Below are 72089 nucleotides of genomic sequence, written 5' to 3' on the forward strand. Positions count from 1 at the left end.
ACAAATGTGTTACAACCCAAGTTGATTCATCTCTAACTGATCTTTGCACTGGTTCCTGATCCCCTTCTTGTGTTGACCTCTGTCACTTTAAGGTTTCTGTATTAATTCCTCTGGAGTGGGGACATCAAATGCTTTCATGTTTTGGATTTTCTATCTAACCCCGTACTTCCTGTATATGCTTTCCCCTTGTCATGTAACCCACATCCTACATCATTGTTGTATTTGCCCCAAATCTAAAGACCGCATATTAGGGAGAGCATATGATTTTTGGTTTTCTGACCCTGGCTAACCTCGCAGAATTATGTTCTCCAGTTCCATTCATTTACTTGCAAATGATAAGATTTCATTGTTCTTCATGGTTGAGTAAAATTCCATTGTATATAAATATCAGATTTTCTTGATCCATTCATCAGTAGTGGGCATCTTGGTATTTCCATAACTTGGCTATTGTCTTTCTTATTATCGCTTATTTCTACTCTTCAACAGAACTGGAGAAAAGCACAGAAGAGGTTCTTCCTGGAAGTGAGGTGGGAGAAGAGGAAAGGGTGGAGGAGGGGGGCAGGGAGGAGGAATAACCCAAACAATGGACTCGCATGTGTATAAATGAATAATAAAAATGTAAATAAATAGATAAAAGAACCTATCATACTATGATTTCTGTGAGCCAGAGGATGATGATTGCTGTTACTGCATAGTAATATTCATTCATTCCAAATGTTTTTATGCAATTCTTCCTCTCTGTTACCTACATTTCTAGATGCTTGGGATATATCCCAAAGGACATTTACCATCTGTGTAGATGATGGTATTTGGCAGAGGAGAAAAGGTGAACAAAGCAAAACAGGAACTTACAATTACAATATTGAGGTATATATATACTGAACTTTGAAAACTTATGGGAAGGCAAACCATTCAAGACTTAGAAAGGTAGACTTTGATTTAGTTTATTTACCAATTTAACAGATTTTTGTTTCAGGTAATGGAAAAAAGTAAGTTGATTAACTACAACTGAGTTTGACCTGAAAAAATACACAATTGGAGGATGCTTTCTCTGCAAAGAAGACAATGGATTAAAAAAGGAATGAAAAATAAAAGCAAAAAAAAAAAAAACAACAGGAGGCAGCTACTAAATAATTCTAGAGAAGAATAATGGTGGCCCTAAAAAAGGATATTGAAAGTAAAGATTGAGAGACAAATGAACTCAGTAATTCTTGAAAGTGTTAATTACTTTTTGTTTATATAAGGGAAAGGAAAATATAAAAGTGAAATATGGTCTTGTATCATGAACAACTGTGCAGATGTTAGAGAAATTAATTAGAATGGGAAGTCTACAATATTTTATAAGATATCTTAAGCATGTTCCTTATATTTGTTATTATCCTTATTAAAATTTAAGGTGCTTTGAGTTGAGACCTTGTGTCAGTCATCTTAACATTACTATAACAAAATTTCCAAGTTAAAGAATAACAAGTTGACTCCTGATTTCAGATGTTTCAGTCCATAGTCACTTGGACCCCTTGATTTTGTGCCTAGAATATAGCAATGCAACATGGCAGGAGAATGTCACAGAGAAAATTGTACATGTACTAACAACCAGAAAATGAGAGAGAAGAATAGTTGCCAGAATCCCAATAGTCCTTTCATTAGTACTCTCCCAATAGCCTAAATTCTTTTAAGTAGGTTCTACTTTCTAAAGATTACTTCAATTCCAGCATTGTCACAGTCTGTCAACCATGACTTTAACATTTGGGTCTTTGGGAAAATTGCTCAAACCATAACAAGCCTCAATTTCTTTTTTTTGTATTTTTAGACAGTTAATAAATTCTACTTAATTTTCCCAGATTTTAGGTTATTTATTTGTTAACTTTTAAAAATTTGTTATTTCTTTTGATTTATTTTATTATTCTAAAATCATTTTGGTTTTATTTTAAAAATTAACTTATTCTACAAAATAATGGGTTTCATAATGAAATTTCCTAAAATCTATACAGTGCACTTGCATCTTATATTACCCTCATCAATCCTAATTTTCCCCCTAGTCCTCATATTGGTCCCTCTTCCTCACCCCAAATAGTCTTCACTTTGGGTTCATATATTTTTATTTGCTGATTTGTATTTATGGATCTAAATTCTGCGTATGAGACAATACACGAGATATTTCTCTTTCTTATTCTGGCTATTTTGCTGAACATAATGGTCTCAATTTTTACTAATTTTCCTACAAATGACATAATTCCATTCTTTATTATGTATGAACAATATTTCAGAATCTATTTATATCACATTTTTAAATGTATTCATCTGATGGGCACCTAGGGTGACTCCATATCTTGCACACTCTGAATTGTGTCACAGGAAACATGGATGTTCTTATATTCTATTGTCTCCTGACTTTAATTCCTTTAGGTATAAGCCCATGAATATTAAAGCCAGATAATATGGTAGTTATACTTTTCATTTTCTGCTGAAATTCCATACTGAGTTATGTAATAGTTGCACTAATTTATGTTCCCTTTTTCTGTCCCTCAACCTCAACAGCATTTGTTGCTGATTTTCTTTTGTTTTTGCACTGTTTTATATTATTATTGTTTTACTGGGGAAACAATGTTGCATGTACAAAAGGTCTTACAATATATCATAGTTGAATTCACCCCCTCCATCATTCGCCTTTATCTCCACTTTCCCCATTCCTGGAATAGTTTCAATAGGCCCTCATTTGTCAGTTTACATACATGTGTGCATTATTTTTCCATCATATCACCTTCCAATATCCTTTCTTTCTATCCTTCCCCTTCCCACTAGTATCAAATCCCCAGAAAGAAGCTGTTTTGCCTTCCTGTTCTCCAATTTTATAAAATAAAATGACATTTTTGTTTGTTTAAAATAGCTATATGGTATGTCATTATGACATCACCATATATATATATATGGAAATCACCTTATGGTGACTTCAACAGGTTTAAAAATTCTTTACTCATTCTTGTAGAGAAAGTTCATCAATCCTTTTCATCTTTTTGATAACAGCCATTCTGATTATGGTGAGGTAGAAGCACAATATTTTTTGATTTGCTTTTCCTTTATGCCTAAGGATGTTGAACATTTCTTCATTTGTTCATTACTCATTTTTATTGCTTCTGAAAACTGTCTAATTCATTTGGCTATTAGTTGTTGTATTTATTTGAGGTGGTTAATTTTCCAAGCTATTCATATATGTTAGATATTAATCCCTTTTCAGATGAATCGCTTGCAATGATTTTTTCTCCCATTTTTGTAGGCTGTCAAGTTACTTTAAGTGTTTCTTTTGATGTGAAGATTTTCTGATTTGATGTAATCCCATTTGTCATTTTTGCTCTTATTTTCTGAGCTACTAGAGTCATATTCAGAAAATAGTTGTCTATGCCTATATTTCATTTGATTTCATTAATTTTTCCTGTTCCTTTTCGTTTGTATCTCAGCTCCTTCTTCTACCTACTGGCATCTTATGTTTGGTCTGTTTTTTTTTTCATGTCATACCAATTTATTTTATTTTTTATTGTTGTGCTTCATGGGGGTATATTGTGGAATTTACAAAAGTTCTTACTATGTATCAAATATGTCATACTTGAATTCAACTCCTGGACCATTCTTCTTTATCCTGCATCCCCCAATTTAATTGTGCCCCAGAGTTCTTGAAATCTGTGTTTGTGCTTATTTTTTTATTGATATGTGAATGTAATATTTCCTTGACCTTGAATTTAATACTTGATAACCTTTCTTTTGTATGGTTTAGCCTATTAATGATACTTTCTATTATGATTTTCATTTGGTTTATTACCTTTTTTCTTTTGAAAATTTTCGTTCATATATATTTTTTCAGAATCTCAATAGTCTTGCTGAATTTCTCATTCAGAAGTTCATCCTGACGTTTTTATCCAGTTGTTTAATTAATAACTGGATAAAACTTAACTAACTCATGTTTTTGTTTGAAGCCTTGTTGATGTCATGATAATTTTTTAAAGTAGCCTTTTGAATTCTTTGTCATACATTTCATCTGTTTCCGAATCTATTGGTTCAGTTATTGGGGAATTATGAGCTTTTGGAGGAGTCATATAAAGTAGTGTTTCTGTGTTGCATTTTGTACATAAGTTGGGATGGATGACTGTTTTATGTATTCACTTTTTCTTGAAAATTTCTTAGTGGAGAGTTTTCTCTTGTATTCATAATCCCTACTAACACTCAAAGAGGAGAACGTAGAAAGGTCTAACAAAGAGAACAATTAAAAATACAGCATATATTTAAATGTAATATAAAATAATTAGATATATCATTTACACCCCCAATAGTGTTTGAAAGGAAATCAAATAAAATACTTAAAATATATTGTAAGCTTTAAAATTATCGGTTCCAGAGGTATTAATAATTAAGTACTAAAAGAAAGGAAGAATTGATAAAGGTAAAGGAGAGAAGATGCAAAGTAGGAAGAAGAGGAAGAGAATATAAGATGGGGATATAGGAAAAAAATGAAATGATAATGGGAGAGAACAGGATAAAATTGATAGAACAAAACAGGAAATGATCAAAAGAGAAAAAAAAAAGTAGCAAAACCAAAGCTACAACACTCCAACAACAACTTCCAATATTAAAAAAAAGTACTAAAGTAACATATATTCCAGTCAATATTTTTCTTTCTTGCTTAGGGAAAAAAAGTAGATTTCTGCTCCTGGGTTTTTCTTTTCAGTTTCTTTTGTGGGAGGGCAGTTTATTTTTTCTCTGTTTCCTTTTCGTCCTGAATTTGTAAGAAATTATAACAGTAGAGTCTGTTAAAGGGTTGAGGCTTGACTTATCTTCTCTGCTGGGTTGAATTCAGAACAGTATTTACCTGTCAGCCAGCTTGCTGATGTAGGGAATGTAGGGACATCTCTCAATCTGTTCCTGGTAGGTGAGCAGAGGAGGACACTCCAGGTTAGATGTCTCCACCTGTGTTTGTTTATCATGGATAATAAAGTCCTTTGCAGTGGCTATAGTTCATTAATATCTCTGGCCCTCTGGAAGAGTATGAAACAGTCAAGACAATGAAGTTTTCTCTAGCGGGAAAAGCTGGGGATTCTATTTGATCCCAAATGCCTTAGCTTCACAACTTTGTTTTAGCATAGACAAATTGTGTTCCTTCTCTTATAGAAGTTAAGTTCATGTTCCAAGTCTGCCTTTGCTGCCAGCGTCAGAATCCTTTCTCTGCAGCTATTGTTTTGGTGATTTTAGTCTTTTGCTTTGCAGCTGAGCTTCTCCTGTCACTTCTTCACAAAGTAGATGCCCTTGGTAATTCTGATGCCAAGTCATTCTCCTTACACAGTGAAGCAGGGAAGTCTTTGGGGTTTGGATATATTTTTTTTAATGCTGCATTCCTTCCATTGCCTCTGTATGCTCTTCAGTATGTAGATATCTTGTTCTGAATTTTATTTTTCCACAGTGCCAGCTGGTGTGTACGTGTGGATCTTGAAGCTTGCTTTGTTAGGGGGGTGGTGGGTGTTTTTAACCATACAAATCCCACTAATGGGGATCCTCCTTTTTCTTATTATTTTGTCCAGTATTCTATGTTAGAATTTGTTTCTTTTTATAAGTCTAAAGTTCAGTATTCCTGGATTTCATCTAAATTTTGTGTATTTCTTATTTTTGCCTTCTCTTGACTTTCCTTGCCCCAGTCCTCTCATTGAGCCCAAAACTTGATATTGTGTCAAGTTAGTGGATACACAGGAAAGTGCATGTGTCTCTAATCTGCCATCTTAAGTCCTTCCTACAAACATCATTTTTATAGCACTGCCATGTTATTAAATTAGGCAACCTTTTTGACTGAATTTTTAAGTTGCTAACCTTTTTGACTGAATTTTTCAGGGTTCACGTATTTGCCCTGAGATCAAAAGAAAAAGAGTTGTAAAGGCAAAATAGAATATTCTAGACAGTAGAAATATTAAGTGCCAAATCAGAGAGAGAGAGAGATTAACCAAAATTGGTATTTTGAATTCAAGTAATTTAAAATAGATATTCTATACATTATAAGAGGAAAGTGAGGGAGAATATTATAAGAGTTCATTTCCTAGTTTTTTATTACTGAATAAGAAGCAGCTACAAACTTTGCAACAGAAAACAATAATCCATTTATTACTTAAAATTTTATATGTTAAATGTACTGGAGGTTTAACTGGGAATTTTCTATTCACTGTTGCATGGTGCTAAAGTCAAGCTCTCTGCCAATCTGAACTGTTATATACTACATCTTTGGAATTTTCTCCTTCTTATACAGTGTTTGGCTAAATTCATCTGTGTGCAGTTGTAATACTGGAGTCCCTATTTCCTGCCTGGATGTTTTCTGGTGTTTGTTCTTATGCTTTAGAGGCAACCCATGCTCCTTAGATCAGGATGCTCTCCCTCACAATGAACAATGAAACATTGATTTAGCCTGTTTTATACTTTGTAAATTTCTCTTCTGTAACCCACTTTCCATGCTTTACAGGGCTATGTGATTACATTTTTTCCTACTGCAATGGTAGAAGATAATATTTCCTAATATCAAGTCATTACTCACTTTAATTTTGTCTTCAGAGTTTCATTTGCCAGGTAAAGTGACATGTACAGATGTAATAGTACACCATATCCAAAATCCATAGGAATGAAGAGTAGAACATCCTTGGGGACCATAATTCTGTTTATCAAAATGGAAAGAGGTGATATTTCTAGTTCACAAAGGGCTTTGTAAGTTGCAATTTTTCATAATAAATTAGCCAACCTGGGATAATTGAGTATGTCTGTTACAGTCATGGTTCTAAGTGCCTTTTTTATATCACTAAATTCTTTTTATAACCTTAGCATCTCCATAATAAAGATAAGTAGACTGAGAAAAAGATATTTAACAACATGCTCAATTTCACACAAATAAAAAATAGCACATTAAGGATTTCAGCCAACATCTGTCACATTTTAGGTTTTTTTTCTTTAAAAAGATAGAGTTTACTGCAAAATTTTAAAACAAAGAAAGAAGTTTAGATTTTTATTTAGGAGAGATTATTCAGGCTTCCCTATTGTTAATGGATTGATTCAAAATAAGCTTCAAAATTATGTGATCAGTTAAGAGGATTTTGAAATAGTCTTGGCAAGGCCCCATGATGGACTTTAATAAAATATATAATTTTATGGATATGAAGAATGCTTGAGAGGCAGAGTCACTAGTACTTTATCTCTGACTAGAAGTGAGAGTACAGGAAAGAAGAGATGAAAGATCTGATTCTTGCTTCTCCTTTGGGCATCAGGGCATTTTACTGAGATATGACACCCAAGAGAAGCAACAAATTTGTTGGGAGGTGGAGAAAATGCAAGAGGATATGTTGAAACTTGCTTAGGAAAAATTGAGTTTGACAGTCTTAGTTGGTATACAAATCAAATTTTTCTACAGACATCTGTACTGGAGATATATATTACCTTAGGAAGTGATACAATCACTTAAATATAATATGTTATATTTATATATATATATTTAGAAGCATCATTCTGGCAAGTGTGTGATATGTCAAACTGAAATGTAAGGACATTTTCATCCAGCAAATCAATACACGGAAACACTAGTTTTTCCATGTAAACTTTTAAAAATTTATTGTTGATGTCTTTCTTATCAATTCTACCACCAGACAGTCTCACAAATGTAAGAAAATTATTCCAGCTTCTTTCAGAAGAAACAATTATAAAAAGGGAGAGGGTAATATAACAGACACTGTATTACAGTTACAATATAGTTAGTAGTTTGGACCCAAGTAGTGGTGATAAAGATAGAAAAGTAAATAAATAAGAATGTTAAAAAATAAAATTTATTTACAAATTTGATCTTTCATCTTCATTTAATTTTTAGCAGTTTAATGCTCTGCCTCTTATACATGAGTGATGAATGAGATTTGATCTTTACATTTCTATCAATATTGTGTAATTTCATAATATATTCTATGTAAATTCTAATGAGTATATGTTACCATGAGTTTTCTTTATTAAATCAAAAATGTTAAACTTTGTCAGGCCAATGCATGTATTTCCCTAGCATTTCAGAAATTCAATTTATAATTTCCTTCTGTACTTGCAATTCTAGATGTTTTTTGTTGAAGTATCATCTACTCCTGCATTTTGTTCTCTATTTTAACTACACTGCTTATTTTTGCCTTTGTAATTTAAATAGTATCACCATTAGAAGCTTAGTACAAGCCCTTTGTTGATTTTGCCAATAAAAGCAAGAATACTCTATTATTCATGATTGTGATATTTATTTGACTTTATAAATTTCACTGAAAAGCAACATGGTTATTAAAGCCATTAAAATCATTACAATAGTGAAGTCTTGGGTATAGTTCAAGTTGTGAATAGAAGAAGTGTCTTAGTCAGCTATCAAAAGATATAATCACAGTAAAGTCAATTGATATTTACTCTTTTCACTCACCTTATTTCAAATGTTCTCCTTCAATTAAGTCAACTGTTGTGAAGTATTCATTAGATTAGAATGCTAGGGTTAAAAGCCTGCATAATTTGTTTTATTGAGTCTATGTTCTGCCTTAGGACACTGTCAAAATATAAACAAATGTGGAACATTCATGCAATGGAATATTTAGAAGAAATAAAAAAATGATATTCAGAAAGATACATAAGAATCTTCAGTGTATATTGCCGCATCAAAAATCTAAACTGAAATAGCAACATGATATGTGATTTCAGAAACATAAAATTCTGGAAAAAGGAAAATAACCCAGGCAGCTTTGAAAAGAGCAGTGATTATTATATGCCTACTGGAAATGAGAGATGAATAGATGGAATTCAGGGCAATTTCTGGACAAAGTATTCTGTAAAACACAAATGGATACAAGACACATATTCGGCAAAACCTATAGAACTATTCAATGCAGAAAGTGAATTAACCCTAGTGCAAATTGTTCATCAATTATAGCAAGGGAAAGTTGTGGGGGAACATATATGTGTCCCTATGTATTTTCTGCCAATTTTCTTTCTAAAACTTTTTTCTAAAACTGTTCTAACACTTATGCAATATCAGAAAAGTGACAAATGAAAGTGTTTAATGTTCATTTAGATTAAAATGATCAAAGCATATCTTTTCACTGATTTGTGGTATCTAGATATGAAATGATAAATATAACAATAATAATAAGAACTGGACTTGAGGACAAATGGGGCACTACCATGGGGGTGTTCAACAGAAGGTGCAGGGAAACTGGAGAGGGTACTTGGGGGTGAAGAGGATCAAAATACATTACTTATATATGTGTAGAAATAGCATGAAGAAACTCACCTAATATTTAGTTTTAAGAGGAGAGGGAAGGGTGGGGGGCTCAAAACACACTGTATGCATTAGATGGACTTTTCATATTAAACCCCCTTGACCTAATAATGAATCTTAAATTAAATAATGAAAAAATGCTTAAATGCCAATGTGATGTTAGCTAAACTAAACAGCATCATGTAACAGAAGGAAAACAGAAAAATAGGAGAAATATGCTTCAGAAGAGTTAAATGTAATGTAATTCCTACTTTATAACTTGAATAGAAATTTACAGTTTAGTCTGGTTTTCCTTTTCCCTCTTGACATTTTTCACAGATGCCTTAGCTTCAAGTTAATCATATAAACTTTACTTATACTTACCATGTTTCTTGATTTCTTTGTATATATTTACTACTACATCATGATCCTTACAATAAATGGATGCATCTCATTCACTAAGCAATATTTTTTGCATAACTGCATATGCTATATGCCCTAATCTGTGTGCATGGGAAGTATCAGTATAAAAACACAGAAATCTCTCTGCCCTCACAGAGTTTTCTGTATCCTTACAGATTTAAACCCTCTCAATGAAATAGGAAAAACATCAATTGGTTTGATGTCTTCTTCCAGTGGTAGAAGTCAACAAGGCTGATTTACCTGCTACATCCTGAAAACAATAAATTTTACCTCAGTCTATAGCTTCCTTTGAAATTTTTCTAAGTGTTGCTCTTTGTGGCATCAATTTTTAGTATGTTTTTAATTTCTGTGCACTTGAGCTTGTGCCTAGTGACTACTTGGTAAAATTTAGGCCATATATTACTTTTCTTACATATTCTTAAAATTTGTAGCATATGATGTGTAGTGTTTATTTTTCCCAAATAAACCTCAGTTCAATTTTGATTTGTCTGGGGTTAACATAATGTTGTCCATTTCTGTCCTATAAGGAAAATAGAGGAATAGATGTGACCTTGGATAGATGGCTCTACTCTAACATTTTCCAAAAAGCTATTATAAAATATTTGTAGGCATAAGGATAATAATTCATTATGTCTTCACATAATATTCATGGAAGCAGAAATATAAGCTGTGTGAAAATTAATTTCCTAGATGAATACCAAGTGAACAAAATTGGAAAATGAAAATAATACATTTATATACACTTTTATTTTTCATTTTTCTTTTATTATTCATATGTGCATACAAGGCTTGGGTCATTTCTCCCCTCTGCCCCCACCCGCTCCCTTACCACCCACTCCGCACCCCCGTCCCCCCCCAATACCCAGCAGAAACTATTTTGCCCTTATTTCTAATTTTGCTGTAGAGAGAGTATAAGCAATAATAGGATGGAACAAGGGTTTTTGCTGGTTGAGATAAGGATAGCTATACAGGGCATTGACTCACATTGATTTCCTGTGCGTGGGTGTTACCTTCTAGGTTAATTCTTTTTGATCTAACCTTTTCTCTAGTACCTGTTCCCCTTTTCCTATTGGCCTCAGTTGCTTTAAGGTATCTGCTTTAGTTTCTCTGCGTTAAGGGCAACAAATGCTAGCTAGTTTTTTAGGTGTCTTACCTATCCTCACCCCTCCCTTGTGTGCTCTCGCTTTTATCACGTGCTCATAGTCCAATCCCCTTGTTGTGTTTGCCCTTGATCTAATGTCCACATATGAGGGAGAACATACGATTTTTGGTCTTTTGGGCCAGGCTAACCTCACTCAGAATGATGTTCTCCAATTCTATCCATTGACCAGCGAATGATAACATTTCGTACTTCTTCATGGCTGCATAAAATTCCATTGTGTATAGATACCACATTTTCTTAATCCATTCGTCAGTGCTGGGGCATCTTGGCTGTTTCCATAACTTGGCTATTGTGAATAGTGCCGCAATAAACATGGATGTGCAGGTGCTTCTGGAGTAACCTGTGTCACAGTCTTTTGGGTATATCTCCAAGAGTGGTATTGCTGGATCAAATGGTAGATTGATGTCCAGCTTTCTAAGTAGCCTCCAAATTTTTTTCCAGAGTGGTTGTACTAGTCTACATTCCCACCAACAGTGTAAGAGGGTTCCTTTTTCCCCGCATCCTCGCCAACACCTGTTGTTGGTGGTGTTGTTGATGATGGCTATTCTAACAGGGGTGAGGTGGAATCTTAGCGTGGTTTTAATTTGCATTTCCTTTATTGCTAGAGATGGTGAGCATTTTTTCATGTGTTTTCTGGCCATTTGAATTTCTTCTTTTGAGAAAGTTCTGTTTAGTTCACGTGCCCATTTCTTTATTGGTTCATTAGTTTTGGGAGAATTTAGTTTTTTAAGTTCCCTGTATATTCTGGTTATCAGTCGTTTGTCTGATGTATAGTTGGCAAATATTTTCTCCCACTCTGTGGGTGTTCTCTTCAGTTTAGAGACCATTTCTTTTGATGAACAGAAGCTTTTTAGTTTTATGAGGTCCCATTTATCTATGCTATCTCTTAGTTGCTGTGCTGCTGGGATTTCATTGAGAAAGTTCTTACCTATACCTACTAACTCCAGAGTATTTCCTACTCTTTCTTGTATCAACTTAAGAGTTTGGCGTCTGATATTAAGATCCTTGATCCATTTTGAGTTAATCTTGGTATAGGGTGATATACATGGATCTAGTTTCAGTTTTTTGCAGACTGCTAACCAGTTTTCCCAGCAGTTTTTGTTGAAGAGGCTGTTATTTCTCCATCGTATATTTTTAGCTCCTTTGTAAAAGATAAGTTGCTTATAGTTGTGTGGCTTCATATCTGGGTCCTCTATTCTGTTCCACTGGTCTTCATGTCTGTTTTTGTGCCAGTACCATGCTGTTTTTATTGTTATTGCTTTGTAATATAGTTTGAAGTCAGGTATTGTGATACCTCCTGCATTGTTCTTTTGACTGAGTATTGCCTTGGCTATTCGTGGCCTCTTGTGTTTCCATATAAATTTAACAGTAGATTTTTCAATCTCTTTAATGAATGTCATTGGAATTTTGATGGGAATTGCATTAAACATGTAGATTACTTTGGGGAGTATCGACATTTTTACTATGTTGATTCTACCAATCCATGAGCATGGGAGATCTCTCCACTTTCTATAGTCTTCCTCAATCTCTTTCTTCAGAAGTGTATGGTTTTCCTTGTAGAGGTCTTTCACATCTTTTGTTAGGTTTACACCTAGGTATTTGATTTTTTTTTGAGGCTATTGTAAATGGAATTGTTTTCATACATTCTTTTTCCGTTTGCTCATTGTTAGTGTATAGAAATGCTAATGATTTTTCTATGTTGATTTTATATCCTGCTACCTTGCTATAGCTATTGATGATGTCTAGAAGCTTCTGAGTAGAGTTTTTTGGGTCTTTAAGGTATAGGATCATGTCATCTGCAAATAGGGATATTTTGACAGTTTCTTTACCTATTTGTCTTCCTTTTATTCCTTCTTCTTGCCTAATTGCTCTGGCTAGGAATTCCAGTACTATGTTGAATAGGAGTGGAGATAGTTTGCATCCTTGTCTGGTTCCTGATTTTAGAGGGAATGGTTTTAGTTTTTCTCCATTAAGTATAATACTGGCTGTAGGTTTGTCATATATAGCTTTCATAATGTTGAGGAACTTTCCTTCTATTCCTAGTTTTCTTAGAGCTTTTATCAAGAAATGATGTTGGATCTTATCAAAGGCTTTTTCTGCATCTAATGAGATGATCAAGTGGTTTTTGTCTTTGCGTCTCTTAATGTGGTTTATTACGTTTATTGATTTTCGTATGTTGAACCACCCCTGCATCCCTGAGATGAAGCCTACTTGGTTGTGGTGAATAATCTTTTTGATGTGTTGCTGAATTCGGTTTGCCATTATTTTGTTGAGGATTTTTGCATCAATGTTCATTAAGGAGATTGGCCTATAGTTCTCCTTTTTGGAGGTGTCTTTGCCTGGTTTTGGGATAAGTGTAATACTGGCTTCATAAAATGTGTTTGGCAGTTTTCCTTCCCTTTCTATTTCGTGGAACAGTTTAAGGAGGGTTGGTATCAGTTCTTCTTTAAAGGTCTGATAGAATTCAGCAGAGAATCCATCAGGTCTTGGACTTTTCTTTTTGGGGAGACTCTTGATTGCTGCTTCAATTTCATTTTGTGTTATAGGTCTATTCAGGTGATTAATTTCCTCTTGGTTCAGTTTTGGATGATCATATGTATCTAGAAATTTGTCCATTTCTTTGAGATTTTCAAATTTATTTGAATATAGGTTCTCAAAGTAGTCTCTGATCATTTCCTGGACTTCCCTGGTGTTTATTGTTATCTCGCCTTTTGCATTCCTAATTCTACTAATTTGGGTTTTTTCTCTCCTCATTTTAGTCTGGTTTGCCAGGGGTCTATCGATCTTGTGTATTTTTTCAAAGAACCAACTTTTTGTTTCATTAATACTTTGTATGGTTTTTTTGGTTTCTATTTCGTTGATTTCAGCTCTTATTTTTATTATTTCTCTCCTTCTATTTGTTTTGGGATTTGCTTGTTCTTGTTTTTCTAGGAGTTTGAGATGTATCATTAGGTCATTGATTTGGGATCTTTCAATCTTTTTAATATATGCACTCATGGCTATAAACTTTCCTCTCAAGACTGCCTTAGCTGTGTCCCATAGGTTCCGGTAGGTTGTGTTTTCATTTTCATTGACTTCCAGGAACTTTTTAATTTCCTCTTTTATTGCATCGATGATCCATTCTTCATTAAGTAATGAGTTATTTAGTTTCCAGCTGTTTGCATGTTTTTTGTCTTTACTTTTGTTGTTGAGTTCTACTTTTACTGCATTGTGGTCAGATAGTATGCACGGTATTATTTCTATTTTCTTATATTTGCTGAGGCTTGCTTTGTGCCCTAGGATATGATCTATTTTGGAGAAGGTTCCATGGGCTGCTGAGAAGAATGTATATTGTGTAGAGGTTGGATGAAATGTTCTGTAGACATCTACTAGGTCCACTTGATCTATTGCATATTTTAGATCTTGGATTTCTTTATTGAGTTTTTGTTTGGATGACCTATCTATTGATGATAATGGAGTGTTAAAGTCTCCCACAACCACTGTGTTGGTGTTTATATATGCTTTTAGGTCTTTCAGGGTATGTTTGATGAAATTGGGTGCGTTGACATTGGATGTATACAGATTGATGATTATTATTTCCTTTTGGTCTATTTCCCCTTTTATTAGTATGGAATGTCCTTCTTTATCTCGTTTGATCAATGTAGGTTTGAAGTCTACTTTGTCAGAGATAAGTATTGCTACTCCTGCTTGTTTTCGGGGGCCATTGGCTTGGTAAATCTTCTTCCAGCCTTTCATCCTAAGCATATGTTTATTTCTGTCGGTGAGATGAGTCCCCTGTAAGCAACAAATTGTTGGATCTTCTTTTTTAATCCATTTAGTCAAACGGTGTCTTTTGATGGGTGAATTAAGTCCATTAACATTAAGCATTAGTACTGATAGGTATGTGGTGATTCCTGCCATTTAGTTGTCTTAGTTGTTTGAAGGTTTGATTGTGTGTACCTAACTTGATGTTACTCTCTACTGTCTTGCTTTTTCTTATCCTGTGGTTTGGTGCTGCCTGCCTTTTCATGGTTAAGCTGGGTGTCACTTTCTGTGTGCAGGATCCCTTGCAGAATCTTTTGTGATGGTGGCTTTGTGGTCACATATTGTTTTAGTTTCTGCTTATCATGGAAGACTTTTATTGCTCCATCTATTTTGAATGATAGCTTTGCTGGGTAGAGTATCCTGGGGTTGAAGTTATTTTCATTCAGTGCCCGGAAGATCTCACCCCACGCTCTTCTTGCTTTTAATGTTTCTGTTGAGAAGTCTGCTGTGATTTTGATGGGTTTACCTTTGTATGTTATTTGTTTTTTCTCTCTTACAGCCTTCAATATTCTTTCCTTAGTTTCTGAACTTGTTGTTTTAATGATGATATGTCGTGGAGTAGTTCTATTTTGATCTGGTCTGTTTGGTGTCCTGGAGGACTCTTGCATTTGTATGGGAATATCTTTCTCTAGATTTGGGAAATTTTCTGTTATTATTTTGTTGAATATATTACGCATTCCCTTCGCTTGCACCTCTTCTCCTTCTTTGATGCCCATGATTCCCAAGTTTGGTCTTTTGATGGAGTCAGAGTTTTTGCATTTTCTTTTCACAGGTCTTGAGTTGTTTAATTAATAGTTCTTTGGTTTTTCCTTCAATTACCATTTCATCTTCAAGTTCTGAGATTCTGTCTTCTGTTTGTTCTATTCTGTTGGATTGGCCTTCCGTTTTTGTTTTGCAGTTTCTTTCTTTTTTCTGAGGTTTTCCATATCCTGGCAGTTTTCTTCTTTAATGTTGTGTATTTTTGTCCTGAGTTCATTTATCTGTTTATTCATTGTGTTGTCTCTTTCACTTTGGTGTTTATACAGTGCTTCTATGGTTTCCTTTATTTCTTCTTTTGCTTTTTCAAATTCTCTATTTTTTTTGTCTTGGAATTTCTTGAGTGTCTCCTGTACATTTTGGTTGACCCTATCCAGTATCATCTCTATCAAATTCTCATTGAGTACTTGTAGTATGTCTTCTTTTAAATTATTCTTGTGGGCCTCATTGGGTCCTTTGGCATAGTTTATCTTCATTTTGTTGGAGTGTGGATCTGAGTATCTGTTTTCTTCATTTCCCTCTGGTTCCTGTACTAATTTTTTGCTGTGGGGAAACTGGTTTCCCTGTTTTTTCTGTCTTCCCGTCATTGTCCTTGGTATTGTTAATGTCCCTGCACTGTGTGCAATTAAGTATTTTCCAGCTTGTAATAATAACAGTGGTAATATTTAGAATGGAAGGGTGAGCTGAGATGGAAAGCAAGAAGTTAAAGAAAAGGGGAAAACAAATCTACAGACAAGAGGGAGAAAGCAGAACAAGGTATCAGACAAGAGAGTTTCAAAGGTATAAACAGGGAGTGTTAGTGTACTAATCGACAGTGAGCTGAACAGACATTAGAGAGACAGAGGATTGAAAATCAAAGATAAAAAAAAAATTAAGTATATGAAAGTAATATCTATATACAAAAATGAATTAAAATGAAATGGAAAATAGAAAATTAAAAAAAAAAAACAAAAAATATCCAAGTTTATATGCAATGCAGTTTCAGTCTTAATAATTTGGTTGTCCGTCTCAATCTCCAGTCCTGGAGTTGGTGCCTCAGATGTTGTTCTGTAGTTGTCTCATCAAAGGGGATCATAAAGTAGAACAAAACTACACACTCACACACACACACACACACACACACACACAAAAAGCCCACCAAGTGTCCCCAGTTCAAATGCAATACAGTTTCAGTAAGTTTTTCAGCTTGCAGGTGTAATTCGGTTGTTCTTTCATCAAAGGTAGGGAGAAAAAGAATAAAAGCGTCTGGAGACAGTTCTGAGAGTGGTATCTGCAACTGTGGCTTGCCTGCCTGCTGCTCTCAGCCTGTAGCTGGCGGCGTTATTTATGCAGATCTCTGGGGTGAGCTAGCACTCACCTGGTCCCACAGGCTTTGTTTGCTCAGAGTTCTCCTGTGTGGGAGCCTCTACTACAGGCTTTCCCCTTTCCATGCACTGGGAAAGGTGACACTGCCCCCACGTTGTCAGGCCTGCGTGTTTATTTACAGTTCATGTGGGAGGTCGGTCTTCCCCCCTCTCCTCTGAAGTTTTCCTCCCACTGCCACTTTCAGAAGCTTTCTTGCTCCTGCTTACTGGGCGGTGCTGCTGCTCCTGCTGGCCACCATGTTTGTTTACAGTTCACGTGGGAAGTGGGTCTTCCCTCCTCTCACAAGCTGTCCCGCTCCTGGTTGCTGGGTGCGCACCCCACTCCTGCCAGAGCCTCTCCGGCCTGCCCGGCTTGTTTATTTACAGTCTTGGGAAGGATTCCCTTCCCCCAATCTTCAGCGCTCAGGGCGCCCCACCCTCTTTCCAGCGTGTCTTAACTGTTCTTATTGCTTATTACTCAATTTCTCTTTTTTCCCCGGGTGGAGGTCAGTCTGTCCAGGGGGCTATGCTGCTCTGGCCCAGGCTTGTCTGTGGGGGTACGGCGGTACCACAAAGCTCACCTGGTCCACATCTTCCCAAGCCATATGGGCGCCGGCCACTGGCGGCCCCAGGGACCCTCCTCGTTTCTCCGTTTAACGTGAAGTGGAGATTCTCTGCACCAGCTGGAGATGTGGAGGGGTCAAAGTTATGCCTTTTCTCGGTGATTAAGCTTTCTGCTTCCTACCTCTAGCTGCCATATATTTGTTTTATCTTGATCTAAACAACAAAAACCAGAAAATGCTCCTATTTGTCTCAAAGCATGCACACCTCTTAAGGATGTTCATTATGTTATATTTCATTGTAAGCTATAACTAAATGGCACAAAACTAATACCACAAATCTAAGATGTGTGTAAGAATACTATTAAACATGAGATGAAATCATATAGATGAAAATACAGAAGATATCTTTTTTCTTAAGCGTATTTACCAGGTTGTAACCAGCACACCTGAAGTGACAGATGAAGGATTACCCGAACAGAGGAATCGGTACAAGAGAAGCTACAGGCGAAGTAGCTCAAAACCAGCTCCCTGAATCAGCATGCTTCACGGCTTTTATTGAGTACAGCAACTGGCTAAAAAATATTTTTTGAGCATTCAATTGTATCACTGGCACTTGAAGGCATGTAGCATAGCAGATTAAGATCAGAAGGAGAGGAAGGGGAGCTGCAATTACTCTTAAGCATGAGTTTTAGAGATCAAGGAACAGGAATGTCTTATGGAGATCAAACATTGAAAAGATGCCTTCTTCTGTCCTGGTGGAGGTGCCTTCACCTTTGTCCTCCTCCTTTACAATCTCTTTAACCATGCCTGAACCCCAACATGTATTACTGTTGAAAGTATTGTTGTCTTATAATTATTTAAGAGAAGGTGAATTTCATAGTGCTTCATAATGCTTTTATGCACAGTAAATTAACAAGCACAATATGTCAAATGGAGAACTAAAAATCAAATCTTTCTACATCTTATCTTAGGCAGATTTATCTACCTTTTTGATGATTTGTTTGATAAAAGAAATAGATATAAGCTTATCAACACACTTTTCTGAAATAAAAGGTTTTATAAGCATAGAAGTTAAAAAGTGCATCAGAGAATGTAGTAAAAGAAAAATACACCAAAATAAGAGGGAAGGACTGAAACAAAGAAAAAGAGCATCTACAAAACTTGTTAAGAATGTTTGCTTCCAGGAACATTTACGACACTTTAAGACCACATCAGCATAGGAAATAGAATTACTTTGTTCTCTGATATTATAGGTGAGCTTAGCATGTTCCAAAAGTTCTCTGGCTTTTGATCTTTTTCCAACTCATGTTCTCCTGAGAAAGTGAGAGAGAATGGTGAGGTGGAACCTAAATTTATGTAAAAACAAATCTGTCATATATCGTTATGCATTTACTTATGACTGTTCAAATCTTAAGTTAATCTTAACTAAGTTGTCATTATTAAATATATGCATTCCTATAGTAAGTTCAAAGCAATTGGAATTGCAGTTATAAATGAAGTATAAGTATACTAAAGAAAAAATGGAAAGATAATAATAATTACTTTGTGTTGTTCTAATCAAAGGAACACATTTCTTTTTTCTTTATTATTAGACTAGGTGGGGGGTACATTGTGGCATTTACAAGAGTTCTTACAATGTATGAAATACATATTAGTATCAGAACAGTAGAAAATGTTATTTGAAAATTACCTTAGGATATTCCATCAAGTGAATATTTAGTGAGAAATAGTTCATATTCATTTTTATCGGTAATAGCAATTTAAAAATTTTATCTTAAAAAACCAATGTTTAAGTCTTTTAACTATTTGTTTATATACATATTCATATATATATAAATGCACATATGCATGCTTTATGTTCATATTTGTCCCAAAATTAGTATAGCTGCTATTACAATTAAGTTATATTAAATACTTCTTACATATAAGACACTACGCTAACTTTTCTCATTTAAGAAAACAGTTCATATTTATATTATATTATTATTATTATATTATAATTGATTTATAATATAGCTGTAGCATTATATAAAGAAAAATTATAAAAAATATGAAGCAATGGCAAATAAGAGATCATAAATTTGTTTAATACAGGCATTGCCTCAGCAAAAATTTTAAGCTATATGTCAGTTGTGTGTAACCCAGACATGCCCCATCACCTTTAGCCTAATTAAAACTTCCTCTCCCCACATGGTTGTTTATGAAACAAACCACCACTTCCTTCCACTTCTCAGTTAGGCAGCATATCCCTTAGCTGTTAACAATGACAAAACTTATCACCAGAGTTTTATAAATAAATTCTTCCTTCATGCATGCCTCTTTTTAAACTAGTTAATCTAAAACGCCTGTGGGAAAGTCTAAGAGATTTTTTCCACAGACTTTAGTAAAGGCATAATCTTACAAATTTTGCTCCTCACATGATGATTGAACATCCTGATTTCTCCAGACTTCCAATCACCTCCTGTCAAAACTGTTGAACTGCCTGAAATCCATTACTAATACATTATACTTTTTTGGCATGTGTATTGGCTTAACTTGTTCATTGTATCTGGCTTGACACACACATACAATAACATTCTTCTCAATATTATTTTATTAGCATATATTAATCTTACAAAATAATGAGTTTCATTATGACATTTTCACAGATGTATGTGAGGTACTTTCATATTCACCTCCTGTAGTACCTCCTCTAGTGCCCCTCCCCCTTCTGCTGGTTTTCTTCCTCTTCCTCCTTGTGTTTTCATGCCTTCTTCAAAAAAGTCTGTACTCTGCATATGAGTTGGATTTATACTATTTAACGTTTTAACAAATCATGAGGATATGTGTCTTAAGTTGTCAGAATGTAGTGATGCTGCATAGACCTGTATCCACCCAAAATTAGGCCCCAAAGCTTACATTTTCTATCAGAATAATTACATCTTAAATTAAGTATTGGTTCCAAAGTCCATTGTACTATTACACCCCATGAAAAACCACAGAGAAAATTTAAATGCATATTTCTAAAAGAAAGAAATTAACGTGAGAAGATTATATACTGTATGGTCCCAAATATATGACATTGTGAAAAAAAGTAAAAATATGGACAAGGGAATCCAATCATTGATTGCCATGGACTAGAAAAGAAGATGTAAAGGATATGAAGAGAACAGGGGATTTTTGGAACAATGAAACTATTCTATTTTTGTAGAAGTGGTGGATTCATTTCATCATGTATACATCAAAATCCATATGATGTTAAACAGTAAAGATGAATTCAAAAGCAAACAATAGACTTTGTGTGTACAGGAGTCAAAAATATGCCATACAAAACATAATTTTTTTGGTAAAAGGATTTTTTCGATGCTGACATACTATTTTTACTAATATGTATCCTTTGTATCCCTTATTACTCTCTAAATGTTACCATTAACTTTTAAAAAATTTTATTATTATTGTGCTGGGTAGAGGTATAATTGTGGAATTTACAAAAGTTCTTACACAATGTATAAAATATATCATACTTGAACTCACCCTCTCCACTGTTCTCCATTTTACCTCCTTCCCTCATCCCTGAAATAGTTTCAACAGGTCTCATTTTTCCATTTGTATACATGTGTACACAGTATTTGTGCTATATTCACCCTGTCACACCCATTCCTCACCTCCTCCCCACAAGTACCAACCCCCTTCTGTGGACCTGTTCTGCTCTCCTGTTCTCTGATTTTGTAAAAGAAAAACAAGTGACACTTTTCTTTGCTTAAGAGAGCTACACAGGGAGTTTCTTAGAGCTGAATATTTTTAGAAAGAGTTGACATAGGAGAATGTCTCAAAGAAGAATAAGTAACCCTTTTATAAGGAAACTTCACATCTCTAAATGAAATTCCCATTCATAAGTTTTTCCAACTATCTTTACAAGGAGCACAAAGATAACTACATCACTTTAGTTTTACCAGTGGAGAAGACACTGGCTAAAAAGACCATACTCTTATATACTATGATTTTCTTTGTTATCTCCTAATTTTTTTGTCTTTCCTCTATCATTTTTTCTTTATCTTAATGGAATGTGCTATATAACCCAGTGTTCTTGGCTACCTCTTTGATATTTACTTTGTTCTCCGGGTATATTTTACATACATGAATATATTATATTACATGTTATAAACATCAGATTGCTTTCTTAAGTTAATCCATCTTTTGTTTTAGGGACCCCATTAGTGAATCCAGAAAGATAGAGGTAAATTGTTTTTCTTCCACTACAGATGGTAATGGTGTATCTATATAAGTTCATCAATAATAAGAAATGCACTATTCTAGTTATACCTTTTAGCAGTGGTGGAGGTTATGTGTGGGGAAAGACAGTATGTATATGGGGAGTCTCTTTACTTTGTACTCAAGGTTGCTTTGAAAGTACAACTCTTCTAAATAGAAAGTTTATTAATTGTTTTAGAAGATGATTTCAAAATTATGTTCTCTAGAATGATAAAAAGGGTAAACTATTATGCTATCATAGATTAGCTTGCCAAGTTGGTGGTTGTCAGTTTACAAAACAGGTACAGGTTAGACAGAGAAAACTTTTACACACACACGCACACATATATAGACGTATATATACGTACATACCTACACACATATATATGTTTATATATGCATATATCTATTAGGAGATACACAAATATATGTGTGTATAAATGTATATATATGTCTTTATATATATATCATAAAAATGTAGGCAGAGTTACTGAGATCATAAATAGCCAATTTGGGGCAGTCATGTGGTAAGTAGTATGAGTCATTTAAAAAGGAAGTAGGAGTGGTCATAATCAACAGGGCACATAGCTATGTATCTCATCCCTAACCAAATTGATCTGAGTTAGCCATAATGACTGGCAGCCAATTATTAGTTTCTCAGAAACACTAGGCAATTTTTTCATTTAAAATAATATTTTCATAGTCATAATTTGACTGAGTTTAACTTTTATCTGTTTCTTATAAGAAATTTAGGAGACTCTACATAAACATATAAATATACATGGTCTTAAGTCTGGTGCCAGTAGCTCATGCCTGTAATCCTAGCTACGCAGGAGGCAGAGATCAGAAGGATCGTGGTCAGAAACCAGCCTGGGTAAATAGTTCTCAAGATATTATCTCAAAAAAACACCAGTATATAAAAGGGCTGGTGGAGTGGCTCAACATGTAAGCCCTGAGTTCAAACCCCCCTGGTATCACACACCAAACTATATATATATATACACATATATATATATATATATACACATATATATATATATACACATATATATAATCTTAAAATCAAATAGAGAAATAAAACAGAAGTAAGTGGCAGAAACAATTGGAAGACTACTACCTCCAAATATTAATTATCAATCACTTACCAAACACTGTGCACCAGGTTGCATTCTTGTTACACAGAAATACAAACCAACTCCAGTTTTCCCAAGGACAAAACAAGTTTGCTGAAATATATTGCATAAGTCAAAAAATTAAGGTAAAGCCTAGACAATTACACTTAAAATGGTGAAAACCAGAACGGGCAATAATAGCAGAAAACTCAACTAAAATGACGCTCTAAGAAGTTCCTAAGTGAGGCACTTAACACCAGCATTGCTGCCATTATTAAGCTCTTTGATTCTTACCTAAAATTGCAGCTTCCAAAAGTATATTTTAACTCTTTCTTTTTTTTCTTCCAGTGCAGGGATTGATCCCAGAGTCTTGTGCCTTCTAGCAAGTACTCTAGGCCTTGAACCATAAAGGATTATGATGGGGTGAATTTAATTAAGACATATTATAAGCAGTTTTGTAAATGTCACAATATACCCCCAGTACAACAATAACATGATGATTAAAAAAAAAGTGTACTGGTTTAGTTCCTCTCATGATTCAGAGTCCAGAGGGGAATCAGCCAATTGGACAAACCTAAGTCAAGTACCTATTCACTTTTCTTCAAGGGGTCCAGGAATGGATGGATCTATAACAATCATAACAAATTTGCACATTGGAATTGTAAGGATTTGGTCTTTGCCTTGAAATTTTATAGAATATTAAAGGAGAGAATTTTGTAAATATCCGGTTATAATACAATGTGATAGGTGTTGAAAAGCAAGAAAGAAATTATGTCCTGTTCAGGAAAATGAATGGAACTGAAGATCATTGTGTTAATCAAAATAAGCCAACCTCAGAAAACAACGTATGTTTTCTACGAAATGTGAATCCAGACCTAAAAATTGACATGAATATAAAAGGGGGCCATTTATTTGGGTGTTGATGACAGTGATATGGAGCAGGGTAAAAGAGTGGATGACGGGAGAGAATATGATGAAAGTATTTTATATGCATGTACAAAAGAAGAATACTGGAGCCCACAAAATGTTTTTTTAAAGTAGCACAGGGAAAATATGAAAGTATAAAAAAAAGGTTAAATTTGATCAAAGCACATTATATGCACTTATGGAGATAGCACAATGATACCCCTTTGTACAATTAATATATGCTAATTCTAAAGAGTATTGCTTGTTCTAGTTGTAGAGAGATCTTTGATGATGTAACAGGTTTGTGAAATAAAAATTGTGTTTAAAAATGGATAGCGAAAGTAGGAATACTTTATTGATTTCAGCTTGGAAGTTTATTGAATGTCCTTCTAACAATGTATTATGTATACAAAAGCAGGGTCTTAGGATTTTTATGTAGATGACAGACTGTATGCATGTTTGTGTGTGTGTGTGTGTGTGTGTGTGTGTGTGTGTGTGTTTAAATTGTTAGTTTGGTTTCTTTTTTCACGCTTGCTGTTTGTCATTTTGATATCAACCATTTTAGAGACTAGAGAAATTCAAGGAATTCTTCCCGTGTCTAAATGGAACATTTATTTTTTGATTATTCTTAGTGTGAATGAAGATCATAATCTTGTGGTCTTGACATTCTGCTTTAAAGACTTTTATGAGGATTTAAAAATACCTTTCATACTAGTAGTGCTGAAATATGGTTTTAAAATCATACAGACAAACATTGATTGATTTGTCACTGTCTCTAACTGTGATATAGGGATTGGCTCTTGTAGTTTTAATGAATACCAACTAGTTACTGCTAGGTAAATTCTGAGATATACAAACTGTAACTAAGGTCTATGTATCACTAGTCATTTAAGTCTATGATGAATTTTTTTGGTAATTTCAGAGATGAGTTAAAAACACATTACAAACATGTCATCTGAACTCCTAACAGGTTTGTCCATTTCTAATAAGCTGTTTCTCTTTCTTTTCCCTCCTTGACTTTTTGTTTGCATCAGGTCTTGATTAATCTGTCTGCTGCTCCTAGCCAGTACATGAATGTAAGTTTTTCAACACCAACTAAAAAGCAGTATACATGACATTTATACCTTTGGTATCCTTTGGAGAAATTTACTTATATAAACTCTTGTAATCTTCCCAATTAATTTATTAGATGGATTCTATTACTTTTCTCCACAATTTACAAAATAGAAAATTGAAGTATTAAAAAGTAGAACAACTTGTTGAAGGTGATACAGATAGTAAATCCAAGAACTAAGATTTTAACCCAGTCAGGAAATGTAAGAATATAAGAATATTCTCTTAATTTAAATGCTTTATGATTTTATTATGCTTTAATGTATATTTTGTGTAATATATGATATGGATAATAGATATTATTCCTAAGACTAGTAAATACAACAAAATGTATGTAAAAACATCTACTAATTTTATTTTTACCACTAGTCTATACTTTAATTCAATTTGATAAACAATCGAGCACATGATACAATATATGCACTCTACTAGACTCAGTAGTGGATTTCCATTTGAATAAGTAATGATTCCTTTATTTGATTCTAATGAGAATATAAGTAGATTTGTGGAGCAGGTCTAAGGATGTTCTGTTTGGAAATAAAATGGTGTGGGTAGTTCAAGTAAGGTGTGTAGTGTTTTTTTTTTTTTCTTTATTCATGTATTCACATGTGCATACATTGTTTGGGTAATTTCTCCACCCTGGCCCCCACCCTCTCCCTCTCCTCCCATCCTCCTAGCTTCCAGGCAGAACCTGTTCTGCCATTTTCTCCAACTTTGTTGAAGAGAAGACATATGCTATAATAAGAAAGACAAACCATTTTTGCTAGTTGAGATAAGGATAGCTATACAGAGAGATTCCTAGCATTGTTTCCATGTACAAATGTGTTACAACCCAAGTTGATTCTTCTCTACCTGATCCTTTCACTATTTCCTGATCCCCTTCCCATACGACCTGTCTCACTTTTAGGTTACTGCATTAGCTCCTCTGTAGTGGAGACATCAGATTCTTTCAAGTTTTGGGTTTCCTACCTATCCCCCATTCCTCCCATAAGTGCTCTCCCCTTAGCATGTGACCCAAGTCCAAAAACATTGCTGCATTTACCCTAGATCTAAAGTCTGCATATAAGGAAGAATTGGTCTTTTAAGCCTGTCTAACCTCCCTCAGGATGATATTCTACAGTTCCTTCCATTTACTTGTGAATGATAAGATTTAATTCTACTACATGGCTGAGTAAAACTCCATTGCGCATAAATACCACATATTCTTAATCCATTCGTAAGTAGTAGGGCATCTTGGCTGTTTCCATAACTTGGCTATTGGGAATTGCACATCAATGAACATGAGTGTGCAGGTGCCTCTGAAGTAAACGGGCTCTCTTTCCTTTGGGTGTATCCCTAGAATTGGCATTGCTGGGTTATATGGCAGATCTATGTTTAGATTTTTATGAAGCCTCCATATTGTTTTCCAGAGTGGTTGAACTAGATTGCATTCCCACCAGCAGTGTACTAGGGTTCCTTTTTCCCCACATCCTTGCCAACACCTGTTGTTGGTGGTGTTTTTGATGATGGTTATTCTAACAAGTTAGAGGTGGGATCTTGGTTTGGTTTTGATTTGGGTTTCTTTTATGACCAGAGATGGTGAGCATTTTTTCATGAGTTTTTTGGCCATTTGAATTTCTTCTTTTGAAAAAAGTACTGTTTAGTTCAGTTGCCCATTTCTTTATTGGTTCATTTGCTTTGGGAGAGTTTAGTTTTTTGAGCTCTCTGTATATTCTGGTTATTAGTCCTTGGTCTGATGTATAGCTGGTAAATATTTTCTCCCACTCTGTGGATGGTCTCTTCAGTTTAGAGACCTTTTCTTTTGTTGTGCAGAAGCTTTTTAATTTTATGTAGTCCCATTTGTCCATTCTTTCTCTTACTTGCTGAGCTGTTGGGGTTCTATTTAAGAAGTCCGTTCCTATATCAATTGCTACTAGAGTATTCTCTGCTCTTTCCTGTACTAACTTCAAAGTTTCAGGTCTAATATTAAGGTCTTTGACCCGTTTTGAGTTGATACTAGTACAGGGTGATAAACATGGATCTAGTTTCAGTTTTTTGCAGGCAGATAACCACTTTTCCCAGGGACATTTGTTAAATAGGCAGCTTTTCTTCATCATATGTCTTTTCTATACATCAATGAACAAATTGAGAAAGTATACATAGAAATAATTCCATTTACAATAGCCTAAAAAAAATCAAGTACCTAAGAGTAAACTTAACAAAGAATGTGAATGATCTGTGCAAGAAGAACTACAAACCCCTGAAGAAAGAGATCAAGGAAGACTACAGAAGGTGTAAAGATCTGTGCTCATGCATTAGTAGAATCAACATAGTAAAAATGGGTATACTACCAAAAGAAATCTACATGTTTAATGCAATTTCCATCAAAATCCCAATGACATTCATCACAGAGATTGAAAAATGTACCCTAAAGTTCACTTGGAAACACAACAGACCACAAATAGCCAAGACAATACACAGCAAAATGGTCAGTGCTGGAAGTATCACAATACCTGACTTCAAACAATATTACAAAGCAATAACAATAAAAATAGTAAGGTACTGGCACAAAAACAGATATGAAGACCAGTGGAACAGAACAGAGGATCCAGATATGAATCCACACAGCTATGTCCACCTTATTTTTGACAAAGGTGTGTAGTATTTTAAGCTGGCAGAAGATGGCAGTATCTAAAGCAAACCAAATGAATTTTAGAAACAGTTCTTGTTAACTAGTGCAATATTTTTTTCTTATTTCCTGAGGTTTGATGATAAACTTGTGGCAATCTGTATTTTGTCTTATTTTTGCCACACAATATATGGATTTTCCATTTGGAAATGAAGCTTTACCTTTTTCAGAGAAAATATGTATGCCTACCCACACAATGATGTGTATCTGCTAACAAATAACTATGTATACATGATATACTCATTAACTTTATATTTAGCCTTGACTGGTAATAAAATAAGAAATCATATTTATCCTGGAATGATCAATAAGTGTACCAAGTAGAAATGTTTGTAACTTACTACTCATACTGATCAGTCAATTAAAGTACTGAGAAGTAATAATTGGTCAAATTGATTTTTTTCTTTAGAATATTTTTACACTTTCCAAATTGTGAATGGAGGGCTGATGGAGTGGCTCAAGCAGTGAAGAGTCTGCTGAGTGAGTGTGAAGCCCTTCAGACTTCATAAATTAATTTGTTATTTGTACTTCTATTGAGAAGAAAAATGAAATTTTATTCCAAAAATAGAGTTATAATATTACCGAAGTGTACAAGTCAAAGAATATCTTTTGTAATATTTTCCTCATTCTGCCCTCCAGAATTAATCATAGTAAGGGTTTAGAATGTATCCTTTAAGGTATTTTTCAATACATATATAGAAAATATTTTGGTGGTATCGTGTAATGTATACTGTGAATCTACAAATACTTTTCTTCTACTTACTCATGTATGAAGCATCTTGAAATATATTTGTATATAATGGTTTTTATACAACTTAGTAGAATTGCATTGCTTGTGAAAATACCAATATTTCTTTACTAACAGCCTGTTGATTGATATTAAGGTTACTTCCAATTTGTCATTGTTACAAATGATGATACAATAAAGATTAATCTCTATATACACTTTTTCTCATAGGATAGATATCAGAAGCAGGGGAAAAGAAATGGCCCAAACAATGTATGCACATATGAATAAATGAATAAAAATACTGAGCTCAAAGGTGGTCACATTTTTAGAAATTTTTTTATTACTGTGCTGATTGGTTGTGCATTGTGGCAGTTATAAATGTTCTTACAATATATCAAATATATCATACTTGAATTCACCCCCTCTACCATTCTGTTTCATTCCCCCTCCCTGCACTCCTGGAATAGCTTCAACAGATATCATTTTTGCATTTACATACTTGTGTGCACAGTATTTGCACCATATTCACTCCCCTTCACCATTTCCCTGCATCTTCCTCCCTCTCAACTGTACCAATCCTCCCAGGCAGAACCTCTTCTGCTTTCCTGTTCTCCAATTTTGTATATAAAAAAGAAAAAGAAAAAAAATGACATTTTTACTTCTGTAAGACAGCTCCACAGGGAGATTACTTGTGGCGCTTCCAGGTACATATGTATTGTAGCCCGATTTGGTTCATCTCCTCTATTTTTATTCTTTCTACCTTAGTTCCTTTCTTATGGTGGTTTCCACTGGTTTAAAAATTCTATATTCATTCTTGTATAGGGAGTCCATCAACCAAATTCAACTTCTTAACTTCCTTTTAACCTCTCCCTCTCCTATGTGACATTCTCTTAGGGTGTCCTGTTTTTCATAACAGTGCTGCATTGGTATAAGGTCTAGAGTTCACATAGGAGAGAAAACATGGCTTTTTGCTTTTTAAACTTGGCGAACATCACTTAAGATGATGTTCTCCAGGTCCATCCATTTATCTGCAAACGGCAAAATTTCATTCTTTGTGTGGCTGAGTAAAACTCCATTATATATAAGTACCACATTCTCTTAATCCATTTATCAATAGTTGGGCATCTTGACTGTCTCCATACCTTAGCTATTGTGAATAATCCTTCTCTACACATGGGTGTGCAGCTGCGTTTGTTTTAACCTGACTTACAGTCCTTCAGGCACATCCCTAGGAGTGTAATTGCTGTATCATATGGCAGCTCTATTTTTAGTTTTTTGAGGAGCCTCCATGCTGCTTTCTATAGTGGTTGTATTCATTTACATTCCCACCAGCAGTGTATAAAGTGGTTGTATTCATTTACATTCCCACATCCTCACCAACATTTATTGTTTCTGGTGTTCTTGATGGTAGTCACATTCTTTTTTGACAAATACTTTCATAAACCCTCCTGTAAAGTTAGTATAATTTAAAGTTTAAGAATGGGTGAAACCATTTCATTCTATACCATTGCCACATACTAGCTATCATTAATATTTACAACTTTAATTAATGTGACAGATTTAAATTAGTTTTTAATTTAAATTTTGGGAGGTTATGGCATTCATGCATTTCTTTAACATCCAGTGACTGCACACAAACATATTATATTCTAGGAATCATTCAAGACACTGCAATAAATAAGTGAAAAGGCAGAAAAGTAACCTGATCCTCATAGAACTTACATTCAAGTGGAATATCTATGATTTTTGTTTTTCCAATAGTGCATTCATAATAATAAAAATTGCTAATTATATAAGTGATTTATGATAGAGTAAATGGTAAATCTATACAATTGAATACTGTGAAGCCATTAAAAAATGATGTCAATGTATATTAGCTGCAAGAAAATATATTCATGATTTATTTTGTCAAAAAGAGCAAGCGTTGATGTATTTTAAACATAAAATAATGGCTCATATGAATATCTATTAAATATTTTTTAATGTCAATTAATTGTGGAAACCATAAGATGTTACAACCAGTTTATAAAAGAAAACAAAAACAAGCATACCAACATAGGCCATAAGAATTGTTAAATTTAACAATTTAAATGGTTCCGTAGCTGCAGTAAAATAGATTTATGTACACAAGGATCATTTATTTTACTATCAATATGCTATAATTTTAAACTCGTGAAGCAACTTAATTATAATGAAAGGCACAGAAAACCATGAAGTGTATGCTTGATAGCACACATTAATCTTTTTGGCTCAAATTTTTTAAAAATACTCCTAATACAATTTACAAAAGTATGTTGCTACATAGTCACAAATTTGGAAGGATGAACATGTTTAATAATACTGTGTGATGTTAAGAATAAATGTAGTCTCAATTTTAGTTTTATATATTTTATTTTCTAGTTTCTTATATTCAGGAGCACAGACTTACAAAGTATGTGGTCATTGATATCTATATTCTTTCATGTAAATTATGATTTTGAGAATCAAGCACATATTTAGTAGAACACATTTGTATATCTGCATTGCCATTTTTGCAAATTTTCTGTGAATATCTCTCCAGAATTTTTTTCTGCAGTTTTGTGTCCCCTTTCCACAATCCCAACACATTTTTCTATGTTTGCATAATTAATACTACAATTAGAAGACTATTTTTGAGAATAAAACAATTACAATAAATTAAACCATGGCTTTCAGCCAAAATATTTCAAATTGTTATCTCTGGCCATACCAAAATTTTTACACTTTAATTACAGTTGTACTTTTCTTGAACCAATTCACAGCTAATGTCTGCTGTGACATAATATAACTAATATGAGGCTTATTTATTGTTTTTCTTTATGTGAACATCTTAAGATTGTCTGTCATTGGCTTCTATCCGATTAACTTCTGTTAATAAGCAGAGCAAAGCAGAGGATAGGATAGTCATCACCATGATATAGAAAGGTAGTGGATCCCAAGATGATACTTGAGCTAGTAAAGAAAAATGGAAACTCTTTATTCAGGAAAACAATGTATAAACAAATATATAACTTTTTGTCTCTTGAATTCTTGTGTTTCCATCATCAAACTTTAGTAATCTTAAGCAAATTCTGATTTAATTTAATCTAAACTCTACCCAGCTTTACCCAGTACCCAATGAATAATTTTAAAGGAAATACCAGACATTATCATGTAATTATATTTATAAAGATTTCAGTATGCAATTCTAAAAGTTAGTGACCATCTGTGTTCAAGACACACATACTCTAATAGTATTTCTTCAATATCATTAGATAAAGAATAAAGGTTCAAAATTTCTCGATTTTCTCAGGAAGCCATGTTACAACTGGATCCCCTTCCCATCAAAGGTGACTTACTGGAAACTCTCCACCAGGCTCTAAAGAAAAATTGACATCCACCTTTGGTCATTTACTCTTCTCCAACCACTTCCCTTTATCTATGAGCAGGTGCTATCTCCCTTGCTGGAGACCCCATCTATAGGACCACAATAATCTGTGTGCTGGCATTCGAGCCATCTCCCTGCTTATACACTCTGTGTCTCTTTCATTTCAAACATTGCCACCTGCCATGAAGTTCTCACCAGAATACAAAAACAGGTATTATGTTCCTGAATCTTCATCTCTGTAAACTGAATGAATCTCTTTTGTTTATAAAGGACCCAGTCTTGAATACTGTGTTATAAAAACAGAAAGAATATTTATAGAACATGTGTAACATATGCTACTTTGGAAGATCCCTTTTAAAACCAAAGATATACCTATAGAAAATCTCACTTCTTGTAACTATTGGCAACTTCAAAACTAGAATATGTAATTACATTTTATTACATTTTAGTTTCCATGATAGGTGGGCATGCATAATTATTCTATTTTTCATGAATTAGTATAAGTAATGAGTTCAATAGAAAATAAACAACAGTATATATTTTATATTTTGTGGACTAAGAAGCAACATTGAAAAGAAAAAAAATTGACAAAACTTTGATGATGAAATTCAAAATATAAGAGAAAACAATTTTTAATGAGGTCTAATAACAATAATGAAATTCATTTTGTGGGAGGTCAAAATTTGTCTAATAAGGATTCAAATTAAGTGTTCCTTATCAAATCAATTGTAAATGTACATATTTATTTATTTTTCTACTTGTAGTTTTACATGTTTTATTTTATTTATTTTTATTATTGTTGTACTGAGGGTACATTGTGACATTTGCAAAAGTCCTAAAAATATATCACAGTTGAATTCACCCCATACATCATTCTCCTTTATCTCTCCTTCCTTTATTCCTGGAATAGTCTCATTTTCCATTTTCATACATTTGAACACAGTATTTGCACCATATTCCTACACCTTTTCCCCATATCCTCCCCCTTCCCCTTGATACCAACTCCTATACAAGACCTGTGTTTCCTTCCTGTTGTCTGTTTTATAAAAATAAATGACATTTCTGTTTGTTTAAGATAGCTATATGGGGAGTTTCCCTGTGACATTTCCGTGTACACATATATTATAACCTGAATTGGGGTCATTTCCTGTATTTTTAAACCATTCTTTTACTCTAGGTCTCTACAAAAACAGGAATTGGGCCAGATTGTCTCTGAACTCCATAATTTTTGGGCCCTGGTATACACCGCTTTATTATTAAAATGAATTAATACATTCATTAGTATATCCATCTTCATCTGTGTTTTAGGACTTTTTTTACTTTATGATAATTTTAGAGTCATTTATGTTAGGCAAACAATATAGTAGATATACAATAATATAATAAATTTTACACATACATTATTTATAATGCAAAATTTTCTTTCTCAATGTAATATTTCTTAAATTACTATACCCTGAAGTAGTTAATATTGGTCAGAAGTATTTTTGAAATGTTTGCATTACTTTCAGAGTTAATCATACAGCATTTTCGCAGGTCCAAATACCTTTCAAACTCCAAGAAAAAGTTGGGTTTTTTCTTCTAAAAGTAAGATATATTTACTTAAAGTTTGCCTTTCAGCACAGGAGACGTAAGGAGACAGAGAAAGACAAAGTAAATGAATGGTTGAGTAAAACATTATTTGAAGTCAATGGCAGCAATCAAGGGCAAATCACACAAAAGGATGGCAAGAAACAGTTGAAAAGTTTCTGTTTTCATTACCCATTTTCTCCTTCTATAGGTTAAATCTCTTCATCAATTTTGAAAAAAGAAAACTATAAATTCAAGAGGTTCTAGAAAAGATACTTTTCATTCACCTGTGTTAAATATTGGGCTGATCAACTCCTTTGAAATAACATGTTTTATGCCATAATTTTATATTAAATAATATTCTATATTTCTAATATGATATTGATGTACTACCACATGGCTTTATAGAAAAGATAAAGTGGTTAGGGATTTTTGCTCTTTTGCTGACTACAGTTATCAGAGATAGTAATTATACTGACTTCTTTGGATCTGTATTTTTTCTTTTCCTCATTATTACTGATATTATTAGGTAAATAGTTCATTGAATTTTCAAACTCCTATTATCAGTTTCTTGGGATACAAAGTAATCTTGAAGAACAGAGAAACTAGCTTTTGTCCCATTCTAATTGATCATTTTCATTAGTAAATCACAGGTCCTATAATGTAAAAGGATTTATGCATAATACACAGTTACATAATGTTTTAGACAAAATAAAAATTCAATTTTCAGGATATTACTCATAGTACTGCATCTAAGTCACCACCTGCTATAGTTAAATTGAAATGTCCCCCAAAGATACAGATATTAAAGGCTTGGTCCTCAGGTTGGCACTCTTAAGAAGTGAAAACCTTAAGAAGTGTGGCTCAGGGCTGAGGAAGTAACTCAGTACTAAAGTACATTCTTACCATGTGTGAGGCCCTCATTTGGTTCCCCACCTCAAAAAAGACATGAGGCCTACGGAGAGGTCTGGTAATTGAAGGAATGTCCTTAAAGAGTATCATGAGAACATTGCACTTACTCTATCTCCCTCCTCCCTTTCCAGTCATAGCAGGCGTGCTACACCACTTGCTCAAGCATGATGTAATACCTCTTCACCAAATGTTTGATCAATCATAAACTCAAAACTCCAAAATTATTGGCCAAGATAAACCTTTGTTCTTCACAATTTGACTACCTCAGGTATTTGTTACAGTTACACAAAGCTAATTAAAAGTGCAATTGCATACAGATATTGAAGAAAAAATCCACATATTTTAGTTTTATGGCAAATTCAAAATGTAAAGTCATCATCACTTTTAAGAGATACCAATATTATAATTATTGGCTTTAATTTTTATCATAATTAACTTAAAATTTTCAAAATCTAGTTCTTAATGCTTTTATTCTTCTCACATTTGAATTAAACAAATATTTACTTAAATATTACATGAAAATAAGAATGCTTCTTATTTTTTTTTATTATTTTATTATTCATATGTGCATACAAGGCTTGGGTCATTTCTCCCCCCTACTCCCACTCCCTCCCTTATCACCCACTCTGCCCCCTCCCTCTCCCCCCTACCCCCTCAATACCCAGCAGAAACTATTTTGCCCTTATTTCTAATTTTGTTGTAGAGAGAGTATAAGCAATAATAGGAAGGAACAAGGGTTTTTGCTGGTTGAGATAAGGATACCTATACAGGGAGTTGACTCACATTAATTTCCTATGCGTGTGTGCTACCTTCTAGGTTAATTCTTTTTGATCTTACCTTCTCTCTAGTTCCTGGTCCCCTTTTCCTATTGGCCTCAGTTGCTTTTAAGGTATCTGCTTTAGTTTCTCTGAGTTAAGGGTAACAAATGCTACCTAATTTTTTAGGTGTCTTACCTATCCTCACCACTCCTTTGTGTGCTCAAAGTGCAATCCCATTGTTGTGTTTGCCCTTGATCTAATGTCCACATATGAGGGAGAACATATGATTTTTGGTCTTTTGGGCCAGGCTAACCTCACTCAGAATGATGTTCTCCAATTCCATCCATTTACCAGCGAATGATAACATTTTGTTCTTCTTCATGGCTGCATAAAATTCCATTGTGTATAGATACCACATTTTCTTAATCCATTCATCAGTGGTGGGGCATCTTGGCTGTTTCCATAACTTGGCTATTGTGAATAGTGCCATTTTCACATCACTTTAAAATTATAGTAAGAAGGGCAAGTACAAAGATGGATCTATAAGGATACTAGCTACTGACAATAACTAAATCTTTATTACAACCAAATGTCACTCCAAAACAAGTACATAATGCAATAAGAAATTATGAATACTGGAATCATTGAACCACATCCTAACATTATCAGGCTAAAAGGATAAATTGAAAGATGATTTGAAAGATTACATTTGGCTCCTTCCTTTCACAAACCTCGTGCCACTGTCATTCTTCATAGGTTTGCCAAGTTAAAATTTTCAGTTAAACTGGGAAAACTGCCAACATTAATGTTAGAGGATGGTTTTTTCTGGAGGGTGAGTTGCTCCATCCTACTTCAGTTTTGCAAGTAGCAAACATTGGCCTAGCCTGTATGACTGAAATTTAAAAAAAAATTATTATCTTGCATAGATTGACAAATGACACTGATGTAAAAAAAGAAAGTAGCTTTTAAAAATATTCATCTTGCAATCTTAATCACAGGAAAATTTCACTGGAGTTTGAGTCCTCAATGTAGTAGTTACTGGAAGTATAAAATATTTACTTTTAATTTGGCTTTCCCAAAAGAAATCTCAAGTTAAAACTTTTAAAAAATTTCTTGCATCTTTTTTACATCAACAAGACTGTGAAATGCCTAAATTAATGTTTTTGATAATATACACAAATCTCATCCATATTTATAAAAAAGAAATTTCTCTCAAGTTCATTGAATATTATTAATGCCAAATTCAGTATGCTTTTTAGATTTTATATTGTTGAATACTTCTTCAACATTTGACATCACTGACCACAATGTCTTTCATTCCCTCACCCCTTTGGCTATACTGGGGTTTGAACTCAGGACCTCATGGGTGTTCTATTACATGAGTCATTCCACCATCCATCCTGTCTTTTTGTAACTAATTGTCTTTGAACTTCTCTTTCTATCTTGTTGATCTTATATTGCTTGGAATATTTACTTCCGTCATTGGTGCCTTCTCAGTGTTTTTACTATGTATACCCCACATGAGAGATTTTAGAGACTAACAGAGTTTGTCCTTTTATCAATATGTAAGGCATAGTGAAAGATAAATTTCTGGAATTATTAATTAATCAGGAAATGTTCACTGGAGTAAATAAACATATGGTATACATTTGTAAAGAATAAAATGCAATGATGTTTGCTAAAGAAAAACTTTAGAATCATAGTAAAAATGTTTATATTTACAATTTCTTCTCTTCAATGAAGAAAATGATGAAACCCAATGCTAAATGGTAGATGTTTCCTTCTTTTGTTTTAGTTTTAATAAACTTTCTTTCATTGAGTAAGATAAAGCATGAAAAATAGGCTAACACTTGCATTGAAATGACTTTAAGAGTGAAAAAGACAATTAGAAATGAGGACAAATTCTGATACTAGCTTCTTTCAAGGAAGTGGACAAACAACAAATAGATCCACTCCCTTGAAGGCAAAAAGAAGCTAAACTGAAACAAAGATAAAACAAATCATTTCTTTTGGATTCTGGACACAGTTTGGAACAATCAATGTGTGATGCTCTTTGTTTAAATGACATGTTCAGAACTGACTTAAATCTTTAGTTTTTCTTACTCTAAACAAAGCTATAATTCATCAGCTAAATAAAATTCAATGAAGTTCATTATTGCTCAAGGACCAATGATGGGAGATCAGAAGAGATAAGAGGGACTTTAAGTAGAAATGCCTGAACAGTGGTATTGGATGGATGTACTTGAAAAGGTATGGACAGAGTGATGATTTACTAATATTTCAGGTTTGTTTTTTAACAAAAAATATAAAACAAATTTAGAATTATTCAAAGTAAGTTTGAATGGTTTAAGTATTAAAATATGTTATACAAAAGAGATAGCTCAAGACTCATACATTTTATCATTTATAAAATAATTAATACCTTTATGACTAAAAGTAGAATTTCTATCCAATTATATATGATGAGTGGTAAATATATTTTTAAAAATGATTGAATATCTTATTTGAAAGGAATTCATTTAACAGATGATGTCCATGGACATAATAAAACCTCTGTAATATTTTAATACATTACTGTATTGCATTTAGTATCATATTAATTTTTTCATATTAAAATATATCAATTATTACATATTACAATATTCCTTATTTTTGTCAGAACCCCAAAAAGAGCATATGTTATTATACATTATGATGTAAGTATAAGAAATCCTTACAAATTCTTAAGTACATCTTAAGAGTTACTTCTAGATCAAAGCTAAAATATTTTCACAGCAAAGACTCTACTAATTTCTTTGTAGATGAAACTAATGTAAATGAATATAAGAAAGTTTTTTGTAAAGTTTGACCCACCTTCCATATGCATCAGAAGTACATGAAGTGCTAAATATTCAAATTCCTTGGTCTCTTCCAAGATCTATTAACTCAGAAACTCCAAGGTATGTACAGGGAATCTGCATTTTAAACAATACGTGAGGGATTTATTTGAAAAGTATTAAAATATGAAAACAACTGCCTTACTAGTAATGTTTGAATCCAGCTCAAACTGGAAACTCCATACTGTTTTTAATTGTGTACTAATCTACCTTCTCAATAACAACATAACTTTTAAATGAAAAGTAACCTTACATTTACACTGTACTTTAAAAAAATTATCTACCATTCTGAAAACCTAAAGATCTTTATTTGTTTTCTTTTCCATCTTCTGAATTTAAAATAATGTGAGATTGGGGATGAATTTGACAGGTGTTAAATTGGTATTATATTGGTTAAAAATATTTGTGGAAAACATATCAAATGATTATCATTAATTGTTTTATTTCTTCTTTTTTTCCCCTAATTTCTTATTGTGGAAAATACATGGAAAACAAAATTTACCACATAAATTATTCAAATCAGTAGAGTTAATCAAACTATCACTATTGCCTACTTCCTGGACATGCTCATGTTGTGCTGGATTATATGGTAGTTCTATTTTTAGTTTTTTGAGGGACTTCCATAGTGCTTTCCACAGTTTAATTTTTCTTTAAAAGTCTGGTAGAATTTGAAAGTGAATCCATCAGATTCTGGCCTTTTTTTTGCATACAGAGATTTATTTGAACTTTTTTACATTTGCAAAGACCTGATTTGTGATCTAAAATATGATTTATTTTGGAGAAAGTTTCAAGGGCTGTAGAGAAGAATGTGATGAAATACTCTTTAGATGCCTTTTAAGTCCATTTGGTCAAAAATGTCAATTAATTCTATTAATTATCCATTTATGCATTGTCTATATGACCTACATATTGGTGAGTGTTCTATTGAAATCTCCCAATGGACTCTCAATGTAATCAAATATCAACAATGATTTAAATACTTTTTTAAAAATCAAAATTTTCAGTTGCTTTATCCTGTGGCTATCTATCTATCTACCTTTCTCTCATCTATTCATCTCTCTTTTTCTCCCTTTCAAATTCAGTCTTTCAAGTCAGTAGATGGAAGTCTAGTTGGAGACTTGACTCTGGAATAGAATCTGGATTTGTTTCTAGTATAGGGCCATAAGATTTGGAGATCTGAACACATTACACTGAAGGCTTCTGATGTTGAGTCTTCAGCCTGCCAGACTCACACTTCCTTCTAAGCTTGTAGTTTCTTCTACCAAGTCTGCAAGAACTCATGGTCAGTTATGTGTTCCAGCAATGATCCTTTCCCTTGTAAACTGCTTTACTGTTTTTCCATCCACACTGCTAAAGTTTCTTAACTGTACTTGGTAGCTGTGTCACTAATGTGTCTGTTTCCTGCTGTTTTCCTTTCTGGATTCTCCACAGATTAAGAATCAGAGCATGAGATGCTTACATGCAAGGCACATCTCCTGGATAAACCCATGGACCTATTGTTCAGCTTTTATCCAGTTAATGGTGTACTTGTTGGTTATTCATGGAATCAAAAGTACTTTGCTGCCAGGACTTAGGTTGTTAGCACTGATTTGGATAGTTCCATGAGAGAATTGCTGTTTATTTTGGGTTATCTGAAAGGAATTATGGTGGGCAGTGGTAGTCCTTTGTCATCTTGGTGTTGTCTACTTGTCCCCTAAATTTTCACCTTGATTGTTATTTATATTGAATAGAATTTAATGTTTTCAAGGTTTTTTTAAATAATGTTTTATTTTTATTTTTAATTTTTTATAAAGTTTTGTGAAAAACTACTTCCTTTTTCCATTTTCATTTTCAACAAGAAAATCCATACATTGAAACAATGTAAAAATAAACATTATTTTCATTATTATTCTTTAATCTATCATTGCACATATTTTAAGTGGTTTTCTGAAAAAGAAGTACAGTTTAAAAATACATTTAAAAAGTAAAAAGACTTTATTAGTACAACCATAATGCAAAAGAGTGTGGAAGCTCCTCAAAGAAAACTTAGAATAGAACTGCCATATGATGCAGTAATACCACTCCTAAGGATATACCCACAGGAATGTGAGTCAGCTTACAACACAGGCACTGGGCACTCATGTTTATTGCAGCATTACTCACAATAGCTAAGCTAATGAAACGGCCAAGATGCCCCAGTAGTGATGAATGAATTAAGAAAAGATGTTTATATACAATGGAGTTTTACTCAACCACAAAGAATGAAATTTTGTCATTTGCAGGTAAACGGATGGATCTGGAGAACATCATCTTAAGTGAAGTTAGCCAGGTTCAGAAGGCCAAAAGCTGCATGTTCTCTCTCATATGTTGAGTAAAGACTCAATACAAATACAAACAATATTATGAAAAACAGGTCACTCTAAAGGGAAGTCACTAATGGAAGAGTGAGAATAAAAGAAGGAAGTTAAGAAAACGAATAGGGTAATGTATTTTCTATACAAGAATAAATATAGAATTTTTAAATCTGTTGAAATCACCATAAGAATGGGCCAATAAGGGAAAAATGGAAAAAAATAGAGAGGATGTCCCTGTTTAGTTTATAATACATATATTCATGGAATTGTCACAATGCAACTCCCTATGTAACTATCTTAAATAAACAAAAATGTCTTTTCTAAAAAAAAGGAGAGCAGGAAGGTAAAACAGATCCAGTCTAGGGGTTTGGTACTAGTGGGAGGTGGGAGGACATAAGGAATGCATGTGGAAGTTTAAATGTGGTAGAAATATTATGTACTCATATATGAAAATGGAAAAATGGATCTGTTGAAACTTTTCCAGGAATGGGGGAAAGGGGAATGAAGGAGAATGATGAAGGGGGTGAATTTAAGTGTGATATATTGGAAAAAATTTGGTAAATGTCACAATGTACCCCCAGTATAATAATAATATATTAATGAAAAAATGAACAATTTTAACCTTCCCTGATAATAAAAAATAGAAACAAATAAAGTTTAAAAGGCTGATTCACCTTCAAAAATGAACAAAATATCTTTTGGGTTCTAAGAACTTTTATCATATGTTATAGAAAATATCATTATATGTTAATTTTTCCTAATTCAATTTTGTAATGAACAGGAACTTTATGCATATTTAACTGAACATTGTTACTACATTTTCAAAATGATTTCCATCATTTTATAATCCAGTATAATTTTTCAAATATTAGTCATTATTTCTCACTATTAAAATGTATGGATTATACTTTATTCATGTAGTTTCAACTTCTAAGCAGCTTAAAAATCATGTAGACTTCCTATCTATTTAAACACCATATTGTCATTTCCAAAGTAAGAAATAAGTAATATTTTACCTCTTTTATAGTTCCTGAAAGAAGACAAAGCATGGGTCATATAGAAGTTCACTAACAGATTAGAATAATAAAAGTTGGTTCTGAGTTTATTGTTCTACATGACATTTAACCTTTTTACTGCATATTGATTTTACTAATGCTTTTTTCACTTATGCTGGTACTTTCCCAACTGGGAAAAATATCAACATTAAATAAATGAGTAAAAAATCTGAGTGAACAAATTCCACTGATATCTAACCCCTAGATTCCATAGCTTATTCACTGAATATGTGTATCCATATTTTGATGTATGTGATACATGCTACACCCAGGAAAGGTATCCTCTTCCTGTTTTCTTGTGATAAAGGTTGAAAATGTTCTAAAACCATCATGGAATGCCCATTTCCTTGATCAAAGATTTGTTGATGTAGTAGCTCATGATAAAACTCTGAACTATGAGACAAGAGGGAAAGTTGACTATTGCATGTCATTTAAATGCAACAGTCATCTTGTGAATGTGCAAACCTGACCAGAAGCCTAATAAAATTGAGATCAAATAAACTAACCCTTAAATTATACAATGTGCAATTGCAAAATTGTACTTATTTCAATCATTTAAATAATTTCAGTTTTATATCTATTTTTTCCAATTGGTAACATCCAGATAAGTAAGAATTTACTGAGTATCCATGCCTTATACTTTATTGATTCTATCATATATTGTAATCCAATTTTCTAAAGCCTATACCAAGATTTTATATAAGCTATATTTAACTTACCATTGTAAGCTCCTTTGTAAAAGTCCCAAATTGCTACCTCATACAAGCTGTTCCAAATAGTATAGATTCCAGTTTTTCCAAAGGTGCAATTCTATTCTTCAAATACCTCCAATGAGTATAAATTTTAATAGAAAAAATACAAGATAAGGTCTGTGGATTTAAAAGCACTCCATCGTCTTACTTTAACTTTAATGAATTGCATGTTTATTCATATATACAAATTTAGCTAGACTAATCATAGTCATTTCATAACCATTTTTTTAAAGTATTTTTTCATAATCATATCATTTTCTCAACTAGGTTAAAAAACGTTTTCAAATGTTGCACAATTTACTGTTACTCCAATTTTTCCACATAAATTTTAAATATTTTTAATACTGTGGAATCATACTGTGCCTATTGTACTGCAGTTCTCTTTCATATTGGCAATATGCCTCGGTCATATTTTTGTGTATACAAAATGTATATGTATTCTTTTTTCACATAGCTATGTAGTATGTTGTTGTCTGACTGTGCCTTGTTATTGTTAATACTATTTTCATGTTGCTGTTGTTTTGTTGTTTGGTTTACCCATGTACTATTGAAGATCATTTATCTCATTTCTAAACATTTTTAATTGTTTTATTATTCATATGTTCATACAATGCTTGGGACATTTCTTCCCCCTGCCCCCATGCCCTCCCTTACCACCCATTCAGCCCTCTCCCTCTCCCCACCACCACCTCAATACAGGGCAGAAAATATTTTGCCCTTATCTCTAATTTTGCTGAAGAGAGAGTATAAGCAATAATAGGAAGGAACAAGGGTTTTTACTAGTTGAGGTAAGGATACCTATACAGGGAGTTGACTCGCATTGATTTACTGTGCATGTGTATTACCTTCTAGGTTAATTCTTTTTGATCTAACTTTTTCTCTAGTTCCTGGTCCCCTTTTCCTATTGGCCTCAGTTGCTTTTAAGGTATCTGCTTTAGATTTTCTGCGTTAAGCGCAACAAATGCTAGCTAATTTTTTAGGTGTCTTACCTATCCTCCCACCTTCCTTGTGTGCTCTCACTTTTATCATGTGCTCAAAGTCCAATCCCCTTGTTGTGTTTGACCTTGATCTAATGTACACATATGAGGGAGAACACACGATTTTTGGTCTTTTGGGCCAGGCTAACCTCACTCAGAATGTTGTTCTCCAATTCCACCCATTTACCAGCGAATGATAACATTTCATTCTTCTTCATGGCTGCATAAAATTCCATTGTGTATAGATACCACATTTTCTTAATCCATTCATCAGTGGTGAGACATCTTGGCTGCTTCCATAACTTGGCTATTGTGAATAGTGCCTCAATAAACATGGATGTGCAGGTGCCTCTGGAGTAACAGTCTTTTGGGTATATCCCCAAGAGTGGTATTGCTGGATCAAATGGTAGATCGATGTCCAGCTTTTTAAGTAGCCTCCAAATTTTTTCCCAGAGTGGTTGTACTATTCTACATTCCCACCAACAGTGTAAGAGGGTTCCTTTTTCCCCGCATCCTCGCCAACACCTGTTGTTGGTGGTGTTGCTGATGATGGCTATTCTAACAGGGGTGAGGTGGAATCTTAGCGTGGTTTTAATTTGCATTTCCTTTATTGCTAGAGATGGTGAGCATTTTTTCATGTGTTTTCTGGCCATTTGAATTTCTTCTTTTGAGAAAGTTCTGTTTAGTTCATTGCCCATTTTTTATTGGTTCATTAGTTATGGGAGAATTTAGTTTTTTAAGTTCCCTGTATATTCTGGTTATCAGTCCTTTGTCTGATGTATAGTTGGCAAATATTTTCTCCCACTCTGTGGGTGTTCTCTTCAGTTTAGAGACCATTTCTTTTGATGAACAGAAGCTTTTTAGTTTTATGAGGTCCCATTTATCTATGCTATCTCTTAGTTGCTGTGCTGCTGGGGTTTCATTGAGAAAGTTCTTACCTATACCTACTATCTCCAGAGTATTTCCTATTCTTTCTTGTATCAACTTAAGAGTTTGGGGTCTGATATTAAGATCCTTGATTCATTTTGAGTTAATCTTGGTATAGGGTGATATACATGGATCTAGTTTCAGTTTTTTGCAGACTGCTAACCAGTTTTCCCAGCAGTTTTTGTTGAAGAGGCTGTTATTTCTCCATCGTATATTTTTAGCTCCTTTGTAAAAGATAAGTTGCTTATAGTTGTGTGGCTTCATATCTGGGTCCTCTATTCTGTTCCACTGGTCTTCATGCCTGTTTTTGTGCCAGTACCATGCTGTTTTTATTGTTATTGCTTTGTAATAGAGTTTGAAGTCAGGTATTGTGATACCTCCTGCATTGTTCTTTTGACTGAGTATTGCCTTGGCTATTTGTGGCCTCTTGTGTTTCCATATAAATTTAACAGTAGATTTTTCAATCTCTTTAATGAATGCCATTGGAATTTTGATGGGAATTGCATTAAACATGTAGATTACTTTGGGGAGTATCGACATTTTTACTATGTTGATTCTACCAATCCATGAGCATGGGAGATCTCTCCACTTTCTATAGTCTTCCTCAATCTCTTTCTTCAGAAGTGTATAGTTTTCCTTGTGGAGGTCTTTCACATCATTTCTTAGGTTTACACCTAAGTATTTGATTTTTTTTGAGGCTATTGTAAATGGAATTGTTTCATATACTCTTTTTCAGTTTGTTCATTATTAGTGTATAGAAATGCTAATGATTTTTCTATGTTGATTTTATATCCTGCTACCTTGCTATCACTATTGATGATGTCTAGAAGCTTCTGAGTAGAGTTTTTTGGGTCTTTAAAGTATAGGATCATGTCATCTGCAAATAGGGATATTTTGAGAGTTTCTTTACTTATTTGTATTCCTTTTATTCCTTCTTCTTGCCTAATTGCTCTGGCTAGGAATTCCAGTACTATGTTGAATAGGAGTGGAGATAGTGGGCATCCTTGTCTGGTTCCTGATTTTAGAGGGAATGGTTTTAGTTTTTCTCCATTAAGTATAATACTGGCTGTAGGTTTGTCATATATAGCTTTTATAATGTTGAGGAACTTTCCTTCTATTCCTAGTTTTCTTAGAGCTTTTATCATGAAAGGATGTTGGATCTTATCAAAGGCTTTTTCTGCATCTATTGAGATGATCAAGTGGTTTTTGTCTTTGCGTCTCTTAATGTGGTTTATTACATTTATTGATTTTCATATGTTGAACCACCCCTGCATCCCTGGGATGAAGCCTACTTGGTCGTGGTGAGTAATCTTTTTGATGTGTTGCTGAATTCGGTTTGCCATTATTTTGTTGAGGATTTTTGCATCAATGTTCATTAAGGAGATTGGCCTATAGTTCTCCTTTTTGGAGGTGTCTTTGCCTGGTTTTGGGATAAGTGTAATACTGGCTTCATAAAATGTGTTTGGCAGTTTTCCTTCCCTTTCTATTTCATGGAACAGTTTAAGGAGGGTTGGTATCAGTTCTTCTTTAAAGGTCTGATAGAATTCAGCAGAGAATCCATCAGGTCCTGGACTTTTCTTTTTGGGGAGACTCTTGATTGCTGCTTCAATTTCATTTTGTGTTATAGGTCTATTCAGGTGATTAATTTCCTCTTGGTTCAGTTTTGGATGATCATATGTATCTAGAAATCTGTCCATTTCTTTGAGATTTTCAAATTTATTTGAATATAGGTTCTCAAAGTAGTCTCTGATGATTTCCTGGACTTCCATGGTGTTTGTTGTTATCTCCCCTTTTGCATTCCTAATTCTACTAATTTGGGTTTTTTCTCTCCTCATTTTAGTCAGGTTTACCAGGGGTCTATCGATCTTGTGTATTTTTTCAAAGAACCAACTTTTTGTTGCATTAATTCTTTGTATGGATATTTGGTTTCTATTTCATTGATTTCAGCTCTTATTTTATTATTTCTCTCCTTCTATTTATTTTGGGATTTGCTTGTTCTTGTTTTTCTAGGAGTTTGAGATTTATCATTAGGTCATTGATTTGGGATATTTCAATCTTTTTTATATATGCACTCATGGCTATAAACTTTCCTCTCAAGACTGCCTTAGCTGTGTCCCATAGGTTCTGGTAGGTTGTGTTTTCATTTTCATTGACTTCTAGGAACTTTTTAATTTCCTCTTTTATTGCATCGATGATCCATTCTTCATTAAGTAATGAGTTATTTAGTTTCCAGCTGTTTGCATGTTTTTTGTCTTTACTTTTGTTGTTGAGTTCTACTTTTACTGCATTGTGGTCAGATAGTATGCACGGTATTATTTCTATTGTCTTACATTTGCTGAGGTTTGCTCTGTGCCCTAGGATATGATCTATTTTGGAGAAGGTTCCATGGGTTGCTGAGAAGAATGTATATTGTGTAGAGGTTGGATGAAATGTTCTGTAGACATCTACTAGGTCCACTTGATCTATTGCATATTTTAGATCTTGGATTTTTTTATTGAGTTTTTGTTTGGATGACCTATCTATTGATGATAATGGAGTGTTAAAGTCTCCCACAACCACTGTGTTGGCATTTATATATGCTTTTAGGTCTTTCAGGGTCTGTTTGATGAAATTGGGTGCGTTGACATTGGGTGCGTACAGACTGATGATTATTATTTCCTTTTGGTCTATTTCTCCTTTTATTAGTATGGAATGTCCTTCTTTATCTCGTTTGATCAATGTAGGTTTGAAGTCTACTTTGTCAGAGATAAGTATTGCTACTCCTGCCTGTTTTCAGGGGCCATTGGCTTGGTAAATCTTCTTCCAGCCTTTCATCCTAAGCATATGCTTATTTCTGTCGGTGAGATGAGTCTCCTGCAAGCAACAAATTGTTGGATCTTCTTTTTTAATCCATTTTGTCAAACGGTGTCTTTTGATGGGTGAATTAAGTCCATTAACATTAAGTGTTAGTACTGATAGGTATGTGGTGATTCCTGCCATTTAGTTGTCTTAGTTGTTTGAAAGTTTGATTGTGTGTACCTACCTTGATGTTACTCTCTACTGTCTTGCTTTTTCTTATCCTGTGGTTTGGTGCTGCCTGCCTTTTCATGGTTAAGTTGGGTGTCACTTTCTGTGTGCAGGATCCCTTGCAGAATCTTTTGTAATGGTGGCTTTGTGGTCACATATTGTTTTAGTTTCTGCTTATTATGGAAGACTTTTATTGCTCCATCTATTTCGAATGATAGCTTTGCTGGGTAGAGTATCCTGGGGTTGAAGTTATTTTCATTCAGTGCCCGGAAGATCTCACCCCATGCTCTTCTTGCTTTTAATGTTTCTGATGAGAAGTCTGCTGTGATTTTGATGGGTTTACCTTTGTATGTTACTTGTTTTTTCTCTCTTACAGCCTTCAATATTCTTTCCTTAGTTTCTGAACTTGTTGTTTTAATGATGATATGTCATGGAGTAGTTCTATTTTGATCTGGTCTGTTTGCTGTCCTGGAGGACTCTTGCATTTGTATGGTAATATCTTTCTCTAGATTTGGGAAATATTCCATTATTATTTTGTTGAATATATTACGCATTCCCTTCGCTTGCACCTCTTCTCCTTCTTCGATGCCCATGATTCTCAAGTTTGGTCTTTTGATGGAGTCAGTGAGTTCTTGCATTTTCTTTTCACAGGTCTTGAATTGTTTAATTAATAGTTCTTTGGTTTTTCCTTTAATTACCATTTCATCTTCAAGTTCTGAGATTCTGTCTTCTGTTTGTTCTATTCTGCTGGATTGGCCTTCCATTTTGTTTTGCAGTTCTGTTTCGTTCTTTTTTCTGATGTTTTCCATATCCTGGCAGTTTTCTTCTTTATTGTTGTGTATTTTTGTCCTGAGTTCATTTATCCATTTATTCATTTTATTCTCTCTTTCACTTTGGTGTTTATACAGTCCTTCTATGGTTTCCTTTATTTCTTCTTTTGCTTTTTCAAATTCTCTATTTTTTTTGTCTTGGAATTTCTTGAGTGTCTCCTGTACATTTTGGTTGACCCTATCCAGTATCATCTCTATCAAATTCTCATTGAGTACTTGTAGTATGTCTTCTTTTAAATTATTCTTGTGGGCTTCATTGGGTCCTTTGACATAGTTTATCTTCATTTTGTTGGAGTCTGGATCTGAGTTTCTGTTCTCTTCATTCCCCTCTGGTTCCTTTACTAATTTTTTTGCTGTGGGGAAACTGGTTTCCCTGTTTTTTCTGTCTTCCCGTCATTGTCCTTGGTGTTGTTACTGTCTCTGTACTGTGTGTAATTAAGTATTTTCTAGCTTATAATAATAACAATGGTAATATTTAGAATGGAAGAGTGAGCTGAGATGGAAAGCAAGAAGTTAAAGAAAAGGGGAAAACAAATCTACAGACAAGAGGGACAAAGCAGAACAAGGTATCAGACAAGAGAGTTTCAAAGGTATAAACAGGGAGTGTTAGTGTACTATTCGACAGTAAGCTGAACAGACATTAGAGAGACAGAGAGAGGATTGAAAATCAAAGATAAAAAAAATAAAAAATAAGTAAATGAAAGTAATATCTATATATAAAAATGAATTAAAATAAAATGGAAAATAGAAAATTAAAAAAAAAAAAACCAAAAAACTTCCAGGTTTATATGCAATGCAGTTTCAGTCTTAATAATTTGGGTTTCCATCTCAATCTCCAGTCCTGGAGTTGGTGTCTCAGATGTTGTTCTGTAGTTGTCTCATCAAAGGGGATGCATAAAGTAGAACAAAACTACACACTCACACACACACACACACCCCAAAAAAAAAAGCCCCACCAAGTGTCCCCAGTTCAAATGCAATACAGTTTAAGTAAGGTTTTTGGCTTGCAGGTGTAATTCGGTTGTTCTCTCATCAAAGGTAGGGAGAAAAAGAAAAAAAAGCGTCTGGGAAGAGTTCTGAGGGTGGTATCTGCAACTGTGGCTTGCCTGCCCGCTGCTCTCAGCCTGTAGCTGGCGGCGTTATTTATGCAGATCTCTGGGGTGAGCTAGCACTCACCTGGTCCCACAGGCTTTGTTTGCTCAGAGTTCTCCTGTGCGGGAGCCTCTGCTACAGGCTTTCCCCTTTCCAAGCACTGGGAAAGGTGACACTGTCCCCGCGTTGTCAGGCCTGCGTGTTTATTTACAGTTCATGTGGGAAGTGGGTCTTCCACCCTCTCTGAAGTTTTCCTCCCACTGCCACTTTCAGCAGCTTTCCTGCTCCTGCTTACTGGGTGGTGCTGCTGCTCCTACCGGCCACCATGTTTGTTTACAGCTCACATGGGAAGTGGGTCTTCCCTCCTTTCACAAGCTTCCCTGCTCCTGGTTGCTGGGCGCACGCCCTGCTCCCACCAGAGGCTCTCCGGCCCTCCCGGCTTATTTATTTACAGTCTCAGGAAGGATTCCCTTCCCCCAATCTTCAGCACTCAGGGCGCCCCACCCTCTTTCCAGCATGTCTTAACTGTTCTTATTGTTTATTACTCAGGTTCTCTTTTTTTTTTCCCGGGTGGAGGTCAGTCTGTCCAGGGGGCTATGCTGCTCTGGCCCAGGCTTGTCTGTGGGGTACCGCGGTAACGCGAAGCTCACCTGGTCCGCGTCTTCCCACGCCGTATGTGCGCTGGCCACTGGCGGCCCCGGGGGCCCTCCCCGTTTCTCCGTTTAACATGAGGTGGAGATTCTCTGCACAGGCTGGAGGTGTGGAGGGGTCAAAGTTATGCCTTTTCTCAGTGATTATGCTTGCAAAGTGTGTCTCCAGCGTCTCTCCAAGATTTCACTATAGGAGGCTCGCTTTCTGCTTCCTACCTCTAGCCGCCATCTTGGAATCTCTCACTTTATTTTAATCTTATTGGACTACTGTGTTTATGCAATGCACTAGTGAGAAAAACAAGTTTTTCATTAGGAGTAATCATTAAATGTAAATTAACTAGCATTATATGGAAGACAAGATTGACAGGACTGTTTTACCAAAGTGGGTTGCAAAAATATGTTTATGAGAAACTCACTCTAATAGACATTCATCAAAAACTAAAAGTATCACTACCATGATTCAGTAATTCTAGTACTGAATGTATATCCAAAGGAATTGACATCAATATACTCACAATATTGGAATGTTTATTGCAGCACAATTCACAATTTCTAAAATATAAAATAAACCTACATAAACACTGAATGATGAATGGATAAAGATAATTTGCTATAAGAATATAATGGAATATTATTCATTCACTATAAAGAAATGAAGTCTTATCATTTGCAACATCATATATAGTACTGGAGGTCATTATGTTAAGTGAAATAGGTCAGAAATATAAATACAAATATCAAATACTCTCATTTATTTGTAGAAACTAATAAGTCAATTTTGTAAAAGAATGGAATGTGAGAGTATTCCCTAGAAAGGGAATTGGGAATAGGGTCAGAAAAAATTCATCAAAGACTACCATAAAGAGGCCAAGTAGAGACATTGTATCAGGTTATTCTTTAGCATAATTGGTATGTATAGGTTAAAACAATATATAATAAGCTTCAAAATGACTAGAAAAAGAGATTTAAAATTTTTGTAACATTAAATTGACTAATATTGGAAGATATGGAAGTGTTTATAACATTAACTTTATTACTATGCATTGTGTATAGGTATTGAATTACCACAATATATACCATTAAAGATGCACCAATATTATGTCTCCATTAAAAAAGTTCTCACTATTAGTCTCAAAAGCATGACTAATGAAAAATGAGAGTATGAAAAAATGATATTATGTGCAAATATTAACCTAAATAGACCTGCAATATCTATTTACAAAAATATTCAATTTTAAGTATAAGAATTTTTATGAGTGACAATTTTATGTTGAATGAAACTCAATTCTTTGAGAAAATATAGGAATTTTAAACGTATTCCCATCATAGAGCAGATCCCAAAAATATGGGAATGAAACATGAACAGAATTGAAGCAAAAATAACAATAACAATATTAGGTTCAGACTTCAATAAGCCAGTTTCAGCAATATTTAGAAAATCTGCACAGAAGGGCAATAGGAAAGAGAATTTGAATAATAATATAAATCAACTAGACTTCAAGAGACATATATAGAACACTCCACTCAATAAAATAAATTTATACTTTCTTTTCAAGTTCATTTGGGTATTCTCCAGGATAAATCATGTGTTAGATTGCAAAACAGTTGGATATGTACTTTAAAAATAAAAAGTGTACGAAGACAGGGAATACCATGGTGAGTGAGTACCATTCACCAGAATTTCTTCACATGGACACCAAAAATTGAATGGCTATTTTCATACCCAACTCACTCCAAAAGTGTTAAGGAAATCAATACTGAAGGCAGAGTAAGTTTGTTTACAACGACATTTAACAAATGCATTGGTGTGTGGTGGCAGATGACAAATGGCAGGCATGAGTCCGTATGGAACAAGGAAGGAGTCTATAGGCAGTTCTGAGGGAGTCCAATGAATACAGCTGTAGAGGCTGGGATACCAGCCAAGAATGGGTCAGCTCTGTCATTGAGACATTCCAAATGATAAGACCTCATCAACCATGTCACTGAAATCTCACACAAATCAAAAGATAGAGTCTTCATGACTGGCAAAGCTCTGCCAATAGTCATGAGTGTACCTTGGAAACCTCAGTGCTGACCACAGTGGTGTGATGTTGGAGTTTGTCAACAACCCCAGGGCACAACATTGCAGGGAATTATACTAGTTAGAAAACCATATTCTGTGAGGCCCTTCATGCTAGACATAGGGCAGAAGGTAGAATGGAGAGACAGTCCAACAACAACAACAACAAAAAGAAAAGAATAGCCTGTGAGTTGGTGGAGTCATGGGGGATGTGGAGTATGACACAATCAGTGGGCAATGAAATCAGAGTTGGTGAAGTTAGTAGACTGGCCCATGGAAGCCAGCATGAGAACTTGCAAACTGAACTTTAAGTATACTTTTATGTACAAAATCTTCAGCTCTGGGGCTTTAGAGGTATTGAGCAACAGTCTGCCATTGAGTTAAATTTTAATTCAGACAACCTGCTACCTTTATTAGTTCAGATAAAACAAAACTGCTCTATGTATGGAAGTTATCCACTTTCCTTCCCAACAATGAAAAAAAAATTCTGTCTTTTTTTGTCTGTGCTTTTGATATTTTATTTGACTTGGTTATTTTTTCTCTCATTCTTCATTGCTTTTTTATTCTTTTTCTCATTTCCTTTTCTTGCACTCATTATGCATGAACTGTAACATTCATATTTAAACATTTAATTTTTAATTATCTCTTCTGTCCCCATCCTATGACCCTCCAACATTTCTACTTTTTTTTCTGTCCACATTTAGATTACTTCTCTTTCTTCTTCTTCCTCTTTTTTCTCCACTTCTACTACCATAATCCTTTATTGTCATTATTTTTGGCAGGTTGTTAGGCTGCCAGGTCATCTCCTCTCTTTCTCACTATATTTTTAGCTTACTCTTTTCTTTTTCTTTTTTTGTTTTTGTTTTTATTAATTTTATTTATTTATTTATTCATTTTATTATTCATATGTGCATACAAGACTTGGGTCATTTCTCCCCCCTGCCCCCACCCCCATGCTTACCACCCACTCTGCCCCCTTCCTCTCTCCCCCACCCCCTCAACACCCAGCAGAAACTATTTTGCCCTTACTTCTAATTTTGTTGAAGAGAGAGTATAAGCAATAATAGGAAGGAACAAGGGTTTTTACTGGTTGAGATAAGGAGCTATACAGGGAGTTGACTCATATTAATTTCCTGTGCATGTGTGTTACCTTCTAGGTTAATTCTTTTTGATCTAACCTTTTCTCTAGTCCCTGGTCCCCTTTTCCTATTGGCCTCAGTTGTTTTTAAGGTGTCTGTTTTAGTTTCTCTACTTTAAGGGCAACAAATGCTAGCTAATTTTTTAGGTGTCTTACCTATCCTCACCTCTCCCTTGTGTGCTCTTGCTTTTATCATGTGCTCAAAGTCCAATCCCCTTGTTGTGTTTGCCCTTGATCTAATGTCCACATATGAGGGAGAACATATGATATTTGGTTTTTGGGCCAGGCTACCCTCACTCAGAATGATGTTCTCCAATTCCATCCATTTACCAGAGAATGATAACATTTCGTTCTTCTTCATGGCTGCATAAAATTCCATTGTGTATAGATACCACATTTTCTTAATCCATTCGTCAGTGGTGGGGCATCTTGTCTGTTTCCATAACTTGGCTATTGTGAATAGTGCTGCAATAAGCATGGGTGTGCAGGTGCCTCTGGAGTAACCTGTGTCACAGTCTTTTGGGTATATCCCCAAGAGTGGTATTGCTGGATCAAATGGTAGACCAATGGCTAGCTTTTTAAGTAGCCTCCAAATTTTTTCCCAGAGTGGTTGTACTAGTTTACATTCCCACCAACAGGGTAAGAGGGTTTCTTTTTCCCCACATCCTCGCCAACACCTGTTGGTGGTGGTGCTGCTAATGATGGCTATTCCAACAGGGGTGAGGTGGAATCTTAGTGTGGTTTTAATTTGCATTTCCTTTATTGCTAGAGATGGTGAGCATTTTTTCATGTGTTTTCTGGCCATTTGAATTTCTTCCTTTGAGAAAGTTCTGTTTAGTTCATTGCCCATTTTTTATTGGTTCATTAGTTCTGGGAGAATTTAGTTTTTTAAGTTCCCTGTATATTCTGGTTATCAGTCCTTTGTCTGATTTGTAGCTGGCAAATATTTTCTCCCACTCTGTGGGTGTTCTCTTCAGTTTAGAGACCATTTCTTTTGATGAACAGAAGCTTTTTAGCTTTATGAGGTCCCATTTATCTATGCTTTCTCTTAGTTGCTGTGCTGCTGGGGTTTCGTTAAGAAAGTTCTTATCTATACCTAGTAACTCCAGAGTATTTCCTACTATTTCCTGTATCAACTTTAGAGTTTGTGGTCTGATATTAAGATCCTTGATCCATTTTGAGTTAATATTGGCATAGTGTGATATACATGGATCTCGTTTCAGTTTTTTGCAGACTGCTAACCAGTTTTCCCAGCAGTTTTTGTTGAAGAGGCTGCTATTTCTCCATCATATATTTTTAGCTCCTTTGTCAAAGACAAGTTGGTTATAGTTGTGTGGCTTCATATCTGGGTCCTCTATTCTGTTCCACTGGTCTTCATGTCCGGTTTTGTGCCAATACCACGCTGTTTTTATTGCTATTGCTTTGTAATATAGTTTGAACTCAGGTATTGTGATACCTCCTGCATTGTTCTTTTGACTAAGTATGGCCTTGGCTGTTCATGGCCTCTTGTGTTTCCATATAAATTTCATGGTAGATTTTTCAATCTCTTTTATGAATGTCATTGGAATTTTGATGGGAATTGCATTAAACATGTAGATTACTTTTGGGAGTATCGACATTTTTACTATCTTGATTCTACCAATCCATGAGCATGAGAGATCTCTCAACTTCCTCAATCTCTTTCTTCAGAAGTGTATAGTTTTCCTTGTAGAGGTCATTCACATCTTTTGTTAGGTTTACACCTAGGTATTTGATTTTTTCTGAGGCTATTGTAGATGGAATTGTTTTCATACATTCTTTTTTCCAGTTTGCTCATTGTTAGTGTATAGAAATGCTAATGATTTTTCTATGTTGATTTTATATCCTGCTACCTTGCTGTAGCTATTGATGATGTCTAGAAGCTTCTGAGTAGAGTTTTTTGGGTCTTTAAGGTATAAGATCATGTCATCTGCAAATAGGGATATTTTGACAGTTTCTTTACCTATTTGTATTCCTTTTATTCCTTCTTCCTGCCTAATTGCTCTGGCTAGGAATTCCAGTATTATGTTGAATAGGATTGGGGATAGTGGGCATCTTTGTCTGTTTCCTGATTTTAGAGGGAATAGTTTCAGTTTTACTCCATTAAGTATAATGCTGGCTGTAGGTTTGTCATATGTAGCTATTATAATGTTGAGGTACTTTCCTTCTATTCCTAGTTTTCTTAGAGCTTTTATCATGAAATGGTGTTGGATTTTATCAAAGGCTTTTTCTGCATCTATTGAGATGATCAAGTGGTTTTTGTCTTTGCTTCTGTGTTTCTTCTTTCACATTATTGACTTTTGTGTATTTTAATCTTCTCTCCCTCAATTCTTATTATACCATATTTTTTCTAATCTTCATTGATATAATTCCTTGTATTTTCTTTCCATTACTACCTTTATTAACCAATGTCTCCCTAGTTCACAAATAATTATGTTTGCTCCTTTACTCCTCTAAACATACTGAAGCAGTGGTTGTTTTCCCTTATTAGGCATTATTATACTGCCATAGTGGTGTGTCTATCAAGTGTGATTGTCTCTGAAACTATTCTTCTTCTCCTTGAGTGGAGTAAAGTGCCAGATTTAGGGTTCTGTGTATGGTCAGCAAATGTTTGGCTATTGAGCTATACTTCCAGTCCTGTGTCAAGAAAATGTATCACAACCCAATTCACACCCTGTCTTGCCTAAACATTGCAAATACTTCAACTTAAGGTTACAGAAGATTAAAACATCCAACCAAAAACTTTGCCTCAGATGTATAAATGCTAACATAGAAAGGCAAGCAATAGAATAAAGCCAACACTGTATCCTCCCAAAGTGAATAGTTCTGCAATAAAGGACTTTAAGTATACTAAAGTGCATAAAATTTCAAACAATGAACTAAACAGAATGATAACAATGATCAATAAAATTAAATAAGACATGAATGAATTCAAAGAGAATATAAATAAACAGCTGAATGAACTCAGAGAATTCAAATGAACATCTAATTGAAATAAGGAAGATAATATAGGATTTGTAAGAGGATTTCTACATCTTTATAATCAGTAAAGATATAGAAACCTGACAAAGTAAAATTCTTGAAATTAAAACTGAATACTCGAATAAATGACTCAATTGAAAGCAGAAATAAATAGATTGGAGTAAGGAGAAAATAGAATATCGAGGACTGAAGGTAACATGGAAGAGTTAGAGCACTCAGACAATAACAAAGAAATACTAAGGATGTGTGAAGGGAATATGAAAGACATCTGAGACAAAATTAAAGGACAATTTTCTGATTCATGGATAAAGTAGAAGAAGAATAGGTGCCAAATAAAGGATTAGATAGCACATCCAACAAATTAATAGAAGAAAATATTCCAAATCTTGAGAAATAATGGGCTGTCCAGGTACAGGAAGACTTTAGGTTAGTAAACAGAGAAGATCAGAAAAAGAACCTCCCCAAGTTATATTATAAATAAACCAGTAAGCATTCAGAAGAAAGAAGAGACCACTAAATTAGCCTGTAAAAGATACTTAAAGGAATTCTACAAATAGAAAAGGAAGATAAAAAACATCATGAAAATACAAGAGAGAATAAATCCCACTAGGCAAGTAGACAAACAAATGAGGATTTGGAAAGAAGCAAGCATCACAGAAGTAACAAAATGACAGGAAATACTACACATTATTCAACAGTAATGATGAATGTTAATGGTTTCAATTCTCCAGTCAAAACACATGCACTGGCAGGTAGGAATAAGAGAAGACCTGATCATTTTTTGGCCTACAAGGTATGTACTTCACTGGTAAGCACAAACATAGGTTTAGAATGATATAATGGAAAAATATTTTCCAAGCAAATGGAGCCCAAATGCAAGTAGGAATAGCCGTATTCATATCTGATAAAATAGACTTCAAAACAAAATTAGTTGCAAGAGACAAACATCACTTCATATTTATATAAGGAGCAGTCAGTCAAGTAGAGATAACAGTTGTAAACATATATGCAGTAGTAAAGTTCAGCATACTCAATTTTATAGAACAAATACTTCTGGGCATAAAAGCACAGCTACACACCAGCATAGTAACAGTGGATAACTTCAATGCTTCTCTGTGTTCAACAGACAGAATCCAGACCAAAAATTAACAAAGAACTTAAGCATTAACACTTTAGATCACATGGACTTAATAGATCTCTACTGAATATTATGCCAAAAGCCACAGAATACACATTCTTCTCAGCACTCCCACAGAATATTCTCCAAAATTTTTGCACATAAAGAAAGTAAAAAACAAAAAGAAAATTGATATAATCCATGGTGTTTTATCAGACAGCAATGAAATAAAATTAGAAGTAAACAGCAAATGAAACTACAGAAAGTATTGAAAAACACAGAGCCTGAAAAATACATTGAGGACTGAACAGTGGATCATTGAATAAATTAAGATAAAGTAAAAAAATTCCTAGAATCAAAGGAAAATAAAACCACAACTTACCAGAAACGTATGGATGCAGCAAGACAGTGTTAATTGCTATGAGTACTTACATTAAGGTATCAGAGTGATCTCAAATAAGTGACCTACCAATGTACCTGAAGCTCTTACAAAAATAAGAATAAAGTGAACCTGAAATTAGCAGGAGAACAGAAATAATAAAGATTAAGTGAAAAATTAATGAAATGAAGAAAAAAGCAACATAAATAATCAATGAAACAAAACGTTTTTTCTTTGAAAGATAAAATTAATAAATGCTTAGTCAAGCTAAGCAAAAGAAAGAAGAGTAAAATTAATAAATATAGAAATGAAAAGGGGCATATCATCATAAATCTCATTTAAACTTAAAGGATCACTGGAAAATGCTTTGAAAACTTGTATTCTAATAAACTGGAAAATCTAAAGAAATGGATATATTTCCAGATGTATATGTCCTACCAAAATTAAACCAAAATTTCTAAGTATTGAAAATTAATTTTCAAACAGAGAAAATCTAGGGCAACATGGATTCACTAAGTAATTTTATCAGGTCTTTAAAGAACTAGCACCAGTAGTCCTCAAACCATTTAATAACATGGGGAGGGAAGGAATGCTATAAAACTCATTCTATGAAGGCAGGTGAAATCAAAACGAGAAAAGGCAAAACAAAAACAGAAAATTATAAACCAATTTTTCTGATGAACAGACATGCCAAAATTCACAATAAAATAATTGCAAATGGAATTCAACAAGAAATTTAAAAGATCATATACCACGAATAAGCTATGTCATTACATACATGCAAGTATGGTTCAACATAGAAAAATCAATATGTATAATACAGCACATAAAGAGAATCAAGGAAAAGTAACACATGACTGTCTCAATTGATGAATAAAAATCCTTTGAAGAAATTCAGTGTCCTTCCAGGATAAAAGCTCTGAACAAACAAACAAAAAAAAGGAAAATACATCAACACAATAAAGGCTTTATATGATAAACAAAATAGTCAACATCATAAGAAATAGAAAAATACTCTAATATAAGAACTAATGTAAGAAATGAGACAGGTGTTTCCACTCTCCTTACTGTTATTCAATATAGTGCATGAATTCCTAATCAGTCAAATAAGGCAAGGGAAAGAAATAAAAGGCATAGAGGAGAAAAAGAAGAAACAAAATTATCCATATTTCCAAATGACTTGACCATATACTTAAATGATCTTAAATACTGCAAAAAATAAAGCCATATTCTCAAAAGTAGATTGATGTAAATTCCACTTACAAAAACCATTACCTTTTCTATACACCAAAAATGAACAGTCTGAGGAATAATGAAAACAAACCCATTTCCAATAGGGTCAAAAAATAACTATTACTGCACTTAATAAGGATGTGAAAAATCTCTTCAATAAACACTATAAAACACTGAAGAATGAAATTGAGGAAGACATTGCAAGATGGAAAGTCCTCCCCAAGTTCATGGATAAGCAGAATTGATACTATGAAAATGGTTATACCACTGAAAACAGCCTACAGAATAAATATAATTTCCATCAAAATCCTGATATCTTCATTCAGAAAAGTGGAAAATAAATCTCAAAATTCATGTGGAAAGATAAAAGTCATGAAATAGCAAAAGTGATCCTGAGCAAATAAAGAGCAATGCTGAATATATTATCATACAAGACTTCAAATGACACTTCAGAGCCATAGTAACAAAAATAGCAGAGTACTGGCACAAAAACAGTCAAGTAGACCAATGGAATAAAACAGAAGACCCTGAATTAAACCCACACAACTATAGCTGTATGATTCTTGACAAAGGAACTAAAAACATATGCTGGAGAAATATAGCCCCTTCCACAAATGATGCTGGGAAAACTGGATATACACATGTACAAGATTCTAACTAGACCCCATAACCTTGCACAAATGTCAATTCAAACCAGATCAAAGACCTTCAACCAAACTTTTGAAAATGCTACAGAAAAACATAAGGAAACATTGGATGATATAGGCAAAGTCAACAATTTTCTGAATAATTTTCCAGTCATTCAGGAAATAAGAGGAAGAATAGACAAATGGTGTTGAATCAAATGAAAAAATTTCATGTATAAAAAGAATCAGTTAGAAGGAAAAGTCAATCCAGAAAATGGGAGAAAAATTTTGCTAACTATTCATTGCATGAAGGATTAATATCCACAGTACAAAAAGAGGTCAAAAATTAAATGCCAAAAGAATGAATAATCTAATTAATAAATGGGAAAATGAACAAACAATTCTCAGATGAAGGTATAAAAATGGCTAATACACAAAAACATGTACCCATAAAGGGATTCTAAAAACCACACCAAGATTCAATTCCACCCCAGTGAGAATGGCAATCATTAAGAAAAAGAAATGCAGCAAGTGCTGGCAAGGATGCAGGGGAAAGGGAACTGTTTTACACTGGTGGTGAGAATGTAAGTTAGTCCATCCAATATGGAAATCAGTATGGAGGTTCTTCAAAAAACTAAAAATAGAAGTATCATTGACCTGCTGTATGCTCTTAGGCTATTGTTGAAGGAGTGCAAATCAATATTCAATTAAGATACTTGCATGCCCACATCAATTGACACTATTTATATAGCCAAAATATGGAATCAGGCTAGGTGCCCCACAATTGAGGAGTAGATGAAGAAAATTTGTAGTATATATACACAATAGGGGTTTATTCAGCCATAAAGAAAAATGGAATTATGTCATTTTTAGGAAGATGGATACAACAGGAGATCATCATGTTGAGTGAGGGCAACAAGCACAAAGAACCAAATGTCATATTTTCACACACATTTAGAGTCTAGGCCTAAAAACAAAATAGTTTTAAGGACAATGGGACAGGAACATAAAATTGTTACTCTCTGATAGTAGGAACCAATGCTATCAGGGAGGGAAAAAACGTAGAGGCTGGCAGATAAACATGATCAAAGTACATAATATACATATATAACATAATAGACATATATAATAGTACATATAGTACATATATAGTACATAATATACATCTATAACATATATATGTGTAATATATATACAAATTAACTTTGAATTTCATCAAAGTTAATTTCAATATCACAAAGAAACCTCTATATACAATTATTCTATGTAAAAATAAAAAACACCAAAGTGTCTTCACAATGAAATGAAGATAGAAGTCAATAAAAGGAAGAAAACTCGAAATCTGCAAGTAAATGGAAATTAAACACTAAATTATTAAACAATTAAAGATATATGAAATAGCTGGGAAAGTTAGAAAGTACTTTGGTGATAATGAAAATGAAAACAGCACATGCCAATTTTGTTATGGTTAATTTTGTTTGTAATTGGGTGTATTTGGGCATGAAATTACCATTTAAACTATTGAACTTAATTTAAATTATCAAAAGGCCCTACATGATGTGTATGGGCTTCATCCAGTAGTTTAAGGCTTAACTATAAAAAAGAAAACAAAAACAAAAAAATCAGTGACTCTGTGCAACAGTGAATTCTCCAACACACTGCCTATTGACTTTATCTATAATTTTGGCTCATTGGGATCTTTAGGTACCTTGTCTCTTGACTGGGACTGTACCGTCACTTTTCCTGGGTCTTCATTCTGCCTGTGTACAAGGAAGTTTTTGAATTAGCTAGTTTACATAATCACATGGATGGGTGCATCCCTTATAATACATTTCTTTCTATATAAACACACTCTTTCAATTCTTCCAGAGATGCATGCTTAATAGATTTGTGGATTTCAAAGAAATAAGTATTTAGAGGGAAGTTTATAGTTATCAATGTTATAAAACATAAGTGCTACAAAGTATAAACAGTATTGAAGGTGAAATATCTGTATTCACATTTTTTAAAATTGAGTACTGATTTTTTTCAGTGATTTATTCATTTCAGTTGGTAAGATGTACATACATATCATTGAAAATGAAAATATATTTCAATAAATCTTAAAAGTAGTTAAATATTATTTTCAAAATGTAACTTTGAGGTGTATTTTGCATAAAACAAATATATTTTAAATGTACAGCTTGATGAAATTTTACAAATTTATATACCTAATCATAATCCCAATTAAGGTATACATTTATACACTACATAGAAGTTCCATTGTGTCTTTTCTTATTTTTGTGCTGGGTGTAAATTGTGGCATCATCAAGCATATCATACTTGAATTCATCCCCACCTCCATTTTGGAGTAGTTTCAGTAGGTATCATATTTCCATTTACATCCATGTGTACACAGTATTTGCACCCTATTCACCCTCCTTCACCATTTCCCCAACTTCTCTCCCCCCACTGGTACTAACCACTCCAGGCAAGACCAAACACTGACTTTTTATCTTTGTTTTCTCTCTTTTGATTTTTGTTTGTTTGATTGTTTATATTACCTTTCCTCTGTTCTGTGAATTGTGACTTTCTCAACAAACATTCATCTCTGTTCAGTCATCATTTATACATCTTTATTCTCAGATTTTTTGCCTCTTTCCTTTATGTTCTACACTCTAAGGGAATTTTCCAGCTTAATTTTTTTCTTTCCTATTAAAGTTTTATTTTGATAATTATATTTTTATTATATTAGGACTTCCTAATTTCTGCTATATAGAAAATAATGTTGTCATTTCATTTATACAAAAGTTTATCAAGATTCTCTAAGAATGTATGCTTTTAAAGTATTTTATATATTTTCTGTTTCATCTGGATATAGCTTTTTGTTTGTTTTGTTCTTTATTTTCATTTTGTGGATTCATTTCTTTTTTTCTACAGATGATTGATAGTTCATATTAAAGAAAAGGTTTACAAAATTGGTGTGTTTTCCATGTATTTTCTTCTGATTGCTCACATGAACAGGACATCCAAGTTGTTGTTTACATATTGGGTAGAGTGTATAAATTTTCACATTTTGATTGGCTGTGAGCCAGTGTGATGAAGGATGTCAGCATGAGTCCTCATCAATTCCCTCTACCTCCCACTTGCAGGCTAGAATGAGTACCATTTATTTGGGGGAGGGTTGATTGAAAACAGCCATGAGGGAAGGCTTTGAGTTTCCCAGATGGTTTAATTTCTTGGAAGAAGAATACTTTTAAGCTTGAACTGGAGGTGTGACTCAAGTGGTAGAACATCTGTTTTGTAAGCATAGAGCCCTGAGTACAAACCTCAGTCCTATCAAAAAATAAAAAAACATGCTATTGTGCCTGGGGAAAATTAGGTTAACAGTTCTTTGCACACTAAAGTGAGGACATGGGGATATTGAATATCTTAGATATTCCACATTCAGGGTTTCAATTCACTCTCCAGATTTTAATACCACTTTTCATTCTTCACTTCTGTCACATCTACCTTTGATCCTGGAACCTCTCTGGAAAACTATCTTCAAGAAACGTTTTTATATATCTGATCTGCTGGTTAAATGCTCTTCCTTTCTCTATACTGAGAAGACTATTCTGTATTGTATTTCTAGCTCAGAAGAATAAGTTTAAAACAACAATCTAATTATTAAAACTGCTAAATTATCTCTAAAAATTTAATGAATGGGTAATATAGTATTTGGAATTCTATAATTTATTTTTCTTCAAATTGTGATACTACTTTTTAGGATCTCAAGTCATATATTTTCTTTAATGTGCACCAATGATTCACATTAACTTTCAATGCATATTCTATGCTTGTACTTATATATATTCATAAACATTAGAATGTCTAAATATTTATTAATGTTATATATCTATGTAATAATGTTAACATTTTATATTCAAAAAGGAAAATTTTTCATGGGCCATTTTACACATCACTAATGCTAGAAAAGATTATTCAATCTAAATGTGAAAAACTTTTCTGTAAATGAAGTTCTAAATCTATTATGAAAACAAAATGGATGAAGTGGTTATAATGATGTGGTGAAATAATTATGTGGAAAAGGAAATTAACTTGTTAAAAGAATAGGAGTCATTGATTTCCAGTAATGATCCAGTTTGATAAGTTAGAAAAATTGTGAAAAATAGTGAGTGAGTGCCCAGGAAAGTTATTGCTTTAATTTTTTTCTTTTCAGCACAAATGGAAACTGACATGCTAGGTATATTAACATTTTTTATCCTTTCTTTACAAACTATGTTCATAAAACTGGTTAAAAAAGAACATATGATGAATGCAGAGCTGAAGAAATAGATGGAGAATTTAATTATCCCAGATAAAGTGTTTTATACACATTCCTAGCTTAACCTTTTTAAATGACAGATTAATGTATCTGCTCATCAGTTTCCTGTTCTAAAACCACAGCACAGATGGTGGAGATACATTGAAATATAGTATAAGGAATGTGTGTTCAAAGATAGTCTCATACATGTGTGTTTTTGTATCAGTTGTTCTACACTTTGAATGTCTTTGTTTTGTGATATTTTAAGATCCAAACAAAATTGAAGATTTTTGCCCCTTCTCATCCACTATCTCTCCCTGTTTTTACCTCCCTCTGCTATCCTCCCCTAACATGTCACCAGACTACCCCTCTCTCCTACCCACTCACCACCTGCCAACTAAACTACTGTACCAACTTTACACAACCCCAGCCCCCTGAAATCCCTGAGACAAGCACCCTCCACTACAACAACAGAAGTACACCCAAATATGCACAAAGGCCACAAAACACAGCAGTCCCCAAACTTCTTTCCCCACTAACCCATCACTTTTTTCACCTCCCCCATTTTAGCATCACACTTACCAATAACCCAAATTTCTATATCTAGGCTAATAACTATTACCCCCTCCAACTCCCACTGTTTACAGATAGTATCACGAAGGGGTTTTTTTATATAATATGTAAACAACAGGTCTGGCATTGAGCCTGTGAATTTGTTATTGCTAAAATGTACCTCCAGGCCAGGGACAGACTTTTCCATGAAATAGAAAAGGATGGAACACAGCCAAACTCATTCTATGAAGCCTGTATTACACTAATCCCAAAACCAGGTAAGGACATATGCAAAAAGGAGAATTACAGGCTAATCACCTCAATGGACATTGATGCAAAAATCCTCAATAAAATAATGGCAAACTGAATCCAACAACATATCACAAATATCATTCAACATGACCAAGTCAGCTTCATCCTAAGGATACAGGAATAGTTAAGCAAATTCAAATCAATAAATCTAATACACCACATTAAGAGAGGCAAAGACAAAATCCACTTGATCATCTCAATAGATGCAGAAAAATCCTTTGATAAGATTCAGCACCATTTCATGATAAAACCTCCAAGAAAACTAGAAATAGAAGGAATATATCTCAACATTATAAAGACTATGTATGAAAAATCTATGTCCAACATGATACTTAATGGGAAAAACTGAAAACATTTCCTCTAAAATCTGGGGCGAGTAAAGGGTGCCCACTCTCCCCACTCTTATTCAACATAGTCCTGGAATTCCTAGCCAGAGTAATAAGGCAGGAAGAAGAAATAAAAGGAATACAAATAGGTAAAGAAATACTCAAAGTATCTCTATTTGCAGACAACATGATCTATATCTCAAAGACCGAAAAAACTCCACTTCACCACTCCTAGACACAAAGAGCAGCTTCACCAATGTAACAGTACATGAAATCAACTTAAAAAAAATCAGTAGCCATTCTATGCAATAACAATGAGCAAATTCAGAAAGAATATAGGAAAACAATTCCACTTACAACAGCCTCAAAAAAATCAAATACCACTCTTCCCCAGCTCCTTCCTGCTCCATCTACAGGGCTGGAAGGTGTCGGGGTCCCCCAGGCTAGCTCACCTTTAGTCCAGTCCACCACTTGTTTGGGGCTCCACTTGGTCACGGGTTCCATGTGTTTAGATAGATCATGACTGGGGATTCCAAGATGGTAGCTAGAGGGAGGAAGCAAAAAGCATGCCTCCTATAATGAAATCTTGGAGAGATGCTGGAGACACACCTTACAGGCAAAACCACCAAGAAGAGGCAAAACTTTGACCCCTCCACATCTCCAGCCAGCACAGAGCATCTCTACCTCACATTAAACAGGGAAACCAGGAGGGCCCCGGGCCACCAGTCACTGTACCCAGACAGCTTGGGAAGACGTGGACAAGTTTTGTTCTACTTCATGCATCCCCTTTGATGAGACAACTACAGAACAACATCTGAGGCACCATCTCCAGGACTGGGGACTGAGATGGACACCAAAATTATTAAGACTGAAACTTTATTGCATTTGAACTTGGAGGCTTTTTTTATTATTTTTTTTAAGATATTTTCTTTTTTATTTTTTCATTTTTCTTTTATTATTCATATGTGCATACAAGGCTTGGTTCATTTCTCCCCCCTGCCCCCACCCCCTCCCTTACCACCCACTCCGCACCCCCATCCCCCCCCAATACCCAGCAGAAACTATTTTGCCGTTATTTCTAATTTTGCTGTAGAGAGAGTATAAGCAATAATAGGAAGGAACAAGGGTTTTTGCTGGTTGAGATAAGGATAGCTATACAGGGCATTGACTCACATTGATTTCCTGTGCGTGGGTGTTACCTTCTAGGTTAATTCTTTTTGATCTAACCTTTTCTCTAGTACTTGTTCCCCTTTTCCTATTGGCCTCAGTTGCTTTAAGGTATCTGCTTTAGTTTCTCTGCGTTAAGGGCAACAAATGCTAGCTAGTTTTTTAGGTGTCTTACCTATCCTCACCCCTCCCTTGTGTGCTCTCGCTTTTATCATGTGCTCATGCTCACAGTCCAATCCCCTTGTTGTGTTTGCCCTTAATCTAATGTCCACATATGAGGGAGAACATACGATTTTTGGTTTTTTGAGCCAGGCTAACCTCACTCAGAATGATGTTCTCCAATTCCATCCATTTACCAGCGAATGATAACATTTCGTTCTTCTTCATGGCTGCATAAAATTCTATTGTGTATATATACCACATTTTCTTAATCCATTCGTCAGTGCTGGGGCATCTTGGCTGTTTCCATAACTTGGCTATTGTGAATAGTGCTGCAATAAACATGGATGTGCTGGTGCCTCTGGAGTAACAGTCTTTTGGGTATATCCCCAAGAGTGGTATTGCTGGATCAAATGGTAGATCAATGTCCAGCTTTTTAAGTAGCTGGAGGCTTTTTAAAATTTTTTTATTTTCTATTTTTCATTTTGTATTATTTTATTTTTACAGATATATATATTTCTTTCAATTATTATTTTTTATTTTTATTCTTATCTTTATTCCTTTTATTTTTATTTTCAATCCTCTGTCTCTCTAATGCCTGTTCAATTACTGTTGATTAGTACACTAACACTCCTTGTTTATAACTTTGAAACCTTCTTCTTTGATTCCTTGTTTTGTTTTCTCCTACTTGTATGTTTGTTTTTCCCTTTTCATTAACTTCTTGATTTCCATCTCCTCTCACTCTTCCATTCTAAATATTACCATTGTTATTATTAAAAGCTAGAAAATACTTAATTGCACACAATACAGGGACAGTAACAACACCAAGGACAATGACGAGAAGACAGAAAAAACAGGGAAACCAGTTTTCCCACAGCAAAAAATTAGTTCAGGAACCATAGAGAAATGACGAAAACAGATACTCAGATCCAGACTTCAACAAAATGAAGATAAACTATGCCAAAGAACCCAATGAAGCCCACAAGAATAATTTAAAAGAAGACATACTACAGGTACTCAATGAGAATTTTATAGAGATGATACTGGATAGGGTCAACCAAAATGTACAGGAGACACTCAAGAAATTCCACGACAACAAAAATAGAGAATTTGAAAAAGCAAAAGAAGAAATAAAGGAAACCATAGAAGCACTGTATAAACACCAAAGTGAAACAGAGAACACAATTAATAAACAGATAAATGAACTCAGGACAAAAATAGACAACATTAAGAGGAAACCACCCAGGATATGGAAAACCTCTGCAAAAAGAATGAAACAGAACTACAAAATAAAATGGAAAGCCAATCCAGCAGAATAGAACAAACAGAAGACAGAATCCAGAACTTGAAGATGAAATGGTAATTAAAGGAAAAACCGAAGAACTACTAATTAAACAACTCAAGAACTTTGAAAAGAAAATGCAAGAACTCACCAACTCCATCAAAAGACCAAACTTGAGAATAATGGGCATCGAAGAAGGAGAAGAGGTGCAAGCGAAGGGAATGCATAATATACTCAACAAAATAATAATGGAAAATTTCCCAAATCTAGAGAAAGATACTCCCATAAAGATGCAAGAGGCCTCCAGGACAGCAAACAGACCGGATCAAAATAAAATTACACCAGGACATATCAACATTGAAAGAACAAGCTCAGAAACTAGGGAAAGAATATGTAAGGCAGTAAGAGAGAAAAAACAAGTAACATACAAAGGTAAACCCATTAAAATCATAGCAGACTTCTCAACAGAAACATCAAAAGCAAGAAGAGCATGGGGTGAGATCTTCCAGGCACTGAATGAAAATAAATTCAACCCTAAGATACTCTACCCAGCAAAACTATCATTCAAAATAGATGGAGCAATAAAAGTCTTCCATGATAAGCAGAAACTAAAACAATATGTGACCACAAAGTCAGCACTACAAAAGATTCTTCAAGGGATTCTGCACACAGAAAGTGAAACTCAACTTAACCATGAAAAGACAGGCAGCACCAAACCACAGGATAAGAAAAAGCAAGACAGTAGAGAGTAACCTCAACTTAGGTACACACAATCAAACCTTCAAACAACTAAGAGAACTAAATGACAGGAATCACCACATACCTATCAGTACTAACACTTAATGTTAACGGACTTAATTTACCTATCAAAAGGCATCGCTTGACCAAATGGATTAGAAACGAAGATCCAACAATTTGTTGCTTAGAGGAGACCCATCTCACTGACAGAAATAAGCATAGGCTTAGGAGGAAAGACTGGAAGAAGATTTACCAAGCCAATGGCCCCCCAAAACAGGCACGAATAGCAATACTTATCTCTGACAAAGTAGACTTCAAACCTACATTGACCAAATGAGATAAAGAAGGACATTCCAATACTAATGAAAGGGGAAATACACCAAAAGGGTATAATAATCATCAGCCTGTATGCACCAAATGTCAACGCACCCAATTTCATCAAACATACCCTGAAAGACGTAAAAACATATATTAACACCAAAACAGAGGTTGTGGGAGACTTTAACACCCCATTATCATTAATAGATAGGCCATCCAAACAAACAATCAATAAAGAAATCCAAGATTTAAAATATACAATAGATCAAATGGACCTCCTTGATGTCTACAGAAGATTTCATGCAACTTCTACACAATATACATTCTTCTCAGCAGCCCATGGAACCTTCTCCAAAATAGATCATATCCTAGGGCACAAAGCAAGCCTCAGCAAATATAAGAAAATAGAAATTATACTGTGCATACTATCTGATCACAATGCAGTAAATGTAGAACTAAACAACAAAAGTAAATACAAAAAACATGCAAACAGCTGGAAACTAAATAACTCATTACTTAATGAACAATGGATCATCAATGATATAAAAGAGGAATTTAAAAAGTTCCTGGAAGTCAATGAAAATGAAAACACAACCTACCGGAACCTATGGGACACAGCTAAGGCAGTCCTGAGAGGAAAGTTTATAGCCATGTGCGCATATATTAAAAAGACTGAAAAATCCCAAATCAATGACCTAATGATACATCTCAAACTCCTAGAAAAAGAAGAACAAACAAATCCCAATACAAATAGAAGGAGAGAAATATAAAAATAAGAGCTGAAATCAATGAAATAGAAACCAAAAAAACCATACAAAGAATTAATGCAACAAAAAATTGGTTCTTTGAAAAAATAAACAAGATCGATAGACCCCAGACAAACCTGACTAAAATGAGGAGAGAAAAAACTCAAATTAATAGAATCAGGAATGTAAAAGGGGAGATAACAACAAACACCATGGAAGTCCAGGAAATCATCAGAGACTACTTTGAGAACCTATATTCAAATAAATTTGAAAATCTTAAACAAATGACAGATTTCTAGATACATATGTTCATCCAAAACTGAACGAAGAAGTTATTAATCACCTGAGTAGATCTATAACACAAAATGAAATTAAAGCAGCAATCAAGAGTCTACCAGAAAAGAAAGTCCAGGACTTGATTGATTCTCTGCTGAATTCTATCAGACCTTTAAAGAAGAACTGATACCAACCCTCCTTAAACTGTTCCATGAAATAGAAAGGGAAGGAAAACTGACAAACACACTTTATGAAGCCAGTATTACACTTATCCCAAAACGAGGAAAAGACACTGCCAAAAGGAGAACTATAGGCCAATCTCCTTAATGAACATTGGTGCAAAAATCCTCAACAAAATAATGGCAAACTGAATTCAACAACACATCAAAAAGATTATTCACCACGATGAAGTAGTCTTCATCCCAGGAATGCAGGGGTGGTTCAACATACGAAAATCAATATACATAATATAACACATCAACAGAAGCAAAGACAAAAACCACTTGATCATCTCAATAGATGCAGAAAAAGTCTTTGATAAGATCCATCACCATTTCATGATAAAAGCTCCAAGAAAAATAGGAATAGAAGGAAAGTACCTGAAAATTATAAAAGCTATATATGACAAACCTACAGCCAGCATTATACTTAAAGGAAAAAAACTGAAACCATTCCCTCTAAAATCAGGAACCAGATAAGGATGCCCACTATCTCCACTCCTATTTGTCATAGTACTGGAATTCCTAGCCAGAGCAAATAGGTAAGAAGAAGGAATAAAAAGAATACAAATAGGTAAAGAAATTTTCAAAATATCCCTATATGCAGATGACATGATCCTATACATTAAAGACCCAAAAAACTCTACTCAGAAGCTTCTAGACATCATCAATAGCTACAGCAAGGTAGCAGGATGTAAAATCAACATAGAAAAATCATTAGCATTTCTATACACTAACAATGAGCAAGCTGAGAAAGAATGTATGAAAACAATTACATTTACAATAGCCTCAAAAAAAATCAAATACCTCGGTATTTCACAAAAGATGTGAAAGACCTCTACAAGGAAAACTATACACTTCTGAAGAAAGAGATTGAGGAAGACTATAGAAAGTGGAGAAATCTCCCATGCTCATGGATTGGTAGAATCAACATAGTAAAAATGTCTATACTACCAAAAGTAATCTATATGTTTAATGCAATTCCCATCAAAATTCCAATGACATTCATTAAAGAGATTGAAAAATCTACCGTGAAATTTATATGGAAACACAAGAGGCCACAAACAGCCAAGGCAATACTCAGTCAAAAGAACAATGCAGGAGGTATCACAATACCTGACTTCAAACTATATTCCAAAGCAATAACAATAAAAACAGATGGTATTGGCACAAAAACAGACATGAAGACCAGTGGAACAGAATAGAGGACCCAGATATGAAGCCACACAACTATAACCAACTTGTCTTCGACAAAGGAGCTAAAAATATACGATGGAGAAATAGCAGCCTCTTCAACAAAAACTGCTGGGAAAACTGGTTAGCAGTCTGCAAAAAACTGAAACTAGATCCATGTATATCACCCTATGCCAAGATTAACTCAAAATGGATCAAGGATCTTAATATCAGACCACAAACTCTAAAGTTGATACAGGAAAGAGTAGGAAATATTCTCGAGTTAGTAGGTATAGGTAAGAACTTTCTCAACGAAACCCCAGCAGCACAGCAACTAAGAGAAAGCATAGATAAATGGGACCTCATAAAGCTAAAAAGCTTCTATTCATCAAAAGAAATGGTCTCTAAACTGAAGAGAACACCCACAGAGTGGGAGAAAATATTTGCCAGCTACAAATCAGACAAAGGACTGATAACCAGAATATATAGGGAACTTAAAAAACTAAATTCTCCCAAAACTAATGAACCAATAAAGAAATGGGCAATGAACTAAACAGAACTTTCTCAAAAGAAGAAATTCAAATGGCCAAGAAACACATGAAAAAATGCTCACCATCTCTAGCAATAAAGGAAATGCAAATTAAAACCACACTAAGATTGCACCTCACCCCTGTTAGAATAACCATCATTAGCAACACCACCAACAATAGGTGTTGGGGAGGATGTGGGGAAAAAGAAACCCTCTTACACTGTTGGTGGGAATGTAAACTAGTACAACCACTCTGGAAAAAAATTTGGAGGCGACTTAGAAAGCTAAACATTGATCTACCATTTGATCTAGCAATACCACTCTTGGGGATATTCCCAAAAGACTGTGATACAGGTTACTCCAGAGGCACCTGCACACTCATGTTTATTGCAGCACTATTCACAATAGCCAAGTTATGGAAACAGCCAAGATGCCCCACTACTGGATCAAGAAAATGTGGTATCTATACACAATGGAATTTTATGAAGCCATGAAGAAGAACAAAATGTTATCATTCGCTGGTAAATGGATGGAATTGGAGAACATCATTCTTAGTGAGGTTAGCCTGGCCCAAAAGACCAAAAATCGTATGTTCTCCCTCATATGTGGACATTAGATCAAGGGCAAACACAACAATGGGATTGGACTTTGAGCACATGATAAAAGCGAGAGCACACAAGGGAGGGGTGAGGTTAGGTAAGACAACTAAAAAGGTAGCTAGCATTTGTTGCCCTCAACGCAGAGAAACTAAAGCAGATACCTTAAAAGCAACTGAGGCCAATAGGAAAAGGGGACCAGGAACTAGAGAAAAGGTTAGATCAAAAAGAATTAACCTAGAAGGTAACACACATGCAGAGGAAATTAATGTGAGTCAACTCCCTGTGTAGCTATTCTTATCTCAACAGGCAGAAATCCTTGTTCCTTCCTATTATTGATTATACTCTCTCTTAAACAAAATTAGAGATAAGGGCAAGATAGTTTCTTCTGGGCATTGAGGGGGTGGGTCTGAGAGGGAGTGGGCCGAGTGGGTGGTAAATTAGGGGGTGGGACGGGGGGAGAAATGACCCAAGCCTTGTATGCACATATGAATAATAAAACAATAAAAATAAATAAATAAATAAATAAGAAATGTAAAATCATAAAAAAAAATCAAATACCTGGGAAGCAATTTAACAAATGATGTAAATGATCTAGAAAGCACTGAAGAAAGCTCTCCTGAAGAAAGAGGTCAAACAAGACCACAAAAG

Source organism: Castor canadensis, chromosome X (genome assembly GCF_047511655.1).
Source record: "Castor canadensis chromosome X, mCasCan1.hap1v2, whole genome shotgun sequence".
Lineage (NCBI taxonomy): Eukaryota > Metazoa > Chordata > Mammalia > Rodentia > Castoridae > Castor > Castor canadensis.